The sequence below is a fragment of the Pezoporus wallicus genome, unplaced genomic scaffold (assembly GCF_028554395.1).
Source record: "Pezoporus wallicus isolate ANWC-B61680 ecotype Strahan unplaced genomic scaffold, APGP_CSIRO_Pwel_v1 scaffold_3294, whole genome shotgun sequence".
NCBI lineage: Eukaryota > Metazoa > Chordata > Aves > Psittaciformes > Psittacidae > Pezoporus > Pezoporus wallicus.
In genome coordinates, this window is record NW_026635478.1 from 13298023 (window position 1) to 13367378 (window position 69356).

Sequence of the window (69356 nt, forward strand, 5' to 3'; positions counted from 1 at the left end):
TGGGAAAACATTGGAACAGGTATTGTGATTGATATTCCTGTTTCCAGGAAAGTAGATGTAAACATGTACAGATACTGGCTTTTTTCCCCAGTCAGAATTATTCACTAAGAACTCTTTTGTCATAGATTTGTCACTGCAATATGCAATTGGCATGTCCTTGATTAGTAAATTAATTGCATCTGAAAAAAATCAAGTTCCCCATTGCAAAGAAAAAAGCTTCTATAAGTTTGAAGATTTGCTTTAATCGTTTACACCTTTTTCTTGGTGTAAAGTCAAAAAGGAAGAAAGAATATGTGTGACTTTTTGAACAAAAAGCACTTGGAAGCATTAGTGATTTTTTTCTCTCTATTTACTAGAAAGAGAAATTCCTCACTTATTTCCAGTGTTTAAAGCTTAAATCTGCAGTTACGGAATTGAAGTATCTATGTGGTTAGCTGATGGTAGCATAACAATTGTGGTAGATATTTTAATTTCAAGCCCTTACCACAAAAGGTCATTCATTTCCTAGTAGCTTGAATAAAGCAGCAAGCATCTCCGGGGTTCTTTGAGGTGGAGTTGGGCCTCCACCAGGTGATCTGAGCTCATGTCACTAACTGGCTCCCTGCTTGGACAGGAGGTGGCCACCAGCCGCACTGTGACAATTTGAAGTGCTTGATGTCCTCTGTTCTTCAGAGCTGAGAGAGGAAAAGATGTCTTAAGGTGTAATCAAGGAAAATTACAGGAGCAGTAGGAGATTGCAGGAAGGGTGATTGAGTGCATGGTGCAGTGGCTTTCCTCATTCTGTGACCATAGTGCTTATGTGGTGATGCAGTGGCAGAAATGCAGAGCCTCCTTGTGAATCCAACAAGTGTGTACAAGAACTATTGCAAAGTGTACTAGTGCAAGATGATTTCTGGGAGGTTTTTGGCAGAAAGTGGAAAGGCAAAGGACACATGGTGTGATAGTGAAGGCTCATGTCTACTGCAGTGCTTAGATGATGGCAATTTCCTCACTACTTGGGCACAAGTGTGTTCTCATGTGCCTGTTGAACACGTTCTCCAGGCTGTGCTACTGGAAGTGCTGAACTGTAGAAGTCCGCTTTGCTTCAGCAAGGCATACTCATCCTCCTCCTGTGTTTTGTAAAATCATAGAATGGTTTGGGTTGGAAGGGACCTTAAAGATCATCTACTTCCAACTTGGAGACCCTCATCGTGTTGTATAAGTATGGGAAAGACAAGGAAACGCCTGGTGATCATTACTTAGGGGCTCACACCATCCTTGACTGGGTGTGCCTGCAGTGAGAGCAGGAATACGGCAGCTTTCTCGTTGTGTACTACCTTCCATCTTCACAGGCCTTCATCCCAGCCTTCCCCCCAGGCAGCCAGTTTCAAAGAAGGCTTGATATTAAAAAAATAAAGTAAAATTACCACTGACTCTGCCGAGGCTTTCAAAGGCAAGCCATACCCTCACTTGCAAGTAGCTCTTGGGTGACTTACGTATTTGATTTTTTTAAATATTAGTCGGTTAGACTCTGTTTTTGTGTTTCCAGGCATGAGGTATACTAGTAGGCTTGGGTCTGAGTGCCTCGAGGTGACTTCCCGCTTGGCATCGTAGCTGCTGGGGCGCCTGAGTGGAGCTATTTCTCTCTTTAATTAGCGCAAGCTCTTTAACGCGAGCTCGGAACGGGGTATGTTGCTAACAGAAGTGGCGGAGGTTTTAAGGCCCCGCCGCCGGCTCAGCGGGTGTCCCTCAGCGCCGCCGTTGCTGTGGTAAAAGCGGGGCTGCCCGCTGCTTCCGCGGGGGTGGGGGGTGCTCGAACGCGGCTGCCGCGAGGTCATAGCGCACAGGAGTGCTCCGAAGCCCCGCCCTTCTCCTCCGCCTAGCTGCTACAGCGGCGGCAGCCGCCCGCGCACTCCCCTCCACGCGGGCCGCACGGCCCCCTCGCTCAGGCCCAACGGCTGCTGAGGGAAGGGGTCGCGCTGAGGGGAAGGAAGCGGTAGTTGAATGAGCAGCTGAAGGAACGCGAGGAGCCGGCACCCTTCGGACCCGGCTCGGCCCGGAACGGAGAGGTGACAGGGGATCTCCCGCAGCCCCGGCTGGCGGGGCGGGGCGGCGGCGAGGGGAGGAGGCGGGCCCCCCGCCTCGGCTTCCCCGCGGCCGCCCCGGCTGGCGGCCCCTCGCGGCGGGCGGCAGGGCATGTCCGCGGCGCAGGTGTCGGCGGCGCCCGTCGGCGGTGCTGGGGAAGGCGGCCCGGCGGGCGGCCGGCCCCGGGAGTCGGAGCAGCCCCAGCGGCCGGAGCCTAGCTCGCCTCAAGGGGAGGAGGCCGCCGAGGAGGGCGGCCGGCGGCGGCCGGCGGTGGAAGCCCCGCCGCCCAAGGAGAACCCGTGGACGAGGCGCAGAGCCGCGGGGAACAGCCCCTCACCGCCCGTGGCGGACGGACAGCGCGTTCCACAGGACGCAGGTGTGGCGGCCGGGCCGGGGACCGGCATGGTGGCGGCGGAGACGGGCCGGGTGCAGGCCGGCGTGTGGTGGCGGCTCTCTGGTTTTGGGTTATATTTGGTTTTCGTTTCGTGGGGTATTTCCAGGCATGAAACGCGCGTGTTTCTCCCCGCTACTCGGACGGGCGCAGCGGGGCCCGGCGCGGATCGGCCGGCGGTACGGGCCGAGCGCTTGGGCTTTTGACATAAATGGGCAGAGGAGGGAAGCGAGCGATGGGAGGTGGGTCCGAGCGCCGCCTTCGCCTGGCCCGCGGGGGGACACGGGTCTCTGTTAGGTCTCGGGAGCTGCTGAGCTCCTGCGAATTCACTGAGGTTGAGAACGGTCACCCCCAGCTTGGGGACGTGGGGGGGGGGACAGGAACGGGAACGGGTGACCTCCGGCGAGCCGTGCATGGCGCCGGGCTCTGGTAGTAGCAAACAGGGCTGGTAAGCTGCCCGTCTCACTTTTTCTCTAGAGATATCGCTAAACCCCGTTTGCTTTACCGCAGGTCTTTTTTGCCTAATTATATAGTAAGGCCCTCTGTACGAGCCGTTACTTGGTTTTGCTTTCCAGAGCATTTGGATTGTGGAGGCTTTAAATGTTAACAGAAGCAGTCAGTTTGCTTGCTGTCAGTATCTAAATTGTTTATGTGGAAAAAGATTGAGTGAGAGTAACTGTGGTGTAATTTTCTGGCCTTTCATCACTATGCGTAAGATAAAACAACTTTAGAGGCTTTGTAGCGTGTAAGATAAAACAACTTTAGAGGCTTTGTAGCAAATAAATAGGCAGATGGCTTTACGAAGTTGGTCATCGAAAACCTGACCTGAAATTGCAAGGCATTATACTTAGGCTAGCACAGAGTTCCTAGAAGTTAGCAGCTTCTTGGAGTATTGTTCTTGGCTGGAAGTGAACCGCTGACCTCACAATACGTATTTCCACCTGTGTTTCCCAAGAATTTCAGTCTCAGCACTTTCTTCTGAAGGCACCTAACAAACCTTTTGGTGATCTCAGTCACTTTTATCCTTGAATTAAATATGTACTTCCTTCACAAAGAGAAATATATAATTTGTAGTTTCGAGTGTACAGGTCATGCAAGCAGAGGAGTTCTCCAGACCACAAAATCTCTACTTCACTGAAGATCAAATCTTTTGGCAACAGACATAGCCATCTTTATCATCTCAGCTGTTTTGTTTGTGTGTACTGACGCACTCATAAATGCCTATTTATGCATAGCTTCTACAATCTGGCTTGCTAGGCAGCAGCTTGTGGTCTTGTCTGTGCATGAAAGACGACTTGTCACTCATTTTCCTTGCTGTGGCAGTAATAATAATGGTACATCAGAAGCATTGGGAAAGCTTCTTTTATTGCATTAGCACCTTCTTGTGCTTTACGTTCTGTAAAGTTTACTTTTCCACGTAAGGTAGTACACAAAAGTAGTTGTGGAAAGAAGGAGGAGAAAGGAGGCACTTGAGTTAACATGCTATGCACATTGCATGCTTAATTTGATGATTTCAGACAACTCACAGTTTGGTTTTTTTCTGCTTAGATGTTGTGTTTACCATTTATCAAGTTAATACTAAACTGAGTAGTTGTACCAAAATATCTTTTCCAGTAGTAGTAGGTGTGTAATTGAGCAAATATGGGACTCATTGTTGCTGGTAATGGCATCAGTGAAGAACACATATCGGGGTGTGTGTTTTGGTTTGGCCATCACCAAAACCACTGTGAAGGAGCCGCTGCTCTTTCCCTTGTAAAAGACAAAGCAGCTGACCCTTCCTGACTGTTTGAAGGAAGGAATTGCCATGTGTCTCCATCTGCAACAAGAGATGTATTTTGAAGTAACTAATTGCATGTCGGCAAAGCAAAAATAAGTCACAGTAGGCCCATATGAATGTAATAGTATGGAAATTACTCATGTGAAATAATAAGTAGATGAGCAGAAATACTACTAGGATGGAATGTAAAACTGTCCTTAAAGAGGGTAATAAAATGTAAAAGAATCTCACATCAAAGTAGTGACTGAATCCTGTTCAACTTGTTGATCCTGGCTTAATTTGTTGAAAGTTTCCTGAGACATGCATATATGGTACGTTCAGTGATAGCTACACACTTGAGAAAATTGACCCCAGTCTGTCATCTTTCGACTTTCAGTTTAGCGTGGCTTTAGTTTGTAATAGAGGCAAACCTGGCTCTTGCCAAGGGAAGGAACTGTCAATGTTGCCCGACGCTAGAAGGAAAAAAAGTAATGTGAAGGGCTTCGAATTCTTGGTGGAAGAATCCAGTTAAAGCATTGTTACTATAACCAGTTGTATTTTTGTCTCGGGTATGTTAGTAAGTTTTAATCGTGTTATAGTAAACCCAGCACTTAATGTAAACATATTTGAATTTTTAATGTTCTGCTTGTTACCACAGTTCAGTGTTCCTGCCTAAGCCTTTTATTAAGCTTTCCTTTTAAGCAGAATAATTTCGGAATTATACAGCTACATCCTAATCTAATTGTACATCCTAATCTGCATTTAACTTGTGGAGAAAGGCTCATAGCAGTATAAAATTGCTCGTGAAATTAATAGGCTTCTGTCTATTCCCAGTTATTGTGAACACACGGAGTTCAGCACAGGCCTTTCAAATTATAAAAGGTACTTCTGCCAGTGTGTCTTCCTTCCCCTCTATCTCCCAGCTAATATGTTGCAGGAAGCCTTCAGTTCTTCAAGTTGAAGCTGTGTGAGTAAGAGGAGAGGAACAGTTGCAAGGAAGAAGTCCTGTAGAATCTTGTAGATAAATTTTTTACAAGGTAACAACAAGATAAGCTTTTTTTTTTTCTTAATTGAGCCAACAAGATGTGTCTGTATGGAAGCTGCAGACCAACCTGGTGTTAGCCCTGCATTCCTTGTCTTTCTTCTGAGCCTTGTTTTTCTTCCACTGCCCCTCAGAGCTGGGCCTATCGCAGGAGAGGCTAGTTTACCCTTCCTCTATATAAACAGTTTCCCCAGGATAGAGGTGTTGAATTAATTTTATTATGAATTCTCCTACCTATTTGTTTGATGAACCCTGAAGTGCTGCCCTTTTTGTAAGGCTGCGAAAGGGAATCTGAATGCCAAGTTCTTTAGCCTTCATGTGATTTGTGTAGTTGATGTGGGTCTCCAATGATTCATTAGATAATTAGTCAAAAATTGTTCTTGAAATTTATGAAAGTACTCAGTGAAGCAAAATGCCTGGGTTGCTGAAGTGGTTGAAGCAGATTTGCTTCCTGGTGTGCTTGATTGATGTAGTTAATGAACTATATACTTCAGCCTCTTACATTGTGCTCAGTTCGTCTGTCTTCATTGCATTTATTTCTGGTTATCAAAGAATGCTTTTTATCTGATTGATATTTTGGTAGCAGAACCAGTTCACTGTAGTGCTATGGTATAAATTAATTTGCTTTAGTCTGTTAGCAAAGCAGGTTGTAAAAGTAGAGTTTAGTAAATGCTGTGTTAATAGGAATAGTAAGCATTTGATTAGCAAATTGGTAAATGATCTGATTATGATTATTTATTTTTTTGGTGTATCTAAGGTTAGTTCTTCTGAACTCGCCGAGTGTTTTAATAGCAGCTTTTAAAAATTACCTTATGAATTATTGAAGGGTACAACATTGACAATTACCCCCAACCCTGAAGGGATTAAAACCATTACCTTTACAAATGCGCTGTGTGTAGTTTGCTTGTATATAACAGCACATGTAATTTAGTATGGAGTTGATTGGGTTGTTTCTGAACTGGAGACCGTTTTTAGAGAGCAATCCATCCTGCTGCCTTGAGTCTTGGACACAGTACTGGCTTGCTGTACTCGAGCATGTGCTCCCTTTAGACTATGAAAGCTTTTGTAGAAACAGTCACAGGTGTTGCAGGTTTCTGTGGAGCAGCTAGGAAAAAAATGAGATAAGGAAAATAAATTGTATAATGATTAATCTATTGTGTTGGGGATTTTTTTTTTCCCCTGTTGCGTGCTTTGTTTAAAAACTGACTGGTTTTAAATGTAAATAGGTAGAAGGATGCAGGTGCCATAGCTCACTGCCCTGGTTAGTTGTTCAAATAGCATCAAAAAGATCAATCTAGTGTAGTTTTGTTATAAAATGCTAGAACTACTGTAGGAAAGATCCTGACATAATTACGTTTTTTTTTCTTATTTCCCAGAGTCTTGGACCTAAATCCATGCTCTAGATTCAAATTATTACATGTTTTGTCACACTTGTGAGAGTTTCACATTTATTTATTGAAACAATTTATATAGCTTGTTTAAAAATGAATTATACTATGAAATTTCAAATTGAGCATTAAAAGGAAAATGTTGTACAAGTTCAACAAACAGGTTCCACTGAAGTTTTGAAGAGCTGTTATGCTGGGTGATTTCAATTGCCTCATGAAGCACTTCTGGTATTTCTGTGAAGTTCCCTTCACTGAAGGAAATACACGTAGAGTCCAAGTAAACATTAAACTTGAACACTTCTTAGCAATCCTTACAGCATAAACCACGTTTGCTTCAAAATGGAAGTGTGTTCCACCTTTTTACTAATAGACTCTGCTTTCAAAAGAAATTGGCAATATCATCCCTCCCCTTCTATCAGAAAAGTACTTGCTGCCTGTTTATTTGCAGAATTTCATCCATTCTGAAATACTATTAATATTACTGCTGTAAACGCAGTTTGTCTTGTAATCGGTTACTGCTCTGGTGATACATCTCTATGTGCAAACTTTCTTATCTTTGCACACCATCCAGACTGCTCTTCCTTCTCTGTTGCTGCTGTCCCAGAGGATAGCTGCTGTTTTGGTGGATCCAAAATTCATCTTTCAATTTTCAGAATTGTCATCCCGTGTATCTTGATGTACTGCACTTGGCATGCTTGCAAATCCATGTCTTTCTGCAGAAAATCCCTAGTTAGGATGTGGCATAGTAAGAGACTTGGAAGAACCATAATAAAAGTGCCTTTGAAGGCTAATTTCTGTTTTCATGTAGATTGCGTCTTTACTGGATGGAGTTCAGTGATCGAAAGATGAGAATGGCCTATTAAATTTCCTCATCCTTGATTTTGATTTTTTTCCCCTGCCACCTCAAAACTCAGCTGAAACCCACCAAGTAAAGTTATTGAAGGTAACTGAATTCTTTTATCAACACAACATGCAGTTACTGAAGTGGTTACCTTGTAGCCTATGACCGAATAAACAATTTCAATGCAGCTAGGTTGGTATTAACAGCAAATGAAACAGTTTATTCACAAGGGCTTGGTGGGTTCTGCAGGAGCAAGGTGCTAAAGATACCATTTCTGAGTATTCAGCACTTTTATGTGATATTGAAACCAAACACCAGAGTAGTGTAAAGCATAAAGCTTTTATCTAAACACACTCTAAAGTTTGTTTTGCCTGAACAGTGGCGCTAGGCCACTTCATAAGAACATAACAGATGTGCTCTGGGTAAAATTTTAAGGGATCTGATGTTCTGTTCTTTTACTCTCCCACCCTTCTTTTTATTTTCCCTTTCATGCTTCACACTAAAATCCAGCTCCTACATGACTAGCCCCAGAAAAGATCAGTTAAATTTGGTTTTGAGCATGGCTCTTTTGGGAAGACAAGAAACCCTGTGGAGTTCTTTTGGGGTAGGTGAGTATAGCGTGTTGCGAGATCTCAGGCCTTTGAGTTCAGAAAGGACATCATCAACTAGGCAGTGTGTTGCCTAATATTAATTTTATTTTCATTTAGTGTGCAAATGCATCTTCCAAGTCTTGGATTACTGCATACCGATAAGAGAGATTCCTTAAAACGAGTTGGGTCTCATTCTACTCGACTCAGCCTCTCCTGCCACCTGGAATAATATCCCATGACTAAGACAGTACAATGATATTGAGTTTCTTATTTTTGAATCCCTTGCTATACCCTGGTGACACACAGTAGCGCTGGCAGAGCGTCCTTCAGCAGCAATTTAAGTAAAAGTGCTGTGAGATGGAAAAAGGGCTTCAGTAATGTAATTGAACAGCTAGAGAGGTGTGTTTACAGACTGCTGCAGGACAAATGCTATGGCCAGTCAGTTTACCTGCTGACATAATTGGCAGTTTTGTTGGAGAAAATTACAAATTTGTTTGTGACTCCACCTCTACAACTGTTTGTCTTGTTTTATAAAGGGCAATTAGTTTGCTGTTGGATGACAAATAAAAATTATAGTAACACCGTCACTGTGTGTTTCTGAAAGCTCTCAGACTAAATGCAGTTGAAGCTGAATAACAAGAGGCAGTTTAGGGAGGGTGTTTTGTCTTAGTTTTAGAAAGCAGATCTGTATGAGAGGAGAAAACCCTGTTGGTAGATGGTGTGGTGAAGGTCAAAGGCCGATCAGGATTGACTGAATTCACGTGTTGTGTGATGTGCAAGTTGTAAATAGTAAAATTAATCTAATTTACAGTGGACTATGAAGTATGCAGAAATTTATGCTTCGAATGTTGACAGTATATTCCAGGAAGCAGAGAGAGGGTTTTCAGAGCCACTGGGGTGGGAGGGTGGGGTTCCCAGTGTGAAGCTGCGATAAGGAAGATTAGTCACTGGATGTGATGAGACAAGGGTTTAGGAGGTGATGTTATCCCTGTATGAAAGAATAATAATAATAATCCACTAGTGATTTCAGTCACATCCAATGTTTTCAGCTTGTGTTGCAATAAAAAACTGAATAAGAATTTTCAAGGAAAGGTTGTGACCATTTCTCCATAGGAAAATATGCTTTGGCATTGGGAGAACAGAGAAAGGGCTTAACAAGAAAAGCGGTTTTCTCTCTCTCAATTTTAGTCTCCAAGCAAATTGCTTGATACTAGTGTTTGCTTTGTTTTATTGTTTTGTGGAAGGGCAATTGCACCTGTATTAAAATACGTAGTAAATTTTAGATAGACTTTTTTTTTATTCAGTGGAGGTTATTGATCTTAGATAATTAGGCCCAATAATGTTGCTATATATGAGAGAGAGAGAGTTATTTCCAAGCATTACATTAACTTCTAGCAGATGTTACTGGTGGAAGTATAATGGACTCGTGCTCCGGAGATCAGATGGAATCATTATTATAAAGTTTTAGTCTTGACTCAAGATGGTTCTGAAAATGTATGAGTGTCAGCTTCATTGCAAACGCTCATATTTAGCATAAATGTATCCAGTGTGGATTTTGGGCATTACAATTTACTAGCCTTAATGTAGGTTTTATAGTAATTTTCTCTTTTCGCCTTTCCTTGTATCTATTTTTCCATTGCTTTGGATTGATTGCAAGTGATATGGCCGAGTTTGAAGTGGCATTTGAGTAAAAAAATTACTAGGAATTTGTGATTATGTACTTGCTTCTATGTTGGGTTTTTTCATGCTTGCATAATGACTTAGTAAACCTTCCTTACTCTTTTAACATGTAATTCTTCAACTGAAAATATTTTTCTTCCTTTTCAGAACTGCATAATTCCACTAAAGTTACAAAAGCAGCGAAATCCAGGACAAGGAAATTCAGCAAGGTTTGTATTTGCCAGAAGGCCGTTCAGCTATGAGTTACTGCATCAGTTGTGTTAGAATTCCCATTTAATCTGACCTATTAATCTGAGCTGGCTTTTGGCTCAGCTGATAATGTAGTAAGAAAATAAAAGACTTTCAAAAGGGTATTTCTGGCTGTAATTATTCAGTATGGTAAATGGTTGATAGTGCTAAAGTAAAAAGATAATGAAGTATTTTGAAGTTAAATCCAGAAGTGCTATATTCTGCCTTGGTAATGGTTAATTTTGAAGAGGAAAGTGAAAAAAGAAGGGAAATTTTAAAGTTAGAAGGAGTGCATAAGTGGTGTGTGTATAAAGGATAAGGAAAGGAAGTTTTGTTCAAAAAAAGCAATGGGATTATATAAAAATGTGAAGGGGCTGCAAAGAACCAACACCACTTGAGCACAGGTGATGCTGGATTGGTTTTCGAAATTCTTTTTGCATATTATGTGATTTGTGCTCTTTATGTGCTGTTGTAACAACAGGAGAGGCTGAATCCTTGTATTGGAAAGTTAAGTTTCTAAAATTTTGTACAGCCACTCGTTTTTACTTTGAATAATACCTGTGCTCAAAAGTCTTCTAAAAGCAAAAAAACTTTTAAGCAATAGGTATCTCTAACTTGCATAGGAAGCTATGTGTAAAACAACATTTGACAACTGTTTTACTTTCACTTAATTTGTTTTATGATAGAATGTAGAAAATTTTGCTTGCTTCCTATGTTATTTTGCCTGTGCCTACCTAAGATGTTCCTCATGAAGGCTTTCTTTAGATAGTTATGCTAATTACAAGCTAGGATGTATTGTACCTTGATTTGGATGTAACTGTAATGAATAGTTGTTTCTACAATTGATCATATTCCATTTTTAAAAGTTGTGTGTTTATTTTCTGTTTTATTTCTCAGTTTTAAAAAATTGCTATTTCTAACAAATCTACTCAAGAGGGTAGTCTGGCCATCTGAGTCATGACTGACATATTCCCTTCCCCGTATTAAAAAGGTTTAAATCTAGGAAGTAGTATAAACTGTTCGTCATCTTTGCAGGCTGAGGTATATCATGATGATATCACAAACTGGCCAACACCAAGTGAAATAGCAAACAATGAAGTAAGTATCCTTTGTTATCACCTCCCTTGACCTGCTGGTCATGCTGCTTCTGATGCAGCCCAGTGTATGGTTCGCTTTCTGGGCTGCAAGCACACATTGTCAGCTCATGTTCAGCTTTTCATGAAGCCCTTTTCCACAGGGCTGCTCTCAATCCCTTCATCCCCCAGCATGTATTGAAGTTTCACTTTGCCTGCTTTGAAACCTGTTATTCTGTGGGATTTCCAGGAAGTAATGATCTGCAGGATGCTGGCTCTACTCAAAGGCACACAGTTCCCACTAAATGCAATATTCTAATATGGGAAAAAATAGGTCTATAATCATACACCTCCACATCCTCAGATCTTTGGTTCATGTTCTGATTTAGTGGAACAGAATTGTCAGAGCCAAGACCTGTGGCTCCTTATAATTTACATGAGTATTTGGCATGCTGTTGAGATTGTAGAGCATCATGGGAGTTTCTGATTTACCACTGGGTGTTCTGTAAGCAAAGCTTTTTAAAGATAATCAGTCTGAATAGTAGGTACTGGTGAGTAATCTTTCTTTCTTTCCTATATAATAAACTTCATTTTTGAGGTATTGAAACGTGATTGTTGTGCACTCTGCAATTCTACATCAACAGTTAAAAAACAAAAACTTTCTTAGTCTAAAAATTATTCTTATATTCTTGCCAAGTTAGTGGAAAATAGAACTGTTTAAAATGAGACTTTACAAAACAACAGGTCTAAAAACTCAGCCTACTGAAGAGATTGAGAACAGGTAATAATAAGGGAATTTTAATAAGTAAAGGAAATTTAGACCTTTTGCTGTCAGCAGCTGTACTGTCAGAAATAATTGCCAACATCTCTTGCAGTGCAAGACTGTAAGTCACAGTAAGAAGCCAACAAATAGAAGAGAAAAGGAGGAGAAATCTGATCAAAAAAGCGATAATGGAATCAAGGACAAGCAGGAGGCAAAGCCAAATGGTCCAGGAGATAAAACAAGCAAAGATGAAGCTCAGACTAATAACCAAAGGAAAAAAGGTCAGTTTGGGGGCTATGTATAATGCAGTAAGTCACCACTGATACAGTTACATTAGTTCCAGTTGAATGACTTAACGAAACTTTTTCTGGTTTGAATTTTGTAGGTGATGATAGGATATATTGCTTTCTGCTAGGAAGCTTAAACCAGGCTTCCTTTCTTTATGGACTGTTCTGCTTAGTCAAATGGGGATTCTGGGGGAAAAGCAACTTGTGTCCTAGTGAAGGTCCATGGAACTCTGATGATTTATGGAAAATTCTAGTATGGATGTACAAACCATTATTATGTCTCCTATCTTTATTACCCTAAATAGATAGCACTATATTAATTTAATTTCATATACATGTGTGTGTAATAACTATATATAACTACATATACTAACACATTTTTGGTTTTTACTATTAGCTTACACCTTGAAGTGATCATGTAAAAAATAAAACAGGTTATTAATTTCCTTTTGATCCAATCTGTTACATTTAAGATGGGAAGTAAACCTGTATCTCATTTGGTTGGTAGACTGCAGTAGGCTGGAGAAAAAGCTGCGACAGTTTTAAGATATTGCTGCCATTAGGTGCTTTTGTTTCTTGCTTCCCTGATGGTATTTCTTCAGATGCTAAAGACCTTTGCTATTTAGGTTTGTTAATCTTCCTATGTATATATTTAAGAACATGTTCTTGATTGCTTTTAATTTTTTCAAAGTCATAGGAACAACTTTTTTTTTTTTTCTTTCCCCACATTTTCACCCCTATTTTATGTATTTGCTTATATTTCTTGGCTACAAAGGTATGAAGCCTACAATACCAGTTAAATATAGAACAGCAAATGTCATCACTAAATATATGGTTAGTGGAGATTTTAGGCCAGCCTCTGACAAAATAAAGCTTTGCTTTATTTTGCAACAAATAATTGTGGATGCACATGAAAGAATTCAATCTGAGTATCTCAAGGTAAAATACAGTACCACAGCTAAATTCTTAGGAATTTTCCTTATGGTTTGTGATTGAAATCTTTATTTTAGTGCTTGATATGTTATTTCTTACCTTTAAGTTTCATGTACAAGTTGTGAAATTATCTAGTAATGAATTTATTGTATGTATTTAACAGTTATGTAGCTATAAATTCTTGGTAATGGAACTTACATCTAAAAAATCATTAAATAAAAACCTCACCTTTATTTCATATATTTAAAGCTTAGGTAAGGTTACCTTTCAGTTTGAGAAATTCCTGTTTACTGCATTTACTATTTAGTCATTCACCTTGTATCTTAAAATTTCATAATATCATAATATCTTAAAATTTCTGTGTTAAGCTTCTCCCAGTTTTTAAACTTTGAAATTAACTGTTACTAGTTCTACAAGAGAAATTCCACAGAATCATTTCAGGAGCTAAAACCTCAGGTAGTACTAGAATTACAAGTAATATATTAACTTTTCAAGGTAACAAGCAGAAATGGGTGCCACTTCACTTGGACAGTGTAAGGTCAGCAAGTCAAGAAAGACCAGGCTCTCGAACGAGCTCAGGATTTCTGTTGGAAACAAACAAGTCAATACCAACTCATGACAACTGGAGGAGTGAGACAAGAAGTAAGTGGTTTTCAATCTGTGGGTCTTTCTATTTGTGGCAAATGAAGTATAATACCATGTGAGTAGGTGTTAAATTGGCAGTTTATGTTGAAACTTGGCTTTGCCAATACTAACTAAGACTTAGTGTTTATATTTGCTAATAACCTGCAAAATAGAAATAAATGGTATTTCTGTGGCTTAACAAATTTTAAATTGGAAAGTTTGTTGTTTAAGAGCTTACTGCCAGATATATTTGGAACCTCTTCAAGTTGATCAGAATTGTAACGTCTCAGTCACCGACTCTGCTGAGTAACTGAGTTTGGAAACAGCCTACCTTTGCAATGTGTGTTGATGCAGAGGCAAAATCAGAGCAGCATATATTTTTCTTTTCATAGCTCCCTATACAGTCTTGGGCCACAGCTTTATGATGTGGGAAGTTTGGAAATAGTCTCATAAGGTGGCTGTTCTGTCCTGCTCTACTGCTATTCCTGCAGCTTGTTGCTACCAGAGCAATTGCTTGTGGACCTACACTTTGAACTCTGCTTTGGCAATTCTACTGATGTTGTTTTTTCCTTTAAGTTGGACCAGTTCCCTGACCTATTTCTCAGCATGGTCATGCAAAAAGTTGTTCTAGCATAACAGAGAAAGAAATGCACCACAGCTGGTACTGCTTCTGGTCCTCAGGTGTGCTGAATACAGCTTGTCAGACAGCAGAAATCTTAGACTGAGTGTAACTCTTTGGTTTATGTATTTGCATTTAAGTTTTAAAATCTCAATATACATTAACAATTTAAATGTTTACTCATTATAAGTGCCAGATGCTACTGAGGTAGGATTTGCTTATGAAGTTGTTTTAGGAACATGGATGTGAGGGTTTGATCTGGCTGTCTGAGGGATGTACAGAGGTAGGGGGATGAATTTCGCTAGTGTATCTCTTTCTTCAGCAGTTATTCCTCAGGATGGTCAAATGACCAGAAACTTGTAGCATGAACTCTGCCTCAAGGATCTAGTGATTCAAGACCAGTTTCAGTGTGAGAAAAGATGAAATCATCTCTTACTCTTCAGGAACACTGGCTGTGTAAATAAAAACCTTGTTTCAGGTGTGAATACAACACTAGTTTATGAACGTGTTATATATACGACTTTTGCCTGTGTCTAAGCCACATGTACTCTCAGAGCGCAAAAATGAAACTGATCTGGGAAAACAGTTCAATTAATGCCCATGCATTTGGGATCTCTAAAGGTGAGCGTAGTGACTGCAGAGGCTGAGGTCCAAATTCCCAGTGGGAGACACACAGATTATGACATTCATAAATTTAGAGTCTTATTTCACAGAAAGTACAGGAACTGCAATGTACGAGCATACATGTTTTGTAGGGTTCATTAAAATTAATTGCTAGTAAAATAAGATTTCTAATATGAGCAGAGAATCATATCTTTAGTCAGTCCTTTGATAAATTTAGTAGCTCTCAATTTGATCAAGTAGAGGATGTATCCCCAGGCATTCCTCTGACAGAGAGGACCCCCGGCATCTGGAAGACTATCCAATTGCATTGTAAAGAAACTTTAAGCAACAGTGGGTGACTGAAGATGGAAGTCTGAGAGTGTTAAGAGAAAGAAATGGTGTAAGAGAGGGCTTCATTTTCTCTCATGAGTAAAGTGAAAATTACACCTGTCCTTAAGTATTGTGGTGAGTGGAGCCAAGGTCCCTGGGGTCTGCTTTGGACCTGCTTGCTTTTCTTTCTTCTGCTGCTTCTCTCTTGCTCTCTTTTGCTATGTGCAGACCACATATTTATATAAAAAATGTACATATATTCTGACACAGTCACCTTAGGTTTGCATGTGTTATCATAAAGGGGTCCTTAACTTACAAGCTCAGTTTGGGGCACGATAATCAAATGATTGCTGTTAAATGAGCAGATTCAGGGGCACAGTAGATGGTTGCCTCTGGGAACCAAGAGGACCTCCAGAGACCCAATAGTATGGAAATTCCACCCTGAGCAGGATTATCAAGAGCTAGGAGCCATTCCTAACTATCTTGAGGTAGCGGGAGTTGTCCACAGGAGAAGAAAGGCTGTCATGCTGGAAGGAGAATTGCATGATCATTCCTTCATGTCCCAAGCTGATCATAGGTATTGTGATCCCTGAGCTGACAACAGCGTTCAGTTGCTTCAGAAGCATTTGGGATTGACTGCCAGTCAATCCAATTTACTCTTCTTTATTGCTAACAGCTTCTGCCTGACTCACCTTCACGCATGGCTGGGCAAGCCTTGCTGTTTCACCCTTGCAGCTTTAGATCTGACCTGCTTCAGCCAGCATGTCTGAGTCAGTGGATTGCTGGGGATGAAGCTGAGAACTCTTGTTGCAGGGAACTTTTGAGCACTGAGATATTTAATTATGATTGCAAGTATTATGCTTTTTTATCTTAAAGATTGGCGCCGTGATAGAGAAAAAAATGATGATCATGATGAAGTATGCAGTGTGAGAAGTGAAGGTGGCAGTGTTCGAGGCTTCTCCAGAGGCAGAGGAAGAGGCAGAGGCAGGGGAAGAGGACGAGGCAGAGGAAACCCCAGAAGTATGCAAAGAAGTAAATACTTAGTAAAAACTTTAAACTGTGTTTATAATGTTATTGTTTGCACATGAAGTAAGAGTTGTCTCAGAAAACATATCCTGTAACTTAATCAGCTTGAGTATTTTAACATCAGATGCTGAAAGCCAACAGCAGTGCTTATCATGCCTTAAAATATTTGTGTGCTGGACTTAATATTTTTTCTTTTTATGTTCTCCTTTATTTTGAAGTGAACTTTGAATATTCAGTTGGTTATCACGAATTGTATGATGAAGGGATCGACCAAATATTTCAACCTGAGCTTAATGCTACTGTGATGTATTATTATGGTGATGCAGCAGGAGTGCAGATGTATTCTGTGGATGAAGCACTTCTCAAAGAATATATAAAGCATCAAATGTAAGTAGACTGCTTAATATACAAGTATTTTCAGAGATCTAGTTAAGATAAAATAACTCATTTCAAATAGCATTTAGTCACTGTTATCCATATAAGGATGGAGATTAAGGCGTCTCAATTTACCTTTTTTATTTAACCATTACCAGTGTCGGTTTGAATTCATTCATTAGTGGGGAGGAAGAACTTGAGTGGTGGGGAGAAACTTTAAGGAAGCTGCTCTGCATCTTGTGCTGTAGTCTGGCTCTATCTCATATACCTGCTTTATTTATGGTACTTAGCCCTCTTGCTATGTTGTCATGTAACTGAGATATGGATGTCTCTGAGCTTGTGCTTTTGAGTACTGTTGGTCTGTTTGCCTATAAAGCTGTTCTTGGGTGGTGTAGCTAGATGTTTCACTTATTTGCTCTCAATTTCACTTTGAGAAGTCTTGTTAGTTTTATGGTTTTGGAGTGTTTCACCTGAAGCATTTAACTGAAAGAGAGTGGTTTTGCAATGATACTTGATTTTTCAATAATCTGAATTGTTTACTTTCTCATGTACACTATTAGGCAATGAGAAACCATCTGGAAGACTGATTATCACGAGGAGGCAAGTCAAAAAGGGCCTGGAAACCACTAGTTCATTTTAAAGAGACAGTTTCCACCACTGGCAGATATTTCATCTTCTGTGCTTGCAGCAGCATTTCTCTGTGATGCCTTTGTGGTGGTTTTTGATTGCCCTTGTGTTCCATAAAGCAACTTGCTTATTTTATTCTTGCTTCTTTTGTTACAGTTGACGCAAAAAGGAAGAAAAAAGCCTCTTTAAGGGCAGAAAGTATCTGGCATGTGGCTATCAACTTCAAAACTTCTATTGCAATCTTTTTTGTTACTTTTGCTGCCAGGCCCCTATGAGACCTGACAGTGGACATGTAACCCCATGTCAGGATAATCGGCCTGCACTGTCCTCAGACAAGTGGGGGAGGAGCACAGACACTCCACTGTTGGCCAGATTTCTGGGCATGCAGTGTAGAATCCAGACCTTCTAAGGTAGGACATGATGATGTCCCCCTCTGCTGAGAAAAATGTCAGTTACAGCATTGGTCACATCTGACTTCTGGTTATATTTGTATTTTATTGTAGCAGCAAGAAGTTGGCAGGTGTCAGTAGAAGGCTTGGCATGGCTGGCTATCCAGAGCCATTGGTTGGTTGTCTGATATGAACTCCTAAGGCTGTTTGATTATGGAGTTTGCTTTCCATGACAGAGAGGGTGATTCTTGAGCTTCTCTTATCACATTAAAAGTGATGGAAAACAGACTTTATTCATCAATTACCTGTTACTTATTATTATTAGCTTCTAAATGGGGATGGTTTTGTCTGTCTTTCATAATTTAGTTATATAATACTAAAGTGACTATGCCAAAGAAGGAAGACTCCAAGGAAAAAGAAAAGCAAAGCTGGAGGGGATGTGTGTGTTTAGGTTTGTCCCTCTACTTAGAGCGAACTTGTGCGTTGTCTTCATTTTTCATTAATGGTCTTTCACATTCCTTTTTCTAGAGTGATGGACATCAAGTGAGGCAGTTTGAGTCAAGTTCAGTCATTGTCCATTTCCGCTTGTGGAATTTTTAACTAGGTGAATCGTTACAAGATTTTACCTTTACTGTATGACTGTAAAGGTAACATTAGTAAAATGTTGGTATATGGCTTTTGTGCTTGCTTATCTTCTAGACTGGGAGGGGAAAAGGAATTTAGCAGTTTGGAACAGTAAACAGAATGTTCTTGAAAGAAACCTTCTCTTTGTGCACCGTTGCTTCACTGATCAGTTTACTTAGCTCTGAGTAAGAGCTTAATTCTCCAAAAGCTTTATTCTCTTCTGTGTTTGATCTGTTTCAATGGCAATGTTTTCATTTGTTGTATGTCTTGTCCAACTTTGAGACTTTATTAATTCTGTTTTGGAGCCGAGTGTTTCATATGCAGAGCTTTTGCTTTGAATTTCTTTAGCTACCAAAAAATAGAGAAAGAAATGGTATCAAGCTTCTGCTTGCGTCACTGATGGCATCAGAGTCCTCTCCTCTTGGTAACTTTGGCCTTGATCCCAACTTCAGTGGAGACACTTAGCAGTTTGCGTTGCTGAAATTTGAATTATTTACATTTGCATGTGGTTGTTTGTTTATTTTTCCTCAGCATTTTAATGCCCTCTTATTTTTGTCCTACCTCTATTTTTGTCATAGAATTTTAATTGCTCTGCCTACATTTTCCTAAACCTGGTGACGAGTATTCCTTGGATGTAACATGCAAAATCGTGGTATATGCGTAAACTCTGTGAAAGACTTAGATTTTAGTTGTCATGATTAAATTGGGGTGTTTTTTCCCCATTTTTTCATAGGATGCTTTCTCTTTCCCTTTCCCTTTCTGTGTGTGAGAGATCATGATTTGAATTCCTTTTTCTCTTCACTAAGCATAAAAGGTCTTGACACCCTCATCATTTCATAGAGCAGTTTCATTATTTAAGAAGTTTTGTCTTTCTGCTCTTTCTTTGTCCCTCATGTTTCTTGTTCTATGGTATTGTCAGATTCCTGAAATGGCCCTTGTTCCTCTTTATCTAGTAAACATCATTTCTTCTTTTAGACTTTACATTTCTCCATGAGCTGTTGTGCCTTTTGATACAGTTTTATGTCAAATAAAACATTACTATTTTTTTCCTCATCTTCCCTCAAGTATGCTTGAAGTAATGATTCAGAGTATATATATGTGCCTCAACACTCAGATAGGATACTTTAAGCTTCTAATGTATTAGAAACTGGGAAAAGAAAAGATACAGTTGAGGATGAAGGTGCACTGGTACTGGGAAATAGCTTATTCCCTGACTGTAAGCAGTAGTTATCCTTCATCTATATGGAGGCTAAGAGACTCTTATTTCCTTCTGTCCATGTAAGTAATAAGGGACGGGATGGGTGAAAGGAAAACTGAGTGTAGTTTTTCCTTATGCAATTCATACATGCAGATGTAACCAGGCTTTGATTTATACCCTTGTGTACTGTACTGGTTCATAAGTCTGTCTTCACATGTCACGCACACGTACTGTTCTGTTAGTCTTGCTTGTAATGGCACATCTGTGGAAAGAATGATTTTGTTGATGACAAGTATGCTCTGTTTTTAATGGAAGGCTTTAACAAGGAACCTTTAAGTTGCTATTTTAGGATTTTCTTTAATCTATAATAGGCTCATATTTGCATGTTTTTTTCCACAGTGAGTATTATTTCAGCGCAGAAAATTTGGAAAGAGACTTCTTTCTGAGGAGAAAGATGGACCAACAAGGATTTCTACCTGTTTCATTGATTGCTAGCTTCCGGAGGATGCAAGCTCTGACTACAAATGCTGCACTCATTTTAGAGGTAAAATAATTCAGAAGTATGTATGTAGAAAGTTGCTTGGTTAATTTTGGACTGCCATTTACAGTCAGTGATGTGAACTTAAAAGATTTCTGTTTTCAATTACAAGGATTTTATGAAGAGGCTGTAAGTGGCAAAGCTTGTGGGTTTTTTCTTCTTTGGATGGTGTTGGATATGTGAAGTTTTTATAGTTATTATCTGCTTGTTACGCAGGCCATAAAGGACAGTACAGAAGTTGAAATTGTGGATCAGATGCTGAGAAAAAGGGTTGATCCAGAAAAGTGGCCAATTCCAGGTCCTCCTCCATGCAGTCTGCCACCAACTGACTTTTCTCAGCTCATCAATTGTCCAGAATTCATACCAGGCCAAAATTTTGGCTCACATACTGGTAAAGGATTTATTTTTTGGAAACCTAAGCTTAGGGATCTGTATGTAAGTTAGGAAGTTTGCCTCAATACTGATTTCGTAATAGAAGTTGTACGTTTGGTAACGGTAGATTCAGTTGGTATGCCTGTCAGCCTTCCAGTTGCCAAGTCACATGGCTGGCATGGCTGTTGTGAAGTAGATGAAGCTGTTTCTTATGGCTGTGACCATTCTCCAGAACGTAGTAGGGTGGACTAAGTCCCTTAGGAGCAGTAGTACTAGTAAGCTCAAGTTAGTTATAAAATCTGCTTCATTTTAGTAGCAGATGGAGGTTAACTCTTTACTTGGTGCATCCTTATTTTGGATGGGGATCTCATTCGCACTAATAATGAGACGGCTTTGTTCGCCAACTAGCCTTGGCAAGGAAATATTTTACTAAAATATTGGCTGGTATTAAATGGGAAGAATGAAGACTGAGTTAGGTGCCCATCCATAAAGCTAGTGGATGGTGTGGGGAAGACATCCCTGATGATGTTCCTTCTTCTTGTTTTCTGGGTAAAACACAATTTCTCTTAGACTGTTAGAAACTTTCCATATAAATAAGTTGTTAGAATTGATATTTTCTGAAAGTGTTGAGTGAAGCTATCTTCTAAGAATGAAAATTAATTCTGCTGATTAGTGTTACATTTAACCAGAGGGGTAGAAAAATGGTGGCTGCAGTTAAAAGAAAGACTAGTGAAACAATTAACCCCACAAACACAACAGAATCAAACCAACCTACAACAGGAACTGAACTAGTGTATTCCACTGCTAGAGTCTGCACCAAATTCTCCAAGAATGGAAAGCCTACTGAGTCCAAAGGAAAACACTGAAATTAGTAATTTTCAGACAATATCTAAAGGATTGTCTACAAGTTTACCTGATTTGGACTCTGAACCTTGGATAGAAGTGAAGAAGAGGCATCATGCATCCACCGTCAAACTAAAGGTAAGATGGAAAACCTTTAAGTCATGTTTAAATAAACAAATACAAAACTTGTCAACTTTCAGATTATACCATAGAACAAGATTTTTCACAACTTAAATTATGCTTGATAATGCAATACAGTTTGTGTGTGTACTTCTCATTCTGCCAGACCTGGAATAACGAAGTGCATTTAGAATCCTGATCCAGAGCTCACTAAAATGAAATACTGTTTGTGTTTTGGTGGGATTTTTTTCTGCTGAGGGACTGTTGTACCTGTTGATAATTGAAAAATGTAATGTGCATTGATAATTGTTCTAAAAGTTTATGGCAGAATTATTTAGAACTGTAATTTACTTAATAAACATCTAGAAGTGTCTGTATTGTTTCTAATTCCCATACATCCATTTATTGAAGATGTTCTGGCATGTCCTATTTATCTCTCATTTGGATAATCACTATCTAATTCAAATACAAAATGCATCACTTTTTCCAACTTAGGAAAATATTCCTATGCCTGATCAAACATCAGATCAACAGCAGCCACCCCCACCTTCAGAGGAGCAAGAACAAGAAGAACTTGATTTTTTGTTTGATGAAGAGATGGAACAAATTCAGTGTCAGAAGAATAAATTTACTGATTGGTCAGACAGTGATTCCGATTATGAAATTGATGATCAGGATGTCAACAAGATTTTGATTGTAACACAGACACCACCATATATGAGAAAACATACTGGAGATCATACTGGCAACCATGTATGCCATGCAAAAATTACATCAGGACTTGCTAAAGTTATTAATGATGGCTTATACTATTATGAGCAGGATTTGTGGATGGGACAGAGTGAAAATGATGCCATGATGAAGGTAACAGTCTTTGGTTTCGACCTGAAAATCATACTTGTCTAAACAGCTCCAGAATTAATTTTGGCCATTTGTTATAGTCAAAAGCATAACCAGCAAATTTTTCTGATGACAGATATGACCAAAACCATTGAATTAATATTTTTTTAGAACTATTTTTAACATTTTGGAGGTGGTTTAAGTTTTCCAGTGTTGTTTTGTTCTACGAATTGTTAGTTTTGTAACATCTGCAAACCACTACCAGATGGAAAGAGGAGGGCATGCTTTTGTGATGAGTTAATAAGGGAGGAAAGTAATATCTCATTTTAAAGTAGTTTTATACTATATATTTATACTATACTTTTATACTATACTATATTTTTGTTTGCCCTGTAGGTTGTTGGAATGATAGCTCTGTGAGCAAATGGAACTTCAGATTGCACACCTTATTTTATTATAGCTGAACACATTAATTACAAATACTGGCTTTTATTTAGATGTAGCCTGAGAAAGGGAGCAGGGCCTCTTCTGCTCATCTATGTTGCTAGGACCTTCCTTGGCATGCTTATTGCAGAAAAGGATGGGTTTAAGCTTGGCAAGGGGCAGGATCTCAGCATTTCTATTTCTTATCTATGAAAATTTGTATATAGATGACCTTACTTGCCTCCGTTTGCCCATTTGTTGGCATAACTATTGCTTTCAGCCAATGTAGCCTGAGCTGCTTTTTTTTTTTAACACAGTGCTCGCGGCAACTTTTACAGTGTGTGCTAGAGACCCCTTCCATCTCCCTTTAAAAAAAAATAAATCTGTACTGGCTGGGTATGGGTAGTTGTGTGTCAGTTATGGCTTGCTTATTTTCTCTTGTATGAAATTCACCTGTTTATCTCTGGATGATATCCATTATCATGTTTTGCATTTACAATCTGCTTTCTTTAATTCAGCAAGAGATTGAGAACTTTAAGAAGCTAAATCTCATTAGTAAAGAAGAATGTGATAGTCTTGCACCAGAACGAATTGCTGATCCAACCCAGGAAGTTCCTCCAGAGTTACAGAAAGGTAAGTAATACATGCTTGTGTTCAGAATCTCTGGGATAAAGAACAATCCTGTAGGTGTGTTGACACCCGCCTGTGTAATGTTTTAATTTTGGCTCAGTCAGTAGCCTGAGGGACTTTCATGGGTTTTTGGTTTGGTTGTGGTTTTTTTTTTCCTTCAAATTGTCAGCCGTTCATCAGTAGCAAGATTTTCGTTGAATTAGAAGCAGCAGGTACCAACAGTTATCATGATATATATGAGCATCAAAAGGCAGTGTTCTGTTGTCAGAATATACCAACAGCAGATGCCTTGTGTTTAACTTAGCATTTACAATGCGTAAAGTAATAGCTAGTGACGTTGTGAGAACTTTTCTAGAAATTGGGATTTTGGGGGGGGGGGGGGGGGGGAAGAGGGAAATTAGAAGAATTTTCTACTTGCATTATGACCTTACTGGGCAGTCATAATGTCCAAATCTTACCTTTTGAGGTATTTCTGATACAGTATTCACATTTACTAGGATACAGGCTAATAGCATCTTTATAGTAGCTGAAGAAAACCACTAAACCTACCCCCTCACAAAAAAGCAAGAACGTGGTTACATTTTCACCAACATTTATTTTCCATTACTTTGCTAGTGTAGGTGCATGAGAACAAGCAGGTAACAAAGAAGTGGGTTTAAATTTACTAGCAAAGACATGCTTGAAACATTTTTTCGTAATTCTGAGCAGTTTGTACTGCTTCTGCACCAAGTGCTGTTGTTAATTTGATGGGGATGATGTAGTTTCCTTGAACTGGAAAGGAAAGGCCTTTAAGATCCTAGGTATTAGGGGAGCTTAGGCTTGGAAATCCAAAATCTCTCTTGAAAACAAGTTTTTTCTCCTTCCTGCATATAGGTTTGGCAGAGGAGCTGACTTGTAATTCGTTAAATTTTGAAGTACCTCCAAAAGCAGCAGTAGCTCAGTCACTGCCAACTGCAGTTCCAGATTCCTCCCGTGTTCACCCTGGCTTCACCCCACGAACACCTCGCACCCCGAGGCTGCAGGATCCCAACAAAACACCTAGGTTCTATCCTGTTGTTAAAGAAGCACGATCCATTGATGTAAAGGTAAATGGAAAGATGTAATATATTTTTTAAACCAGAAAAAAAGCCTATAAAACTCATTTCTGTCTCCACAATTTAACAAGCATATACTTTTTTTTTATTATCTACAAAATATTTACCATGTTAATTCTCTTTTATTTCTATAAAATGGTTTCCACATTTTCTCTGTAATGCTTCTTAAAAGTCCTTTAGGTTATGAAACTGGACTGTTGTGACTTTCTAACGTGTTAGAATACAATATAAAATTTTCAGAACTTTGTGTTAAGAGGAAGGGAATGAGTGAAATCAAATTAAGAAAATAAATGCTTGATTTACTTTCTTAGACTCCAAGAAAAAGAAAAACACGGCACAGTACAAATCCTCCCTTAGAATCCCATGTTGGCTGGGTGATGGACTCCAGAGACCACAGGCCAAGAACTTCCTCTGTGGGGTAATTTCTTTTAATTTTGTCTTAGAAAATTAGTTTGTCATGTCATTATTTCCCACTGCTAATGGAGAAGGCTGTAAGAAAAGACAAATACAGTGGAAGCAAGGAAAGAGCAATGAAGAAAGACAAAACCTAGAATACAAGGCTTTCCAGAAGTAAGCTAGCTAGGCTATGTTCACAGTGTTGTTTGTTGATTCATGATATAGTAGCAGTGATTTTGCCTTTAAATTGTTCTTTAAAATCAGGCATTACAGCAATGTTCAGTCATCATCATCTGAAACTGCCTGGGGTTGTTTTGACATACTAGCACAGAATTTGATTATGGTTGAGGTGCCCCCAAAAGCAGATGACTGGTCCCCATGTGTGCATTGTAGTGGTCATTAGGTGACCGTATTATTCGGACAGAATGGTTGAAAAATGATATTGTAGAGCAGCATTCTGTTTAAAGGACAGAAATACATTTATGTTTTGGTGGTGGGTTTTTCTCTTTCCTTCAGGAGTTTCAATACTTCGCCTTCAGAAGGAACTCCACTAGCAGGGAGTTACGGGTGTACCCCAAATTCTCTTCCAAAATTTCAACATCCTTCTCATGAACTGTTAAAAGAAAATGGCTTTACTCAACAGGTGTACCACAAATACCGTCGAAGGTGTCTAATGGGTAAGCTCTGCTAAATGCACTTCCTAAAATTTTAGGTGGAGTTTACCGGGTGTCTTCTGATGCCAATTTTCTCCACATTGTTCCTCAAATCTCATTATTCTTGGGAAAAGAAAGCAAAATTCATTTGATGCTTCTATTTTATGACCTCTGCTTTCCATTTAACTTTACACACCCTGACAAAAAAATTACACTGAAATTTAAACAAGTTACTGGAAGATCTTGCCTGTTTATTGCTACTGTAAAAGCACTTATTCTGCTGAAGAATTAAAAGTAGGCTGGTTTTTTTTTTTTTAACGTCCCCTTTTTTCTTCCAGAGAGGAAACGGTTGGGAATTGGCCAGTCCCAGGAAATGAACACACTTTTTCGTTTCTGGTCCTTTTTTCTGAGAGATCACTTTAACAAGAAAATGTATGAAGAATTCAGGGAACTTGCTCTGGATGATGCAGAAGAACACTACAGGTATCCGCTTCTTCCTGGAAGTTACATACTGTTGAGGTCTTACCATTCCTTTTAATGACTGAGAAGTTTACATGTATCTGAATTGATCGTTTTTAGTATTGGCTTTGGCTCTATGTAAATCTTTAAAGCAGCAGTCTGTGTAAGTTCTTTTAAAGCCAAAACCTTTTGTATGTATTTGTGCTTTGCAGATAAATAGCTAAACGTGCAGCATTTCCTGACTTGTAATTGGTCCTGAATGCTACAAAGTCCTGCAATTTGTTGACCATGACAAGTCAGCTCTATACTGCCTAATACTCCTAAGATTATCCCTTCCATAGGCGAAGACATTTTTAACTTCATTCAACTTGTTCAAACTACTTCTTGCCTACCAAAGTACCAGTTGAAATGACCACTGTCCCTTCACCTCTTTGATCTTTTCTTCAGCTCCTGATCTTTCATTCAGTTCTCCTCACCGTTCTTAGCTACAGAGACAAGGTAGCCCAGGGTTTTGAATGTTAAGTTCTGGCTATGGAAATCCCGGAGGTTGGTTGTGTTGTCTGAGCCTGCAGTGATAGCCCCTTGGGTGCAGAGGTGGCTTTAATAACATCTTGTGTCTCTGCTCTGAGCTTTCTTGAAGCTCTGTGATTATCCAAGGACACGTTTAACAGGAGAAACTTCAGAAGGCTCTTAAAGGGACTAAGGTGATGCAGAACAGGAGGAGGTGCCAGTTACCTAGAGGCCCAAGGCAGCACTGGTGACCATGTGTTACCAAATCTGAGGCAGAAACCCTGGCTCTGCATTGTGTGGGTACTTAAAGGACAGAGTCTTGCCCTCCACACTAGGTTTTTGCACCTGATGGTGGGTTAGGGCTGGCTTCTCGTCTGACCCACAATGGTTGGTTTTGTTGAAACTGTTTATGCACCCAGACATACCAAAGATGTGAAAGCATTTGTCTCCATTTCGTATGTGTGGAAGTTGAAACAGGCGGATAACCTTGATTTTCTGAAGTCAGTTTTATTTGTGAAGATGTTTCAGAACAGTAAGTTAATAAAAATCAATCACAAGAAGTGTTTTTCATGAGAAGGGTAAAATGAGATTGTGCCATTTACTTTAAATACAAGGAGAGACTGAAAACTGTCATCCTTCTGAGGAATGAGGAGCACATGTGCAAGTTTTTCACACCTCTCTGTTCTGTTGCAGGTATGGATTGGAATGCTTGTTTAGATTTTACAGCTATGGCCTAGAGAAGAAATTCAGGCAAGAAATATTCCGGGATTTCCAAGAAGAAACAAAGAAAGACTATGAAGCTGGTAATTATCACAGGCCTGTCATGGCTCACACTGGGGAGGCTTTAGATATTTAGATGGGAAATAACCCCAGTTCCTTGACACTGACCTGTTAACCAATTCAGGAGCAGCTTTTGTTCATGTTCCTTTTCAGTTCTCTTAAGCATACAGTTACCAGTGAATAATTAAGTTTTTAATTGAATCTGACCTTTGTAAATTGGTAAAATTACCTTTTTCAATTATTAGGTCAGCTATATGGACTGGAAAAATTTTGGGCTTATCTAAAATACTCTCAGCACAAGACTCCAGCGGTTGACCCCAAACTGCAAGAATACCTTAGTAAATTTAAGAGACTGGAGGACTTCCGAGTGGACGTAAGTTTCAATACTTATTTTCAATAAATACTTGGTGTACAGGTAGTTCTAGTGCAAGGTAAACTGAGAACAGTGTGTCATTGCACAGAAAGGCAGCTTTACACATCCTGTTAATGACTAGGAACAGCATGATTAAAAAATTAAATTCAAATTAAACATACACTTTTACATCTAAATGTTCTTTTTTCGAGCTAAAGTCCAGTGCTGAGATGTGGTGGCTGAAATGTAAAAAGCGTTGTATTTTCATTGTGTAATTAAATAGCAAAAAATAGGTTGTCTGTCATCTGGTAAGACTGATGACTCCTGTACCCTTTAAGAATGTGATAAATGAATTCATGCTCCACTATCATATCTGAATGACTGGTGACAGTCATGGTCTTTGCTGAGACTTCATATACCAGATAGACTGCATCCTTCCTGTTGACTGCTGAACACTTAAGCTGTGTGATTCCAGAGCATAGTGTTGCCATGCTTTTCCAGACTGGCTTATGGTATACTACATTACCATCATCCTCTCAAATCCTCCATTTTCCAGTTGTGGCAAATATTTGAGGGGTGGACAATTAAATAATGCTCTAAGACCATCAAAAGTCCTTGCTATATTACACATTAGCACTTCTAGCTAAATGGCCAGGAAAGCTTTAGAATATCATCAGAGAGTTGCAAATAACTAAGATTACTAGGCCTAACAAAGGGCCTAATTATGGAATGCTCTTTTTTGATCCCTTGAGTATGTGAAAAGGTAAATACCTGGCCCTATAGAAAAACCTTTAACAGGCTGTCAATGTTTATTTTCAGCCTCCTATTAGTGAAGAATCTGGCCGAAAGAGACCAGTTGCCGCAACAGATGAGGATTCAGGTCATCGGAAACATCAGCCTAATTCCTGTAGGCCACTTCTGGCCACTAAACCAACAGCTGCTTGTCAGACCCAGGCACCAGGAAACATTACAGGTGGGAATACTGTACCAGCATCCATAGGCTGTAACAGTGCTGCCATGAAATCTATAGAAAGTGATGTACCAGAAAAATAGACTGAAGACAAGCTTGAACCCTTAAGAATCAACTTTTACATCACTCTCTCAGTTTGGAGATCTTCAAGGCGAGCCAATCTAATAAGTGATTAAAAATGTTATGGAAGACAGAGGATTGGATTCACTTTTTCACAGGATTTAGTTCTAAAACATTTACCCTAGGAGAATTGCTCTTGCTTTTGGGATCATCGGAAGGATCCTGGGGAAGATTCTTTAGCTTCAGTATTGCTTTCTTCAAGCTTTTGTTTACAAACAACTGCATTCCTTGCATACACAAAAAATACTTTGGGGATGCCTTACATTTCAGCTCATATTTCTTAAAAAAGGTATGATACACCCATGGTATTTACTGTGCTTTCTTTACCCAGAATTTCCCATTATTTGTATTTTACCAAAGCAAAAGATTATGTTATATATAGAATCTTAAATGTAAAGGAAGGAGCTACACGATTGGTTTGCTCTTTAACTATTAAAAGTATGCTTTTGTGCAAAAGTACACTTGAGAATGTGCAGCTAAGTCTGAAACTGCATTTCTGGATTCTATTTAGAGACATAGTTTCTATTTTTTTCAGGGTCTCCACAGTATTTTATTGAGTATGGAGTTTGAGTGGACATAACTGGGATAGTTTTGCAGGTATTTCCTTCAGTGCTGATTCTTAATAACTCAAGCAGCATAAAAATACAGATATGGTGATTTTGTAGGGTCTTTAATTAACAAGTAGTATCTACAGTTTGTGCAGGTTGTTAAAATAGCAAAGTATTCACATTCTCAGCTTGAAAGGTGTCTTCGTTGGAATTCACTGATGCGTTTCAGGTGCTCCAGCAAGAGACATCATTTTTAAAAGTTTCTTTTTTTTTTTTTTCCCTATTTCAAGTTAATAAAAATGCGTTTGGAGGGAAACCAGGTATTCCTTGTAAACTTCATTTTTTGCTTTATTTTGCAGCATTGGAATGAAGTTCTCCTCAAACTGTGCTAGCTAAGCCCAAATGATTTCAAACAGGTCTCAGTACTATTTCACTGAATGTAAATTGCTCAGACAAATCCATTTCTGTAGCTGAAAAATGGGGAGGCTTTTATCCCATGATTTCTTATTAACTTTGTCCCTTTTTTTTAAAGATTGAAAAAGAACTTGTCTCTTTCAAGGGTGAGAATTATTCCATCTTTTTGTTAGTTAGCTGCAGAAAAGACTTCAGTTAACTTCTGAAGTAAAAAAAGTGACATAAAGCACAAATGCCTTAACCCACCAAGATCTCCCAGCTGAGTATGCAGCCATGTGTGGGGTTTTAAACTTGTCTCAGAGGTGATAACAACTCCATTAATTTTACCCAGCCTTTTGTAAGTGGCCTTCTAAATGAATTTAAATGAACACATTCCAGTATTTCAAGTAATAATATCCTATAAATATGTGGAAGCAATGCATCTCAGTGTCATGTTTGATGTGACCCATGCCTTTTGCTATTCAAGAAAATGATGTGAATGTAAACTTGGATTGAAATTGTATATACAAGTAATAGATTTAAAATAATTCCTTTCAGTTTTTCATTGGGAAATGTGCAGATTAAGCTTTCAGTGTGTACAATTTTGTGTTCTCTTGCAAAATTTTATAGCAGCAGCAAACTGAACAGTGTTGTGTATCAACCTTTTTTCCCCACCCCAAAGTGTGAAGAAAAAGGACTTGAAAGAGTGTGCCACAGATTTGCTTCTGAACTCCTGTTGTTTCTGGTGCACTAAGGTCTCAGGGACACACAGCCTGTTGATGGCTGAAGTGATTCTTGGAGTGTGAGCCACCTTTCTTCAATATTATTTTTCTTCATGTGACTTCAATATTATTTTTCTTCATGTGACCTGTCAAAGATGACAGGTGAATGAGAAATATGGCGGAAAGCAAGGAGAGTGAATACTTGACCTGCTGGGCTGTCCTGTAGGCCTCACTGATTAGTCTCACTTTATGTGGACAAAAATCCACCCAGCTCCATCTGCCTTTCAGGAGCGCCTTCATTCACTTCCCTGAGGTTTGAATCTTCTTCCCTCTCTCCCCTTGCAGACAGGCAGCAAAAATGATACTTGCATTACTGGTGTTTGCATGATGAGCTGAGAACAAGCCCACTGAATTTTAGAATAGACCCCAGAGACTTTCCTGGCTAAGCAGCTTGTTTCTCTGTATGGCTTTTAAAGCAGCGAAGCACCTTTCAATAGCTGGCATACCTGTTGCAGGGACATAATGTTTTCCAATGCATCTTAGGTCCACTTGAGCCAGTATTCAATTTGTCTTTCTTAAGACTGGTTGTATTCTAACAGTAGACTATTACTAAATGCTTAGCAGGTCTTAGACCTTTCCTTGTTTAGGTTTGTCTTCATTTCTTGTATTGAGAGGTTACAGTATCCCTTTGCAACTTATACTTCCACAAACTCCACTATGAAAATGCAGTAAACAGTCCAATTCCAAAACCTAACCCCATGATGGGCTTCACAGCTTTTAACTTGTCAGGTATCTTTGTTGTATGACCCAAGTAACAAAAGAATTCAGAGTACAATCTAAATGGCAATTTTATACTGTTTTAAAGAAATTTAATCATTTCTCTTACCAGTACTAAGGTTGTGCTGTGGTTAGAACCTTCAAAGCTGATTAGTTGAGATTTCTTTCTAGTAAAATATATAAAAGCTCAGGGCAGTGATTTCATCCCTATTGGGGGCTGGAGTCAGCCAAGAGAAAGGGAGTTTTTATACCAACAGTAATTGAATGGTTGTGGTCTAGTGACAAATCCCAGCTGGCCACAGGAACTCCACACTGAGAAAGTGCTTTATTGTCAGATGCCTAAAGAGTGTTAATGTGTAGGCTTTGGTGAGAGGTTGGTAAAATATGATTGTCACAAAAAGGAGAAAGTGAACTTTGTAAGCAGAATGGGACAGTTCAATTTGTGAATCTTTCAGGAAGGCTGAAGTGCCAGACACGACCTTTCTAGAACAGGTTAAAGTTGCTGCCTTCTGGTACAGGAAAATATACACAAAACCACAAGAATCTGCAAAGGGAAAGGGCGAGGAACACTTTGGGTTTGGTTTGAGGTTTTCTTTCTGTTTTTAAGTTCACGTAAACACCTTCTTCACCTGCACTTGAACCAACCTTGGCACATGTTCTTGCAAAAGCAAGCTTAAGGCCCTATCTAGATAGTAAACATCCACCTTTAATCATAACGTAGAAGAAGCCAGAGGAAGGATTGGCTAGTAACATTCATACAGAATTTGTTTGGTTTCCATATTTAAGCTAGCTTTCAAGGCCAGGCTTATGTTACTACTGATGTTAAATAGGAAAAGGGGTAAATAGCCAAAGCTACAGCTGCATCATTCCATTCATGCTTGAAAGAGCTGTCAGGCAATGACAGGGGCAGGGTTTTCTCCACAGCCTGTACTGCAGTGTTAACATGGGAGAGAACCAAGGCCTTCACCACAGAAGTGCTCTGAGCATAGTACATGAACTTCAGCAACACAAGTGGCTAAAACAGTGAGTTACATGTCAAAAAAACCTATACAGGCTGTCCTAAAAAGCAAAACCAACTCAAAGCAGAGCTAGGATAACCATTCTGTTCAAAGTACTAGGTCTTGATTAGTATTTTGTACTATTCTATCCAACAACGCCTCTATTTCCTGGAGGAAATAAAGCCCCATAAACTTTTACTGTAAAATTACAAGAGAGACTCAAAGCATAAATCAGGTTTAACTATTCCTTATCCTTCACAATGAAATTAGAACTGATTTTGCAGGAAAAAGTTAGAAAATCGCGTAGAACTAAGGTATTTGGAGCAAAGTAAGACCAGAAAAAGAGTGCCAAACTGCTGCTTCAAGTTGTGTCCAACTCTGAAGGATACAAAATTTAAACTTTAGCCAAGGGAAAGTAGATCTAACTCAATAAAAAGATAGAAACAAGCTTCTAAAATGGTAACTCTCTAGCTCTTTGTGGAAATTTAAGATACTCTGGTCACGTTAACACCATGGTACAACTTTTTTTAAATCAAGGTTTAAAAATAGATTTCCTGCCACATTAAAGGATTTTTGGGAAGCGGTGTACAAATCAGAAGTGTCAAAACAAGTGCCTATTCAAACCAGTTCAATGCTAAGTCTAGCCTAGGAAAACAAGTTGGATATTAAACTGGAAGTGTGTTCTGTTTCCAATGATGATAAGAAATAGCCCCTTCAACTCCCTTATGTTGCTACAACACAATTCAACACATGGTCAGTATCAAGCTGTCAGTTTAGTTAATAGTGGATTTTGACCAGGTGATTGACACAAATGTTGCAAGGATGAATGTCTCCATACCACTGTTACATTAATTGTACTGATGGATCTGATGTTACTTGAAATTATTCTGTGTGTCAATTCTTTTATAAAAATGAAGTCTATCATGTGCTTTAAAGCACTTTTTTTCTAGGTTGCCAGCTTTAAATCACTACTGACATTGGATGTAGGGTGAATGAGGTTAATTTAGATCTGCTAAACATCAAAATACAGGACTAAGTCTATGCAACATACTGCTGCCGTAGAATATTTTGTATTCTTCTCTGGTACCATTAACAGAACTCCTGCTTTACCTGTCCTGCTGTTCAACCAAGCCTAAACCATAAAAGTAAAAATAGTAGTGTTGCTGTTCTAAAACAGTAGCAATAATAATACAAACCTTCATGTATCCGCACTACAATTAAATGTCACCACATTTCTTTCAGCAAGAGAAAGGAAAAGGCTGCATATGGGTCAGGAAGTCACAGCACTGCGACTGTCCTGTCTTGACAGTTGGGTAAATGCCTCTTCCCACTCCACAGCTATTCACATCTTGGTGGCGTGAAGAGGTATAACAGCTGGCACAAAAGCTAAAAGTGAATGTTGTACTTCATGCTGTGAATGAAGTGCAGGGTAATACCTTTTATAGCAAGATTTAGCTAAAAAAGCAGCCTCGTGAAGCACCCAGATGAACTGGGACGTAAGTACTTCTAGCTCCCGGCTGGAGGAGTTTTGTTTATTTGTTTCATTTACATCAATATAAGTTTCTTTTCAAATAGCAATTAAAAAAAAGAAGTGTTGCCTGGAATTTCACAGTTTACAGCTCAGTAGAATGCGTCTGTAGGTATCTGTTACTGCAGACTTGTCAGAGTTGAGTGCCGCAAGAAGAGGTACAGATCCAAGACATAAATCTGCAACTGATGAACTTAATAGTGTCCCTGCTCCAAACTCAGCAGAACAGATGTTGAAACTTCTGCAACAGGTTGAGTGAGACCTGTGTACAGATCTCCAGTGTCCTCCTATCAGTGCCACACAACATACTGCTTTTGCTGTAGATCACATGATTTCCTAAAATCGTTCTCCTTCAGTTACTTATTTTTTCCCCACCAAAAATGCATTGGTATAGGCTTATTAACTACAGCTTACCTCAGTTAAGTCTTCCAGAGTCTTCAAAAGCTGGGACTTGAAAGGAAAAAATAACAGCCTGAGGACAAGGAACAGCATGAACAGGGGTTGGATACTTCATGTTCAAGACTTTTTCCCCCTCCTTTGTGTTCCAGCTCTACTCAGGAGCTTCCATACACAGCCTGACAGCATGGTTGGTATTGTACATGCTTTGTTAAAATGGTACTCATATTTACAATATCTGCAGAAACAATCCCTCCCCAGTCTTATGTTCAGATAGACACGCACACATCCACACGTGCACACGCGCCTTCACTCTACAGGGGTGTGAAGGCTACGCTCTCAAAAGTTAGGCAGCTTCTGGAAGAGGAGGAAGGGTGACATTTTGTGTTTGTAATTACTTAAAAAGAAGCATGGGAATATGTATTTGGCCATCACAATGCTAATTTAAGTATATGTAGTATTAACATATGGCAGTAACACTGAGTATTCCTCTTTTACATTCTATACACAGAATGACATCAAGGTTTTCCAGTCAACAGAACATTCTAACTTGTCTCGATGCTGCTTGTAGTGACTATGAAACCACAATTTTGGGGCCGTCCCTTAAAACAATTCAAGTCTATGTTAACGAAATAAGGCACAATTAATACTCAATTTCACTTGGAGGATGAGAAAAGGTAGGGAGAGGCAGGCTTCAGATAACAGTTGTTGCAGAGGACACGGTTTTACCCAGTCCTTTTGAGAAGAGGATAAATTTTACACCCCCATCCTAATCTACATGGACTTCTCTTAGAGAACTGAAGTATTCTGCCAGGGCTACAAATGCCCACATACAAAACAAAATTGGAAATTCACATTTTAACACCAGTTTCGGTAGTCTAACCTACTGATACTGATGTACACAAGCACTTTAATGCTGAAGGAGACACGCATGAAACAAGACTCAAACCTTCCACTGAGCTTGAAGACTCAGGTCTTTTAGAGAGCTTCTAGTACATACTATTTGAAGGCTTCAGCTTACTGATAAAAAGGAATAGCGTTTTTGCCTTTAAACCCCTGGCTCCTCTTCACTAACAAAGCCTAACCAGACATTACAAATAAACTGCAACAAAAAGTCTGGCAGCACAAACAATGTCTAGTATTCAAATCTTCCTTTGTGAGTATATTATTTTCCTTGTACAAAACCTGTTGAATGTTTTTCGCAGCAGATGAACTGTACCCAAAGATGCAGGACATTCTGTGATGGGGAATAAGAGGTTGCAGTTCCGAAGGCCCCTGACTTTGGTTGTTTACAAAGTTCATTCCTGTTTAGTGTGATCCTTGGTATCTTCTTCATCTGTGTATTCTGATGGTTCTTCCCCTGGTTTTAGGAGTCTACCAACGTAGTCGTATTTTTCTGAAAAAGATCGATGATTCCATTATAATCAAAGGCAGCTACATTTGCTACTCAGCCGGCACTACCACAGATTCACTTCTACACACCAGGGTCCTAAGCCTGAATCGCCGAAATTGATGGCAAAATATCAGCAAGCTTAGCCCCTAAAACAATCTTGCTGCCACCACTGCTCACTACTTTCTCTACTGCTAGTACTTGGTTTCAATTCTCCCACAGCTAATGAGGCAAGCTGTATCACACAGTGACTCAAAATGCTATTAAAACCAGTACAAATTTTATTAAAACCAGCCTGTTTTGATTTCAATTCATGTGAAAAATGACTTCCCCTCCCTCCAGTGGCATACTTCATGCTTTTGAGAAATTATTTCGAGACAAACTTGTTCAACCCTTAATGCCAAAACAGCTCTTAGTCCTAATTGGAATTCCATCAGCTAAGCTACACTGAGCTTTGATAGTGAAATTCTGTGCTGAAGAGCGAACAATTCTCTGGTATAAAACCAGAAGTTTGAAAAAGCTATAGCGGGATATAGTGGAATCCTCTCCATTAGAAGAAAGGCCTGAAATCCCAAGAATTTTACACTGCATTACAAACATTACTGTCAACATCTCTTTAAAAGCTGCCCCAAACCCAAGTCAGTCATTTTTACTAAAAGCATTCCCTTAAACTAAAGATGTGCTGCTAATCTGAGATTTTACCTTTAAATTGCATTTCCCACTCTCTCACGCTTTCCATCTGTACAGCATTTAAGTCCGATAGGTCATCATACTCATCTCTGAGTGCATCTTTATCTAGACGGAAAGTTGCTAGTCCCCTGGAGGCATCTCTGCCAGCAAATATTCCATACGGACCATCTGAAAACAAAAAGACAAAATCAACACCTTCAAGACCTTGTTTATGGCGACCAATCTCAATTCTTTATATAGTCTGCCCAAGCCACACATTAAACTTCTGCAGTGATGGGAACAGCAGTAGTTCAAACATCATGGCTGCTTGACATTCAACAGCACTGCAAGTCAATCTTAAGTATCATTAAGAGACAAAGTCAGCTGAGAGAAGCAGAAAGAGAAAAATAGCTTTGAAGGGATATCTGGAAAAATCCCTTTCATTTGATGCAAGTCAGTGGAGGTAAATTCCAAACGGACTGGAGGCTGGAATTAAAAAGAAGCACACTTCTATTAAGCAAAACATATTTACAAGTCAGGTATGAATAGAAGCACATTGTACAGACATCTTAATTAGAAATCCAGTGATTTTTATCAATAAATACAACTTGAGTGCTAATTAATAATTCACTTATGGAACCACCACAACTTTCTACCTACTTGATAGGCAGTGTGTCTTTTGACACACTTCTGTGGAATAACCTCACATATGTTGGGCAGCAGATCATCCATGCACCTATCCTGGACTGTTCTGGAAAACTGCACAAATCATATTCAGAATGTAAAGCAACTACTTCCTTTGTGCTTTCTGACTGAGGCAAAGCAGCACAAATATGCTCATAAAATACTGAGCAATGACTGTCTAATCAATATTATTACAAAGGGGATGATCTACAAACCAACATCTTTCAGGATGAGGTTTGTAACTTTCACAAATTCTACTTAATCTAAACAACTTCAAGCATCTCGTTTTGATTTTCTTGACCTAATACCAAACAACTTAATTCAGCTTGATTAAGAAACCAAAACAAAACTTGACCATGTTCTGCACTAAGCTACACTGCAGCAGCTAAGCAATAGGGAAATGCCTGAGGCATTCTAAAGAGTAGTCACTACTCCAAGACAAATAAGCCAGAACCCTTCTCTGGCTTACCTCTCAGAAGATGACAGTGGCCGTCAGCCTGAAGAAAAGGCAGCACCCATGGGCAAGAATGAACACAAGCAAGTGGTAACACACAGTCCTTCACCCCCTCTGTTGCCTCCTGTAGCACCTCAGACCTCTTCTGCACCAGGACAAACCACAGGGAATCATTCCAAGAGGCTGGTTTCCTCTCAGGCCGCTTGCTCCAGCCACCACACCTATCTGCTCTTGCAGAGCATTGACTTCAGGGATGAGACAGAGGCTGAACGCAGCAGGAAAAACTCCTGAGACATAGAACCTAAGTACCATATGGATTAACAGCAACTCTGTCCTCATCAGACCGGCTGTTGTCTCTCCACCCCAGAGTGCTTGGCATTCTAAGTTGCTTACAGTCAAATCCAAGAAAAGATGGGTATCTCGTGTGCAAAAGACAATTTCCTTGTCTCTCTGGAAATAAACCAACTGATTTAAAAGCAAAATTTCACAAGCAGTAGATATCCAAGAAAGAATTATCAACTGGAAGCCTGCACTGTACAAATCTTGCATTAAGGGATCATCATAATAACTATCGGGATCTCCATGCTTGTCCTTTCGGATATTTAGCTCCAGGAACAGCATTCACTTCCTCTGGGATCAGGGACTACATTTACAGTACTAAGAGAACCAAAAGTCTAGAGTGCTTGTGAACTCCTTTCTACTTGTAGCCCGAATTAAATGTTTATTTTAAAAACAGGATTCATGGGCTGAATCAATCCTATACCTACATATATAATCTATGCATTTTGCATGCTCAGTCACTTCCCATAAAAAAGGGTAAGCGCTAGCAGTGGTCATCATTTGCAACATAACACAGAACCTTCCAACATTCACTCCAAAATAGCTATGAGGCAAGTGAGCTGGTTTTTGATATTCTGAATGAAGAAGACAGGAGCTATAAACAGCTCTCACAAAGACCACACATAAACAGTAAATCCCAAAGAGCAATTACAAATTGCTACTTAACCTCCTCTGTATTCTGTCCCCCCAGCTTGATTCTAATTATTTCTATTAAAAAGAGAATTACATTATATTTATTGGTATTAAGCCCGGAACATCCTTATATCTCAATGACATATTTAGTTGAAAGCGGAGTGCTTTTACAATGTACCACTTTGCATTTAAATTAAACTAATAAATTTTAAAAATCCCATAAATATATTGTAATGCGAGATGCTATTATATCAATATTTATTTTTCTTTTCTAAAATTGAATTTAAATGTTAACATTCCAGCAAATTTACTACAGAAGTATTCAGGAGTCACAGAGATAACATCAAGCCAGGCCCAAGCACTCACAGAATGCTAACTAGTGAAAACCAGCCTTTTAGACTTGGTAGATAGCACCTCAAATTCCAGCTCTGCAAATGAATCTTAGAAATGGGACCTATTCTTTAATCCTTTCCTAAGAGGCAAACACTGAATTACGATTCTTTGGGGAAAAAAAAAAAAAAAAAAAAAGAGTGCAAAAAAAAAAGAGTGCAAGCCTGGCTTTGCCTTAGTTGCAGGGCTGCTAAAGCAAAAGGTTGGAGGTCTCAGTACAAGCAATCTCCTTCAAGATTTAAAGCTTCCATTCAGATACTTTGACATGGAGATTAAGTGCAGTATTTTATAGAATATACGGGTCTGAGGTTTTGCTATAAGCCCTAGTCTACCATTCACTTTAAATCCTGGTGCAACAGTCTTTAAAAGGTGTTTTCCATATCAGGTTTCATTGTGCTTACAGAAACATCCAGGAAGGTGTCAGCACAGAGAAACCTGGTCAGAAAATACGCTTCAGGAACACGATTCTGAGATAAAGACGTTGGTGCAATCCTAGACATACTCCCATAGAGTTCTTTCATGACCAGATGCAATTTACTCTGCAAGCCCTGCCCACAGCCGCCTTTCCTTTCCTTTTGTCTGCTTACCTATTTAGACTGGCTTCTGTTCTAAATAATTGATTGCAGCATGACATGACATACACAGCAAAAAGATTGCAAAAAAGAGATGCTGTTAGCATAGGTATGTATAGTAAGCTGATTTTTTTGAGAACCTATCACACCCTATGCTTTTCCTGTGCCTCAAATTATCTATTTCATAGTCAAATCTTCCTTCAAAAATTCTCCTCCCACTCCTATTTGGCAACTTGCATCAACAAAAGGAAAGCCAGGGACATGTCAAACCCAATAAACCACATCTGCTACACGTTGGCTACATGGAGCTGTGAGCCTTATACGAAGGAAAAATTTAGTTCCTTGAAGAATGTTCTTCTTCCCCATCACTGCTTTCACATATTAAAAGACTTCCTTTCAAAGCCTTTGTTCATTTTGGTGCTCAGTCCAGTTATCAAGACTACACACTTGCCTACATGTCTCCACATCTATACAACCACATTTATACTCTTTTTGCTTGTATAGAGACTTAATTTCTTTACAACTCTACCTTGTGTAAAGTACGCCCTTCCCTGAGCTACAACACATGCAAAATGTTGCTACCCACCACCTACAGATCCTCAATTTTTTCCAGAATCCAGTTATAAATCTGTCTGCCCTGATGAATTTGATATCTTGTTCCAGCCTGACACTTGTCTCTACTCACAAATGAACCAGGTAGCTTGAGAACTGGCAAAAATCAAAGTCCCTTCAGCCAGTAAAAACACCTTTCCAATTCCTGCACTTGGGATTCCTGCATCTCCCAGCCCTGTTTTGGTTCTCAAATGAAGATTTCGTTTCTCTTTGCAGGCACCCTAAAACAACAGCAAGTAAGGAAAAATGAATTTAACATTAAAGTATTTAAAAATGTGAGATATGAAGCTGTCCAAGCTGAGGTTTTCATTTGGAAACGCTGCTTCTAGTCACTTGTTCCAAAACAGGCTAATCTGGATCTTGTGAGAGTATGTGTTCCAATTTTCAACCAGTTTGGCCAATAGTTCACCCAGCAAAACCCATGCTGGTGTTCAACTTTTAAGTAAATACTCTTGGATTACCAAAAAGGCTATCTGACCATTTTAGTTCTGCACTAGCTCTGCAGAACATCCCAGATTATTGCTCCAACACTAGTAACGAAGGTGAACACTGTACACTGAACTCTGGATTGCTGCAACTGCCAGCACAGGGACTGCACCACAGATATGGTAGATTTTGTATCTAAAGAAGTGATTTGTAAGCTAAGACTTGTATTCATTCTCAGAAGGCCCATAAAAGTTCTCTGAAGAAACACAGGTTAACAAGGTTCAGTTTTCAAACAGCCTTGGTTTCTTCAAGTAGTCAGAAAGCTCTTCCAAGCTATCACTAAATATGCAAAGCATACCAAATATTCGTTTCATCTGTGGGCTCCATGCAGCCACTGGAAATAAAACCTCGTTTTGTCTGAAGCTTAGAAATTCACAGACAACATTTCTTAAACTGCAGACAAGAATAAAGACTAATTTCTCCTTCAGTGTAAGTAAAAGGAACAAAGGGAAACAGACCATGAAATTATTGACAGCTGAACTATGCTACCACGTTGTCTACCTTTCCCACTCCAAAGCAAAACCCTGTCTGTTTAAAATTTTCCATCTGAATCCTGACGTGTGTTCATTCCTTGTTACATCTTTTATGAGGGAACAAAAAAGCTACAAATTAGACAAAAACATTTTCAGATGCAGCTTGAGAGCAAAAGCTTTCTAATAACATTTCTCACTGGGTATTCAAGGCGACATAATTTTAACTTTACTGCTTCAGATTTACATGAAAGATGTAGGTCAATTTTAAGTTACAACTTGCACAGAAACTAAATGCTTTTAGGAGAGTGATCCACCAAGTCTAACACCAACTAAAGAGGGCTCTAAACCTGACTTCTTAGGCCAAAGACCAGAGGGCCTTGCTCCCTTTCTCGTTTCCTTTTAAAAAAGTGCAAGAATCAATGACCCAATGAATTTTGGCTAAAGGGGCAGACAATGAGCACTGCTAGGAGAGCCTCTAGTTCACTAGTCAGGAGATTCCTGGAAGACAGCTCCACTCTTGAGGAGGACCTAGAACCCACATCTCGCTTTAGTGAGAAATGCTCTGGACACTAGTTTATTTCACAATAAGGCAAGTAATGTTGTCAAGGATTTTTGATTAAATGAAAAAGAGCTACACTGCTATGTACTTGATTTAACATCATTGTCATTAACAACAATGCCACTATCACATCCTAAAATATCTTGCCTTGAGCATACCTGCTACCTCAAATCTCAGGTGACTGGAACCTGAATGGTTTAAATACTAACTAGGTATTTACACAGACCTTATATCAAACACACAGTTGTTCAAGTTCTAAGGAACATACTCAGGTTATTAAAAAAGAAAGAAGAAAAAAAATCTCAAACAGAGAGCTGACAGACACACAAAGTAGAAGCCGAGGAGGAGATGCACCTCCCTGCACAAAACCACTGTGCTGGCTCCCAGTTTCCATGGACATGAACTGAGGGCTTAGAACAGCCCCCTTCGTCCTCCCTTTCATCAGAAGTATGGGAACAATCTCTCCCCAGTACGTAGTAACAGTTTTACTACTTCTGGTAGGAACTTAACTTCTTTATCCAGAAATGCCTTTTCTTTGAAAAGCTGAGTCCTGGGGTGAGAGACACCTCCATTACACTGACACCAATGAGCTGACAAACATCAAAACCACAGAGAAGACACCTTGCAGGAGGCACTTACTTCTGCCAGTCTTATCCTCTGTACTTATCTGTAAACCCTCAGTCAATTGTGTTCTTAAGATAAGGCCACCCTTAACAGAATTCTCCAGACACAGTACATACATGATCTTCCCCTGCAATATTTCATCCAACCATTCCCTTGTACATCAGTGTTGCCTTTTAAACAGAGACATAATGAAGTTTACGCACTCGATTCCAAAGGAAGTCTTAACAGCATCAGATAATTTTTTACAAATGATAGGAAAAAAATGACAGCTGTTTGCTGCAAAATTTATTAAAGTATTTAATGACAGAAATCACAGTTCTTCACTGGATTTCCAACATTAAACAAAGGTAATTTTCCCGTCATGAAAAATGAATAATGATGGAAATCTTTGTTAAAGGAACTACTACTACCTAATCAATTCCTCTGGGCAAACTGGAAAGCAGAAGTCTTCATGCCACTTTGAACAAGTGACAAGAGTGAGATGAAAAATAAGTTAACAGTGACAATGTATTGCAGTGAAGGAAAGTCAGGAAACTGGTTTGTTTAAAATCATTAAGAACCAAGCAGTGAGGTGGAACAGTTTTATACACTGGACTGTGTATAATCTTGCTTTGTCATGCTCAGAGCCATGTATTTTTCATAACTGCATGAGGTATTTGGTAATCTGTTTACAGCATTATGTTGGCATGCTAATTTAAATACCAAATATTAAGATTTGCTAACATTACTTATGTCTTACAATGCCCTTCTACTGACCAATATACTATCAGGAATCTCGATACAAACATGAAAATAAATGATTTACCCCTAAATAAAACTGTAAAAACTGTCTTCTCATCTGTCTCTCATTATAAGGCTATAAACCCAACACAGCACACACATATTAATCATAAGACTCTGTCATGAGATGCGATTACAGATGGGGAAATCACCCCAAAACAGCTTCTCTGAAATTCAGGTTACACGGAATTTTTAATAGTGTGCCTCTATTTATATTGTTCAGACTTTATGGGTGATAAAGGAAGAGGTAATTAATTACAATTAATAACCAAGCAAAGCATTTCAGGATACTTACTCATTTGGGCACAAACAGAGGTGGTATTTAATACAACTAAAAGTGAAGCACTGAAACAAAGGGTATATTCGCAGCGCAGAGGACCACCCCAGGAAGCAGCAGTTTGGAAAAGAACTTGGCAAGTGAAGTTTTAAATTATGAGTTCAGTGTAAGTGAAGCGATTTTTGAAGGCACAGACAGTTAAATGTGCGATAGAACCTATTCTTGCTCTTAGCTAAAATGCATTAGACATACCAAAGACTAACAGGATACCAATGAGATAAATTGCAGAAGGGTTAAAAAAGACAACATGAGGATAAAAACCCAACAAAATTGGAAGACATGTTGATTTAATGTTCAAGAAACTGAAGTTTTCAATCATGGCTGTTTGAAAGGATGACTTCAAGAGTCTATCAATTTCTAAGAATACCTTAACTGCATATATGTAAAGGGTTCTTCAATGCAACCGACTAAAGTATAACAGGATCCAGTGGATGGAAACTTACAACCAGGAGAACTTCTAATAAAATCAGAAGCTTGGTGGGAATTTTAATGGAATCTCAACTGCTGGACAAAAACCTGGACTAGATGATAGTTTGTTCTAGATGACACCTAGTTCAAACCACCTAGCTTTTCTTCTTTACAGCCACAAAACAGTTACAAGAAATATTCCCCAATATGCATCCATTCAGGCAAACCACATCAGCACAATTAAAAAAAAATCAACACGTTTGGCAGAAAACACACAGCTGGTGATGCACAGGTTGAGCATCACTATCCTAATGCGCATGATACCAAGTAACAGCTACATGATAGACAAAGATGTCAGTTGTGTTATAAAAAGGCAATCCTTCACTACAGGGTGGGGGAGAAAAGCAAGCCTTTGTCCCTTTCCATGAAAAGCTGGAAGCACTGCTTTAGGAAAATCAGCTGCTGCCAGCTGTCAAAAAAGCAGCCTGATGTCCTAGAACATAAAGCTTTAGCTTCCTCACCATAAGAGACCTCCAGACGTTGATGATATCCTCACCATAACAGACCTCCAGAAACGGTGATGATATCTACAGTGAAGAGCCTAAAATGTAATCTATGTTTGATACATAAAAGAGTTAACGTTTAGATTATGGTTCAGCATTATTTCATGGAGTAATTTATGAAGCAATCTGTCAATTTACAGGCGTTTGAAGTTCCATTAGCAGATGTATTACCTACATTTTATATCAGTACACAGGTCTCAGTTAAAAAAAAAATTAAACTGAGAGGAGCAAAGGAACTAGCTCAGTTAAGTGTCACGAAAACTGCAGCACACTCAACTGCACTGCTTAGCTTTACTGGTCAAAACCCACCCAAAACATAAGACATGGCAAGGTAGTTTAGATTTCACTGTTAACGTTTACAGTGTCCAGCCAGAAGCATTTTGATTCAATTACGGCAGTTTCAATTCCGGTGACTGGGAGCAGAGCACAAACTTTTGAGGGTAACATGAGTTACAAAATACTTGCCCATTTCAATCATACAACAGCTTGTTGCCTCCCTGTAAGAACCAAGGACTTGTACCATGCCAGCTTGGTATTTTTTCTTTTTGTAACCTAAGATTATTAAAAAAATAACAATTGCTTAACTTGAACAATTTCCAGAGGGGGAGGAAGGCGTATCCTCTCTCCTCCGCCCCTCAATACAAGAACACTTGCTATATCTGCTATGAAAACTCCTGCGTAATTTGATTAGATCAACTCTTCCAAATGACCATTGTTTCAGTGAGAAAATTATCAACAGTCATAGCCCTCATTTCCTTTGGTATCAGATGTGAACACAGTGCTCACTAGTAAGATTAGTCCCCTCATTATTAAGAATGCTGTTTATTACACGAAAATATGCTGCAGTTTCACAATCTACAATGTGAATATAGAAACATAACGTTGTTTCTGAAGCATACTTTTCTGAACCTTTGAAGAATACATTTCCTATCGAAAGAACTGTATTGTCTGCCTTTCCATTTAAAAGATCGGGTTGATTTTTGCACTCTTTGCAATGCTAGCAATGTATCAGTTCCTGGGCTGTCCCTGGTTGCCCTTATCCCGATTCAAATGCAAACTCAATATGGCATCTGCATCTAAATAAGTAAGCAGCTGTTTTATTTTCCTTTCTGAGCCGTAGGAGCTAGAATGAAGGAAGCACTGATCAGCTGCTCTTGGTAAAACAACTAGAAAAGACAGAAGACCAATAATTAAACATTGCACATCCAAACCTTAGCAACTGGAAAAAAGGAGACATGACAGATGCATGCACAGGACCCAGACCCGTTGTGCATCACCCATTTAACGCTACCGTTAGGCCCCGGGCAGGCAGGCCGGCCTGACGAGGGGCTGCGAACCCCAGTGCCCGGGGACAGGTGGCGGTCTGCACGGCAGCCTTCCCCCTCGACACCGCCACAACAGCCCTACCACGCGGGCGGACAGCGGGCAGCCTGAGATAAACCCAGCGGGACGCTGACTGAGCCCACCGGCGCCCACCCGCCGCTTGGCCGCCCCGAAACCCACCGCCCCCACGGTGGGGGCGAGGCCCGGAGCCCGGTGGTGGGAAGCAGATGCCCGCAGGCCGCAGCCGGTACCAGCCGTTTTCCCCAGCGCCCGCCCCCTGCGCGGCGTCGGCGGCAGCGTGAGGTGGAGACGGGGGCGGTGTGAGCCAGCGGCCCGCTTCCCCTCACGGAGCGCGTGAGGGGGTTTGAGGGCGGTCCGTGCGCCGGATGCCTCCCGCCCACCGCCGCGGAAGAGCAGGGTCGAAGGCCGGCGGGTGGTGGCCAGCGCGGTGCGGCCACGTTGCGCGGCCACGTTGCTCGGCGCCCTGTCGAAGGTTGCTGAGCAAGCGACACGTCTGCGGGGAGCTGTGGAGCGGAGGTGGTGGTGCTGCTGCTGTCCGCTTGTCACTGAGGTGACGCGGCGGGCAGGCTCGGAGGGAAGTCTTCGGAGGTGGCTTAAGGAGACACCCTGCCGTTCCCTGCTGTCAGAAAGTGGCGTGATTGATAACGGGAGGCTGATCCGCTAGAATTGCTCCTTGTGCTGTGAAATGGAGCAGTGGCAGCACATAGGTGGCTTTAGTGTATCTTGTTAAGTACAGCCCATGCCTGGCACAAAGCTTGTTCAGTTACGTGAGGAGAAAGATGTAAAGCTTTTACCATTTTCAAGGCAAGAGTAGATCATCTCAGTAGTGTGATGCTTATCTGCAAAGAAGAGAAAGATCTGGGCAGAAATTAGCACATCTGCTCCTCTCATGTTGTGAATATGTTCCCAAGCATAGCTGGCTGTCCCATAAAATGGTACTGATGAGCTGCTCCACAAATGTGTAACTGGATCTACAGAACCTCAGTGGGGCTCAGCCGCTCTTCCTGCAGTTGGAATGCCATACAAGGAGTACTTTGGACTTGAGAAACATGGTTTTACTCCATGCAGCAGTGCGGTGCTGAAGCATCCCTGCCTAGAAACATCAGGCTTAAGAGTAATTCACAAATACGCAGCTCGGGTGCTAAAGCTGGAAAACTCAAATGTTTTCACAAAGGCTGGTAGGCAGTGCAAGGGGGTCAACCCAGTGGAAAATAACATTAATAATATTTAACATTTACATAAAGCTCTGTGTTTACAACACCCTGTGTTATGATCAGCTGTTCAATCTTCTGCCCTCTGAGCCAGTTCAGTAATGACTACCTCTGTGAGGAAACAGGATGAAGTTCTTGCTAGTTAAAAGACCTGCAATTAAATTACTACTACTATTCCTCTTAACCAGGCAGGCTCTATATAATGTAAGTAAATACTATTAAGGAAGTCCTTTTATCTCAACAAGTCACAGCTTGATTGTGGTTAAGGAGAGTTTTTATCACAAAATCATCATATGTTTGGGTTGTCTCTGTACAGCTACGGTGCAGGTCAGAAGAAGTAGAGTTGCACTCTTCCTCATTTCCTTCCCTTAGGAGTTTAATTTAGACTTTCCACAGCATTCCCTTAACTTCCTTTTATTTTAAAGATGGCTTCAGAAAACAAAAAGAGGTAGTAAGAGATGTCAGGTATTCTTACCCGTCTTCCTGCCACGATCTTATCTCTAAATTCATATAAACTGGCAAAGTAATTATAGACATTTATTTGAAAGCACATGGTTTCCCAGTCATAGAATGGTTTGGGTTGGAAAGGACCTTAAGATCATGTAGTGCCAGATGCCTCACGCCAGGTCATGTCACCCAAGGCTCTGTTCTATCCTGCCTCGAACACTGCCAGGGATTGAACATTTACCACTTCTTTGGGCAAACTGTGCCAGTGCCTCACCACTGTCACAGTAAAGAACTTTCTTATATCTAAACTGAACTTCCACTGTTGAAGTTGAAATCCATCACCCCTTGTCCTGTCACTACCGTCCCTAATGAAGAGTCCCTCCCCAGCATCCCTATAGCCCCCCTTCAGATACTGGAAGGCTGTTATGAGGTCTCCATGCAGCCTTCTCTTCTCCAGGTTGAACAGCCCCAACTTTCTGAGCCTATCTTCATACAGGAGGTGCTTCAGCCCCTCAGTCATCCTCGTGGCCTCCTCTGGACTTGCTCCAACAGCTGCATGTCCTTCTTATGCTGAGGACACCAGAACTGCACACAGACTCCATACATTAGGAATAGTATACACATACTAAATATACCAAGTATACTCGGATTAGAACATTTATAAACCTGGCAAGTAGAAACCACTGAAAATGCATAGGTTATAGAATGGAGAAACAGGCCATCTTTGGTTTGCCAAGACAAAAAGTTTGTCCCTACAAAGTATAAAGGTTATGTTCTATAACACCCCCCTTGTCCCCCGTCCCCCCCCCCGACTGGTAAAGGGTCCTGCAAAATCTCTCAGCAAAATCTCTCAGCATTACTGTGTTGCTTCCACTCTTCTTTATGTGTGCTTCTTGGTGGTTCTTCTGGTGTGAACAAATCTACTCTGATCTAATTGACAGCCAGCTGGCAGAGATCCTGATCCATGACTGGGGAGCCCAGGTATTGTTAAATATGACTAGAGGTGTGAAAGGAAAAACAGGCATTCTGGGTTACCTGGGGAAAAACCTCAGAATTTTCCAGTCTGAAATTACAGCTAGTTCATTTGTATGGATTTGGTCTGAAGAGCAAAGTAATACTACTTGAATACCAGTTTGCTGTAAAGAGCTTAGTGAGACTTGAAAACACATATATGAAAGAATATTAGCAAGTTTCTAATTACATGTTATAGCTTTTGTTGTTCTTGAGTAATTATTTAATTTTATAGGGTTTTGTCCTGGGTCTTTTACCTAAAACAATTTGAAGAATAGCTGGAAAATTAATAACTTATTGCTATAGTCATATGCAATCTCATCTACTGATCCTTGTTTATCCTCTAGTTCGTGGTCATTAACTTCCACAGCAGCCTCTGTGCTGTATCTGCTGTGTTTTATTCTAGCAACAAGGAAAAATCCAGTAGTATCTTTCAAAGTTATTTGCTCACTGGTATTAGGTGTTCAATATTTTTCTACATCAGTATACATTTTCTTCTTCAGGATAGAGCCTTTGTTATAAAGTGTCAAATATACTGTGACTGACTTTTGCACCTTTTTCCCAAGGATTTCACAGATAGATTAGCTGCCACCTACTTTGTTTGCTCCACGTACAAAATAATTCTCCAACATCTTTTTCATTTCGAGAGCAGCAGCTAGGATGTTTCTGGATGATTTTTCGATTTAGGAGGTAAATGCTTCAACTCAGAGTTATGTTCTTCACTTTTTCTTCTCAAACGTTACTTACTGCAGACTCTGGAAAGAAGACTGAACTCAGTGAAAAGCACGAGAGCACGAAATTACAAACAGTAATTGAACTCTGACACAAACCACTCTCATGGCTGAAGTTTATTTTCTATTGATTTTGAAGCTTGAGAAACATCTCTTATCACACAAACAGGCAACGGTCAAGACAGATTAGGAGGTGAGCTGTGTAGGGATGTCTCAGTAAATTCGGAATAATGGAACAATCAATCAGCTGCATTGATTTTGGATATTTTTAAACCCAGCTTAATGTATGGGATGCACTGATGATTTTGTTTTAAGCTGACACAGCTTGGAAGTGCTTACTGTGGAGGTCAATGCAGTGCTTCATGTCTTAGTTCAAAATAGTATCTGCTTACATTCCTTAACGCATCTTTATTTTGTATTTATTTGAAGTGCTACATTCAGACCTATCTAAAATCTTTTAATATCATGTCATATGGTCTTTTAATGAAGGAATGCTGAACACATACAAGCTACTTAGAAATTTCTTTCAAAATTTTGAAAAATTCTGTCAAAATTTTGAAAATATTTTGAGTATTTTTTTATTTTGCTACCTGATATGAATAGCCAGGTAGCAAAGTTCATATCAAGCCATTGTGTTGGTTTGGGCTGGGACAGAATTAATAGTCTTCACAGTTGCTGACGTGGGGCTCAGTTCTTCATTGGTAAAAAGTGTACTGTTATTTTTTAGTCTTTGTAAATGGTGTGATATCTGAAGTGCCTGGTCATAGTATGGCAGAAATAGATAAAGTTAATCTCTAACAAAACTGTGTGATTTTTTTTTGTCTTCTGTGAAGCATACCTTTACACAGAGTAGTATAAAGCTGCTCTGTGTAATGGTGTGCTTCACAGAAAAGTCCCTATAGTCCAGACTGGGACCAGCAGAAACCTGTAGGCACCAGTCAAATGCTGACCAGCTGAGTAACTGGGGATGCCTTGCTAGGTTTGCTGCAACTGGAGCTCACCTTGGCGTAGGAAGTGAGAGCAGCTTTCCTTCCAAGACGGAAAGCACAGTTTCCTCTGGCTCTCAGCTCTTGGTCTCAAGATATATGAGCCAGTGGCTCTGGCATATGTTATTCCAAATCTGGTTAAGAAAATCCCTGACGTGTATACTTGAGATACATTTTCAAAGTAATGTATGCCAATGCATTTGCCAAGGCAAGTTTTTAACAAAACAACTTATTTGAGATCTTTGCAACTGTATGTGTGCAGCTATGTTCTCAAATGGTAACTTCAGGACTGCAGTAATTGGTCTGTAGTGAAGCAGCAGAGCAAGTACCCTGGCAGGCCTTTGGGCAGAGCCAGATGTAAGGAAGAAGGTGGATTTTCAATATAAATAGGGCACGCTTCTGCCCTGAGTGACTCTGTTTTCATATTTGACTGTAGATGCTTCTAGAACAAATACTAAATGCTCAGGCCTATTGTGAGATTGTATAACATCATCTTGTGGGATATATCTGCAAAACCTGTGGACACTACGTAGGTGCTGCAGAAGAATATTCATTAGTAAGTCTCTGTAAGGGAATACAAGACAAAACCAGCAAGTTACACAGACATAAGAATGTAGCGAGACTGGGGATAAAGCCTGTCTAAAGGATTTGGGAGTATACTATTTGCTGGTACGTTGCATGAGCTCAGGTATGGGGATTCTTGTCTTAGCTGTGGTAGTGTATGGCTCTATAGGTGATGAAATAGTGTCTGTAAAATGCAGAATTAAAGTTAGAAGAGAATTTGAACTCCTTAACCCAACTGCAAATAATTTAGTATTCATTCTTCCAAGTCAGTTCTTGACTGCAGGTTTGACCTTTTGCATACTGGGCAGAATTGTGTATATTTTACTACAACACTGCAAATCAAACACTGAAGTAACCAGATTATGTTTATCTTTGAAGTGATATGGTTAAATCCCATGAAATTAATGAGAGTTTTTCCAGAGGTTTTAATTTCACAAATTTAATAACACTAGTAACCTTGTCTTGGCTTTAAAAAGAGATGGGTTGTTTTGTTTGTTTCCCTTATAGGAAACGCTACTAACAGAGACGCTTTTCATTTAGTTTTAAAACTGATTTAGCCCAATTTTAGTTTATACTTTTTTTTCTTTCTTTCTTTTTTTGCTTTCTAACTCTGTTTTAGGATTATCTTTATAAGATCCCGCTGCATTTACATGTATATTTTGTCCTGAAGTTTTATATCCCTTGTGTTAAAAATTCCTATGGTAATTTTCCTTCGTGTTCACCACAATCATCATCTGCTAAGTTGTCCACAGGTTGTCTTCAGCTGCTGTTCTTGCTGTAGGTGTTAGTGTTGATACACAACACTGATAGCTTTGAGTTAAGGATCACAACAGACGTAGGCCACTACTGGCATTCCTCTTGTTCCACGTTCTTGTATCTCTTTGACCTGCTTACCTGCCTTTCCACCTCAGTTCCAGTAAGTCATTTTATATTCTGCTCAGTGTTGCATCACAATTTCTTTTAATGGACTATTCTAGGCTGTTGTTCAGAGAGACAGCTAATGAACCCCTGTTTTGACAAGCCAGTGATTTGTAGTAGGTGACTATAGCAGCAGACCTGTGTTTGATAAGTAGTGGTGGGAAATAGACTACACACCCCAGTTTGGGCTTCATTTCAGAAATGGTCACTAGGCTATCCTAGGAGATTTCAGCAGTGAATTCACAGGTGCCCCTGCGGGATCAAAGTGTAGGAACAAGTATTTCACGCTAATACACACTTTTCTTTAGCCATATCTGTTACAGTGTTGGTTTTCCTAGAAAGATTAGCTTCTGTTAAGGGCAAAAGCCATTTCAGCAGTTATGCGGAAGTTTATTGCCTGTCTTCCATCCCAAAGTCCACATCATTATTGAGGGGGTGAAACGGTAAATACATAACCAAATGTAAATATGTAATAGTAGTGACCTAATGATTTTCAATAGGCATAGATGACCATTCATACAAATAGATGCCTTTTCTTTAGTGTGTGGTCAGAATCTGTAGAATTACATCATTCATAGATAGTAGGAAACCAAGATAGAGTTAAGTCATAACTTAGGATACTGATAATAGGCCTCTTCGTTGGGCAAAATGTGTCAGGGTTCAAAGCTACCAAAAATCAGTCTGTCCTTGTAACCCTTATTTTTTCCGTTGTTTGGATGGGGTTGTGTGAAAATCATGCACACACGCAGCTCCTGTTCTTTGGCAAACATTCACAATGAGGAGCAAATTGCTGAAGTCCTCTGTGGCAAAGTCCATGTTTTTCAGGTTTTGCCCTTTCTGTATTTTTGAGAAAGCTGAAGAATAGTCAGATTATACTTACCAGGTAGCAGCAATTCTGTCAGCAACTCATCAGTAGCCCTTGCCACTTTTGAATAAATACTTGCAGACTTACGCAGCCAGAATTTTGGTCAATTTGTTTAGTTAATGGGGTGAATTTTGTTGGGCCACTTATGTTGTTAACGCTCACATTCACTGATGTGTGGTATTGTTGTCAGAGTCTACAAAATCTTCTTTTCATTGGCTGAAGAAATTCCACTACGGAACACAAACCCTTCTCACTGCTTAGCCACAGAAAGACAGCAGAGCCATTTGTTAAAATTTGTAAACTAGGGCCTTTATCACAAAGCAACTGGGCAACATTTTTCTTTTGACTTTGATTAATGAATTCTCTTTCTCTAATTCTGCAGGTACTCTGAGTATGGAGGGGCCAGATGAGGAGACTGAGCAAAGCCATTGCTACAGATAGCAAAGCAGTGTGTCTCATTCCTAGTGACATTGCTTTGGAGAAACACCAAATTCTACGAATTGCTGCAGGTACAACAGGAACAAGAGTTAAGAAACTCTGACAACTTAATGGCATGAGAAAAAAAAGAGGAAAGAAGGTGCTTGTTAGAAGGTAATGAATAGTTTCCAGCCTCTAAAGTTTATGTTCAGAGAGAGGTTCTATAAAGACTAATGACAAGGTCCCTGAGCAATAGCATGTAAGTATAGCACATAAAAATTATGACAATGCATTTACAGGCTTTATTTTCACAGATTTCACTTTAGCTTTAGTTTGCAGTTGGTATACCAAACTGTACTAGGTAGTTAAAAACCATCTTTTTGTTAGCTGACAGAAGGTTTGATAGCATTGTTCTTAAACATTCCCTTTTATATGTTTCTAATATTAATAAAGTTGTTTGTTTATTTAGACCCTGCTTGTCCACTTAGTCGTAAAGAAATGGCCGTTATGCCATAAGGGTTGAAAGATGAGTGACGCACCCAGTCTGTAAGATCAGAGAGAACAGCATCACATGATCACAGAAAAGTACACACCAAGGTTTATGTTTAATTTGACATGTAGTTAAAAAAACCCAACCAATCAATCAATCCTTATCCCTTGCAATCCATGCAATTAATCTGTTGCTATACAACTGTACAGATTTATAGTAACCTAACCTAAAGCTTGTTAAAATAGAAATACCACAGTCCTCTGTAAACCCTCATGACATATGTTCATGGCATATTCTGGGGCATTTTTGTAGCCAAAACCCCCACCTTATATATTAACAGTAAATTGCACCCTATAATGGCCTCATCTGAATACGCAGTCTTCCTAATTTTAGCCCTCCTGATTTCTTGTGAAAGGTATGGATGCTTCGCAGAAGTGCAAGTCAGCTCAAAACAATTTACAGCAAAAATTTACAGGACCCAGACCTTGCCAGAATCCTCATTTTTGGTTTGTCAAGTAAAGGTGTATAATGGAGCATGCTACAAAATTGCTTAAACTGTCGTATGAAAATAAACGTTGTCTTGCCTTCCAAATGCATGTTCTACTTCAGCAGTGGCTAAGAACATAGCTGGTTTTTCTGTGCAGGCCTCATGTTTTCTGGTACTTGCTTCTAAAATAAAATCAAGTAATAGAGGTTTTCCAAAGTATGCTAACAACTTATAAGCCAACACAAGCAATGCCACTGATTCTGAATAAAGTTCCAGTTTGTCTAGTATCTTGTCAGTGCCTGCCACTGTTTCTGTTGTAGTGTTCCTGATGTAGGCGTGACCAAATTCCTGAAGACATTCAGAATTAGAGTTATATTTCTTCTGGTTAATGCAGGCATGAAAACTTTTGGGAAGACAAATTGTAGGCCCAACTTTTTTTGTGAGGGGAGTACTCCCTATGCTAGGTTATGAAGGCAAGCCTTACATATGAAGAGACAGTCATATCCTTTTGGGAGCAATCAGGATCCTGCAATGAGAGGAATGTAATTATTTTGCATATAATAAATACATTAAGTATTTAATTACTTGAAGGACTACTGGAAAGAAGAAGAATGTAATTTTTGTGTTATAGTTATGTTTTCTTGACCATACACATAATTCTGAAAATAGTTGGAGTTTCTAATTCACTTAAAAAAAATTAATTCACATAAAAAAGCAGGTTTGAACCTGTTAAGCAGGCAGGTGTAACTGTTACTGAAATACCCCACAAAAGATGAACCAGGTCCTTTATATTTTACAGGAAGCATTTTCCTGAAGGGTAATATTAACTAGTTTTCTCATTCCAATTCATCTTTTATTCATTAAATTTAGAAGGATGCAAACCTTTATTCTCTATTGCCAGAAAAAGAGAAGGCACCTAAAAAACCAAAATGCTGCGTAAGCAAAACACTCCAGTGCATGTGTTTTACATCCCTCACCTTGGAAGAGACAGATCTAAACCCACCAAACATATGGTAGATGATAACAACATTACTCACATCACAGGTGCAGCTACAGCCATCAGTACATCAGTCAAACCAGGTGCAGCTACACTGGGATGACAGAGCTGCTCACTCACATATCTGCTATTGTATCATACAGACAGGATCATGCTGGCCAAGTCTGCCTGTACCACCAAAGAGAGGGAGGTTGAGTGGGAAGGGACTGAAGTCTTTTCAAGCTTGCCATCCTGTTAAATACACACTTTCCATAATACATTCCTGGCGATTGTTTTGCCAACAACCTTAGCAACAGATGGGATAGACTAGACCACCTTGCAAATCCTTCATATTTAAACCCTTTCAAAAGTAAGTGTGTAATGCTAACAAAACAAAGTAGGAGCTCTTGACATGTATTTTGCACTCAGCTAGCCAGTGTATGATCAAATGAAAGAAGACACTGGAAAAGCAGGCTTAGTGTGTAAGTATCCATATTTTATCTCTTTCCACCCCATCTTCTCCTTTTCATTTTGAATAATGATGAGAACTAGGTGAACATTGAATAAGAAATTCATGTTCCAAAGAAGCAGTACAATATTACAATTTAAAAATCAAGTTGTTGGAGTTGGAAGCTGGAGGGGCTTTAGACAGAAACAGCCTGGAGAAAGTCAGAAAGAGAGGAAGGCTGTCTTTAACCCAGGTAAGGATTTGGGAACTTTCCTGTTAAAATCTAAGTTCAACTCAGTCTTGCAGAAGTAGACTTGGAAATGAAACTTTTCCTTCAGTGGTGACAGCAACCATATACTTCCAGTAATTTGCGCTGAATAGGGTTTCAACTGTGCAGGCAAGCAAGGTAAGAGTTCTGACACAACAGAAAGCTTCGGCAGGGCTATCACCTCTTGAAAATCAGAGTAGCCCATTTTCTCTATTCCAGTGCTGTCAGTGGCTGCAAAGAGGTGCAAAATAACGCAAAAATACCAATAGTGCACATGAGTGGATTTCCAGTGGTGCAGACATACTGCCAGTCCAACATCATTTTTATGGAGGGGTATTGCAGACTCTTTTGCAGTAAGGTAATTTCTGCTTCGACCATGAAGGTACAAAATCATGCATGCCAGTGTTACGAAAGAGACATATTGTCTGGGGATCATGTTTGTCCCTGTTTGGAGAACTGCTGTATTGCTGTAGACTCACTCCACGCAAGTACTGGTCAGAGAGATTTCAACAAACCTGTACTCTTTATTTGTGCCTATAATAAAGTAGTAAAAATCAATTAATATGCAGAAAAAAAATGAAGCAATATAAGGCTGTGATCCTGCATTAACTGGTATAAAATCTGTGCATGCCGGATTTCCTGGCAGGAAAAATTTGCTCTGTATTGGCATGAGCACATGACTGCATTTTTATCAAATCAGCCAGAGCATATGTTACAGTGTTCATTCAGACGTTATGCTGGCTTTCTGTCAGTTGAAGAGTATAAATTATGCCTGATCCAGCATAAAGTCACGCCTGCAAATAGACAATATCTCATCTGATAGAAACTCTCCTGAGATTAAATGATTTCTTCCAGCTATTTACAATCTCACAGAATGATAGCCTACCACCCTAATATGCTGTAAACCCTGCATCATCCTTAGACAAATCTCTTTCAAATCAGAGCATGCCTGTATCTGATTAGCTGTAAATAGACTGACAATTTTTTCCTCAGAGGGAAAGAAGGGGAGAGTTGCAAAGTCAAATTATATTTTACACCTTAGGCAAATACAAAAATGTTCCAGAATATGATTTTTATAGAAATCTCAAGTGTACTCATCTTTACTATATCTTTAAATATAAATAATGAGATGGGAAAAAATTAGTTGTAATGATTATTTGTAACATAATTCTGGAAAGTATGAGGTTATGTTTTGGCCCATATTATGAAAGAAAAAGGAATTGATTTTGTGCTTCCTGACATGTTGCTTCTTTTTAATATGCAGCTGTTGTGTCATATTATGGATCCTTGGCATTTCATTGTGAAGAGATCATGACACTAGTTACTGGAGGTGAAGGCAATGAACAAGAACATTACAGTGTGAACCAGATCTTTTGAGATCTCTCGAGTCAAAGGGCCTAATCCATCCGCAGGCGCATACAGGTTTTAGTGACTTGGATATAAAATGGGCTGAGGTTATTTAAGATTTTATTGGGGTTTTGTTAATTGTCATTTAAATTCCATTAGAATTTATAAATTTACTTTTGCCACTGCAGTGTTGTCTGTCTTTGCCCAGGGATTGTAACTGTCTGCAAGTCAACATTCAGTGACAGAACTGCTTAACATTGTCCAGGCAAGCCTGGCTCCTTGCTTCTGCACCTGCACTGCAGTCTTTACTACACTAGCATGATTGTTTTGGGGGCATAGTGGGCTAGCCCGTGATTTAACTGGAGTAGGGATTATGAAAACTGGTACTGCCAATGACCGTTTTTATCTTTTCCTCCGAACTACATGGTGTATGAAATTAAATGGAACCAGGAGCTTAGAGGAGACCTGACAAAAGGGTATGGTGGTGTGGGATAAACTGAAAGAAGGATTATTCCTGACAAACTCACGGCAAGAGCATGCCTGTACCTCCATTCCAGGGAATAAGTTAAAATAGAAGAAGTTGTCCTGAAGAAAAAAGTTATCCTGAAGCAGATTGAATCATATGAATACAGAAATACTTTTGAAAAGTACAGCATGTACTGAAGCCTGTAAGTCAGCTTTTTTCTGGTATGACTACATCTATATACCACTGTGCTGGTATAACAGTGTTAATATAAATGTTCTCCTAACTGACAGAGTTATGCTAATAAAACTTTTACAGGTACAAGACCCTTAAAATTGGAGTCATCAATAAATAGCGTACCCATCTAATGTAAAAATTGCACACCCCACATTCAACAAGAATTCCTATAATGCAGATCTTAGTTTAGAGTTTGTAGAGCTGTGATGCTACTAAGCTAGCACTGTAGGAGAATGAAGAAGTTCCTCTTTAGAAGCTGAAGAGCCATTCCATTTCTCTTGATACATTTTGATGAACATTCCCAAATCATTCTCAGCACAGCTGAAACATCTTTAGCATTCTTCTACTCTTTCTTCTTCCGCTACCACCTCTTGAAAGCTTATGTTTGTTCTCAGAAGGGGGCCAGATTGTACTGAGAGATTGGTATTTTTAATAAAAGTTTCCTGTGGAGGAATAACCTAGACTCTTGGCAGCATACCACTATTCAATTCATACAAAGCACTCAGCATTTACTCTGGACACAGGCTTGGTCTCATTACCAGTGTGATATGATCTGTACTAGCAGTGCTGTTCTAACTGCAATGCTTCTATAGCCATGTCTGCAAAGGATGTTTGATGCATAGAAACTTGATCCCTCAGATGTGGATGTAGTCCTATGTTCCTTCTCCTTCTCTCCTTCCCTCTTACCTTCCTCCCAGAATCCCTATTAGTGGCTGGTCTGTCAAAGAAATACTCTGGCTTGTAAGCTGCACTGTAGAAGAATTTATAAGGAGCATTGCTCTCAACGTTGCAGAATATTGGTGTAAATATGATGTTGGGTGCACGTGGTGTTTATTTTCATTCCTGCAATTTGGTATTCTTAACATGTCATGTGGATAGGTTTTCTGATGTGGGTTAACTTTTGTGAATGCTGCTTACCTCTGTTTAAGTTGCTGTCATCCTTACATGCTCCAAAAAGAACGTTGCTTTCACAGTAGTATTCCAGGAAGCTACAAACTTTTTTCCCTCTTTCATTCAAAGTTCCCTCTTCAGCCGTCTATGCAACTGCCTATTTCTAACATGCACTTAAAACATGACCTGCAAGAGCCAGCTCATTTCCTGGTAGTTTCTGTAGCGCACTAGCCACTATTCTTTGCGCTCCCATGCCAGTCATATCCGTCTCCTGAGAACATGCCCCATTATCAAAACATGTATGAGTAAGAATGTTTTGATCATACAAGAAATAATTCATCATTATACAGCAAAGTCTATAAAACCGTAAGGTGCATTTCTGAAGCAGTAAAAACCTAATTAACCTTTTTTAGATATAAATCTAGAAAAACCTCAAACCCTTAAACTGTGTTAGTAAGGCAAAATGCATAGAAATCTTTTACACAACACACTTTATAATGATATGCAATTATTATAATTGGTAGGTTGTTAACTCCCAGTGTGATTAAGTCTCATTGCACAGCAATGATAGTGGCACACCTGACTTAGGATTTGCCCACAGATGATACAAAAATAAATTCCCCAAAATGAAAAATGAAATTTTTTGAGTGACCTTATGAAATACTTTAAGAAAGGAGAAGGTCCAGAGAGAAAGAAGAGCTTGGGGAAATAGGTAAGTGGTAAAAAAATATGCTGAGAGTTTGCTTTAATTGGGAATAATCCTGAGCATTACCCAGTTTCAACCATGATGCCTTTTGTGCTTAGAGCCTCATCAGTCATGCACATGGTGCTCCTTGGTCACAGAATAATTTAGTTTGGAGGGATCCTGGAGGTCACTTGGTCTAACCTTGGTTTGGAGCAGGGCCATTTGAAATCAGGTTGATCAGGGCCTTGTCCTGCTGAGTTCTGAATACCTTCAAGGATAGAGAGTCACTAGATCCCCTTTGCAATGATTTTTTTTTTTTTCCACAATTGTTATTCTATCTGTCCTACAGTTCATCTATCCTACTATATGATTCATGACCAGGATCATTTTAGGAAGTAATTTTGCATTGTTAGAATCTGCTGCTCTTGTCCCTTCTTCCAGTCTTGGACTCTGATGTTAGGGGAGCACAAAGGGCAGGAAATCACAAATCAGGAGACCAAGTTAGTCTGGGAAGCTTCTGGTTCTTACAGCCAGAGAGGATTTTGAACAGTGCCTTGGACATGGTCTTAGCATGATATCCACTGAACTGTACTGGAGAGTATCTTTTGCTAGTTAGTCAGATGGGTCAAGGTTTGCATGTGTATTTTAGTGGTTCTCAAGTCTGTTATATTTTACTTTAATTTTCACGAAGGCTGAGGATCTGCAATTGGGTACTAAGAACACTGCTGTTTCTCCAGTCCCTGCTCTGCTCCCAGAATGGCAGGCAGATTCCCTCACAAACACTGGGAAAGGATTACTGGTGCCTCAACTTACTGCAGTACATGAAGTTATAGACTGCAGCCCTGGAACTGGCCAATGCACACGCAGGTACACAGTGCCAAGACAGCATAGTGAAGGTATTGTTCCATGCACGCTTTTTCCAGCAGCAGCCTGTTTTAAGGCATTCCCAGGACCCGCCTCAACTGACAGCTGCTTGTTGCTGATGCCCTTTCAGTTTTGCCAACACAGCTGTTTATGTGTGTGTTTGGGAACTGAATTGTAAGACTAACTCAGGTTAAACTACCTAACAATGCATTTTCTTTTTTTTTTTTTTTTTGCATACCTTTTTTTTAATACCTGTTTAATTCCCCAGGCTTGATTCGCAGTGTGGCCTTGCAGACACTTACGTTGACCAAAGTCATATAGCTGTCTAGAGAACAGGAAAGGAAATAAAAATAGTTGGAAGTATCTTAAGTCAGTATTGCTGCCACAGGCAATGTGTCTTCAGACTTACAGCTTTGTGGTGTTGCTGACAGCTGAGCTGAGCTGAGCTGCTGCAGTTGCTCAGTGTCCAGTGCCTGTTCTGTAGTCAACCCCAGCAATGAGTATACTCATATCAGTTTGCTCATCAGCAGTGATAAACTAAGGTTAAATTGAAAGAACCTAGTTGCCAACTCTGCACTTCAGATACCTACTGACTTGAGGACTAATAATCTTGCAGCATCTCTGTCAATTTGCATGGTCTCCACAGTTCAGTAGAAAAGAGTTTACAGAGTGGCATTGAATGAAGTGTACTTTTACCATGCACTTAATCCAGAGTAACAACGGGCAGCCAAGCAGAAATAGCTGACTCTACTCTTCCCCTAGACTTGTGTGCATCAAGTGCCAGCACTTCTTCTCTTGTACCACATCAGATAGTCATGCAATGCAGGAAGAGTCAGTTCCCTTTGAGAATATGATAGATAACTGATAATGTTTGAGTTTTTTTTTTGTGGGAACAATGGTCTAAATTGAAGGGACTAGGAAAAGCAGAGGTAATGAGCTAAAGTGAGGGTATTGCTATAGAAACACTTGAAAAAAACACTTGAAAAAAACACTTGAAAGAAACACTTATGTTTCTCATAACCTTGTGAAGTTTTTTAAAAGCAATTCCTTGCTCTTTGCTAACCCAGTATTGCTGAATTTACAAAGCAACTCTCTTTGGACTTGTGGAATAGGAACTGAATTACCAGTGCATTTAAAACTGACATTCTCATTTAAATTTTTATGTTAATTTTAGTCTGCCACTGATGTCACACAAGTGTACAGCAGGAATCATTTTACTGAAATTACAAACACTGCATGTCCCTTGTAAAGGAATTTCTACCTGCATAAAATAGATATAAAATGTCACTAAATCAAGTCAGCATTTTATACCCACTTGACACTCTTATTGCAGTGAATAAAATCGCACTAGAAGTCTTGTGTCAGAATCTCATCCCGTATTATAAGTGGTTTGTACTGTTTTAATGGAACATTACAAAATCGAAAAATCATTAGTAGTCCTGCCAATATTTTGGCACTTAAAAGGTCCTATTTTCCATTTCCCCGTAGTCCCTTTATGTTATTCCATTAGTTTAAAAAGGCTATAAAGAGAGCACATTTAGCCACTTACGAATATTTTCATTTCTGTGTTGCTCTTGCCTTTGGCATACTAGGTCTGTTAGGTTGCGGCTGAGGAGAAAGGGTCGTGGTTGGCCCATCTCTCTATTCCAGCTATTCTTGGCTGCTGGAACAGCTCCTAGGGGCCCCAGGCTGCCAACTGCACTGAAACTGCTGGTAGCCTTAAGACTATTCAAGGAGTAATTAGCTACTAAATGTGGGTAATTGTGACAGACTCTGTCTAACACTGCTTGTGTCCGAACAGACTAATTAAAGGCTGCACACACAAAAAGAAGAGAAAACCCCCTCTTCTTTTCAGTAGAAGAATTAAGGGAGAAAATTTGATCTAATACTAAAAAAAGCTCTGTTTCCTCTAGTAGGTTCCTAGCATGTTTTGATAATTAAACTTGCAAAATGAAGCACAACTAGAGTTTGTAAATAAATACTTTCACTGTGGTACCCACCCTTTATCCTCTGCTCTTGATTTCAGAAAAGCCATTTTACATTTTTTCACAAAAAGGTTGTTCAGTGCAAGAACATTTACAAACCATTCTTGCCTATGAACAAGCAGAAAGAGGCTCTCGCAAGAGCAGCAGATTCAGAAGAAGACACCCCACTTCACTTCCTCATAGCCAGCTAGAGCAAATTGTTTTAGATAACACATCCTTTGTGTTCTCACGTGCTGCAGTATCACTAAAACCCTCTCAGTTGTTCTTAGGGTGCTATAATGCTTCCCAGCCACCTGGCCACTCTTAGCAGTCTGTTTCTTTCTCAGATTTAGACCTGTAAAATGTCTCTCAGATATGGCAAACAATTTGCAGTGTCCTGACTTGTGTTTTAGTTGTAGCTGCTAAATTTGGGGTGTTCGTTGTCTGTTTTATTCCTCTGGTACTGATGGGTTGACTGTAAGTGTATATTTAAGACGGAGTACTCTGAAATACAAAAATTATCTCATTAAATACAGCAGAACTGCATCAGGCCTGGTAGCTATTTATGGCTGTAATCAGTTATCAAATGTAGAGTCCCAAACTGTCAATTTTTTTGACTGTTAATTTTGCTAAGAGGATAGAAGAAAAGCTGTGCTTATTCAGACAGAAAGTATCCCTTCTAACTTCAAAGGGGAACAAGCCATGCTGTCTTGGTCTGTCCAGAGAGCAGAGAGCTGTGAACTGACCCATGTATGCAAACACCCTGCAAAGTTCAAATCTGACTGAATTTCAGACATTTTACAGCCAGGAATACAGGTGTTACCTCATGATGGCAGCTGCAATTCCTTCTTCATAGACTGCTTCAAAGAGCAGCTGATAAAGCCTTGTCTCCCTGTTCAAATATTTGCTTGCTCTATGTTGTGAAAGTAGATTAGAAATAACAGATTGCAACTGATCTTCATTCTCCAAAACAAAAGGAAACAAAGATTTATTACTGAATGCAGTCTTTAACTAGAACAGGCAGTTTATGATTGTCTTTTCAATACAAATTTGGTGATCAGCAAAGTTTGTGGCTAACTTGCTGTTTTCTTCTGTATCCCCTCTATTGATTTGCACTTGGGAATTCATGTGAGGTGTTCTGTGTTGATGTGAGAGCTCCTGTGGAAATGTGAGGTCATGGTAGCTGATTGTCCTGCTCTTTGAACTGAGAATTTGTGTGACCTGACTGGCAACTCATTAAAAGACTTTCAGGTAAAGAACAGCAGTGATACTGGTTTAGCAGGACAGTCCAATCTGAAATAGTCTTCAGGTTGCTTTAACTGGTGTTAAGGCTGAGGATGAACATTCTGGATATGATGTACGTGGAAAGATTTCAGAGGGCCCATGATACAGGATTTCAAGTAGTCTCCTTGTTTACAGTCTTTGTAACATGAATACGTATTTTGTGCTCCTTGGTACTAGCAATTAGAAGCATCTTAAAAATGAAAGGCAATCATTGCAGCCCAAAAGAGGGGGAAAGAAGCAGAAACTGCTCTGTAGCCTCATCACTCCTGTATAGTTAAGGAAAGAACCGTCCAAAAATGGGAAGGGTGATACATCTGTATCTTTTCAAGAAGTCGGACAGATGGTGCTACAGTGTGCAGCTCTGGAGTGTGCCCTGTAGGCATTCTGGCTGAGACCGTGAAAATACAGTCAGATAAGCTACAGTTTAGAAATATCTGTCATTGTTCATCATTATTCACATAATTTCATGTAGATGGAGGTAGTTATGAGTACCACCTTGCAGTAGAAAATGCAGGCTTGATAAAATAAATCTATGTGTGACACATGCAGCTTCCATGTGGATGCATGTAAAAAGACCAGACTCTTCAAGTTATATAAGAAAAAGCTGTGGTTTGCGTTGGGTTTTTTGTTTTGTTTTTAATTGACACTAACTATCAGTTCACAAAATTCTCCCCTGCATTCAGATGCAGAGCTGTTTCCTATACCTACAACTGGTCATCTTGCCATTAAAATGTGTTCATTTCTTTTTACATTAAAGGATTAGTGTCATGTTCCCTGTCTTGCCCAATGATCCTGACATTCACTTTTCTCTTCAAGAAGGGAAACTTCAAGTACTGCAAGTGCCTGACCATTCCTAGAGCAGAGTGTGTTAGCCTGATGAACAGAACACACCTCAGTGAGATCTGCGTTTAACTGCCTTTGGCTAAGGAAAGAATTAGGCAAAATTTCCCACCTCTGACCAAGGACTAATACCATTTTGTAAATGAGAGTGTTGCCACTGTGGTGTTCTCCCCTGTGAGGTCACATTAGCGATCTGTCCTGACCTCCCCCTGGAAATTCTGCATGGTGACACACAAATAGATGGAACAGAGCACCTGCAGCTCTACACTGACATTTCCCTTTTGACCCACTGTAGGCAAGTGCTTCCCTAAGACAATGGTTTCAAGTAACTTCTTCATCAGCTCACTAGTTTGTCTGGATTTCATTTGAGGCATGCAGGCATCCACTGTGTCAGGAGCTTAAACGAAAATGGATCTCCATAATTCCAGACTCACTCACACCTCATTAATATCTAAGCTAAATGCTACCTAAGAGCTCTGTACAAATTGTCACTGAGTTTGAGTGTTTTCTGAGCTGGCCACATGTAAGGTAGCTCTGTTCAGAGAACCGAGTGGCTATGTGCTGGCACTGTGGTGTTTTATAGCATAGTGCTCTTGCAAGAGAAGAGCAGAAACTTACAGACAGATACGGAGGAGAGGACAGGACAGCTGCTTTCCTTGACTGTGCAAGCTTATATTGCCTTAAACTCCTTGTGAAACCACAGGCAGTCTTTAGGTATTGCTGGGAAGAAGCATTTTTCTATTTTAAGCTTAAATAGCATTGCCACTCCAGTTTATCTAAGTAGTGCTGCTGCAGAATATTGCTATATTTAGAAATCACTGAACTTCTTAATGCAAGAATATCTTATTGTGAAAAAGATCACAGTGTACTTCTCTGTTCTGTTAGTATTCTTGAGTTTTGTAGTTTATGCTAGACCACTGTATTCCTCTTTAATTACCACTCACATAAATATAGAGCTTCCCTATGTAATTGTGGCATCCATTTCAATCAATTTTTGTCTCAAGGGGATGTATAAAAACTATTCCTCTGATTTTCAGAGTCATCACTAGCTGTGAGCTCATCCAGAGGCTCTGAATTGTGGATAAGGAAAAGGCATGCTGGTAGATGGAATTAGTACGCCTCTTGGTACATACCCATGCATATTGGTGTACGAAATTAATACCCTGCATTGGTATACCCACTCCTTTTGAAGGAACCTATTCCCTCATTAGGGTTGGATTTGTGGCATGCAAGCTGCACATTAGCAAGCAATGTGAGACTTAAATTTCTGAGTGAAAAGTACGCTGTGTAACATGCTCACACATCTTGTATCTCATTTTCATAAGTTTAAATAAAGAACCAATTCAGAAAAAGACATACCTCATTATAAAGCAGTGAGGATCAAAGTCAGGCACTGGGACGTAGTACAAGGAGTCTTAAAGCACTAAAGACTAGCAAAATAAGGGTAGGGTTACCTCTGAATCTGAGCATGCCTATGAACTTAATTGGTCAGCTCTGGCTACACATTTGCTAGTGGGTAGAGAAGTCTGGTGTTACCAAATTCTGGCTTTGGAATTTGATTATACACAAAGAAAAGCAGGTATTCTCAAGGATAGGTTTATCAATTGTTTCATCTCTTGTTCAGGAATTGCAAATATTATTTTTCCTTTCAAATTCCTTCTTCCGTCATATCTACATGGATATTTACTTCCAAGGAGCAAAGGCTGTGTTGTGCGTGGTGTCAGAAATTAAACTCAGAATTGAATAGAAACAGGTTAGAGAACACACGGAAACATACAGTGATAGTCTTTATGCCTTTAAAAAGCTAATCTGAAACCCACACTGAAATGTCAGGAGATAAGAAATACCTATCAGCATGCACACACTTTGGATATGCAGAAAATAATTTGGCACAAGGTTTAGACATTTCAGATGTCAGAGTTGAGCAATGTGAGCACTGTAATCTAGTTACTTCTTCAGAATGGCACACACAAATGCCCCAGAAGAAATCAAAGCAAATTTTCTACATTTTAAGAATACGCTACTAAAATTTTTGTGTGTCAAAGGGGAATTCATATGGAATGTCATATGACACCCATGCTTACAGTGTTCCAACCTGTGCTCCGGCTGTGCTGCAACATAACATACACAGCGGCATTGCGCAGGGCAGGTGGGAATCCACAGGCCTCAGCACAGGCAAAGCAGACAGTCTCAGCAACATTTTTTCTGATATTTGTCATTTGGCTGTAATAGGACAGATTTGCTATTGCACTTTAAGGTGTACAGGAACAGGACCAGACTGGTTGCTAATTTGAATGATTTTAGTTGTGCATCCAATGCAAATACAGCTATTTACCAAACAATCTGTGAGTGAAAAGGTTCAGAGCTTTGCATCAGCTTTGCCATTTGTGGATCTAGCAACTAATTGCTTGACACAGCTTTAATTAAAACATTACAGGTATAGACTTCATATTTCCTAACTAGGGCAGATTGAAAAGTTTGACATGGTAGTAGAATAAAGAGATTATCCCACAAATCCTTGGGTTTAGAACTTTATAGACAAGTGTTTTATTTGTAGGAATAAAAAGGTTTGTATTCAGTGGTTCATCTAGAATAATAAATTACTTAGATTTTCTGAAGGAGGTCTTGAGGAAGACCACTCCCAAACTGATCGTGTGTCTTTAAGTAGCTTGAATTGTAACATGTAATTTAGAAGCACTCAAAAAGACTAATTCATGTGAGCCAATCCACCAGTATATATCCAGTATCATGTGTGTCTGAGGCTTGATAGACCAGTAAGGTAGATGATTCACTTGATTTACTTATGTAGGTGGTTAGATTAGTGGTGCTAGTAATTCCGTAGGCTCTGTCTACACTGTTCTCTGTAATATTAGGATGCTGCCCCACCCAGTTTACTGTCCCAGCTTGGAGCTGGTAGCTCATGGTGCCACCTACCCTGGAAGGAAGTCTGTGACCTAATCTCCGTACGGTGGAAGATTCCCAATGCAGCAGCTTAGCAAAGGCTTTCTAAATCAGCAATGGAATGAGAAGACTGCTGTTTGGTTGGTCTGGCATGATTAAAAGCGGACCAACACCTCGTTCCAGAACAAGGTCAGGAAATTAAAGGAGGTCAGAACAAGCCAAGAATAGCACGTTGTGCTTAGGGGCTTTGCAGAGGGAAGCATTCTTGGCTGAGGTATGATGTTTTCTGGGAGAATTTTAGCAGGGAGGCACACACCTGTGACACGACACTGTATGTAGTGGGGAGAACAGGGAGGGGAACTCATTGCCTAGTGAGAGGTACAGGAGAACCTGATTTGTCACAATTTTGCTTTTAGGCAATTATATTTATCAGGCAATCTTTAGAGCTGTCATCCCCATTCCTAGTCACTGACTCAGTCATTCAATATTCTTGTAGCCTTACTTCATTCCTGCAAGATCACTGGTTCTGTAATTGTCAGTGGGGAGTGGGGAAGGAGAAGGAGGAGCCTGCAATGGCAACTGTAGGGCTCCTATGCCAGATGGTATTCCCCCATCTGAGGGCAGGACAGCATATGGCATTCAGGAGCCCAGGCATGCTAGAGACACACTGCACACATTTAATGCCCACTGATGGGCACCATGATCATTGTAATTATAAGAGGTGTCATTCCATCCTATTCCATGGCCTTATGTGATCATCACAAATAATTAATTCATGGATATCAGCTCCTGAGTTAGAATGGTGTTAAAATGCATGCATAACTTTAAATGTGGTTGCTAAGTCAGTTTGTTTTGGGCCCTATATCAGGCTTTGCATGCATTTCTAAAAAAATAACAGGAATTTATACGGTAGAAAGCAACAAAATATTGATGAGCTCCAGAATGATTTTTCAGCAGGTGCCATTTTATCCAGAGCATTTATCCTGTGCATGGTTAGGAAGTGAATTAGGATGGGGAAGAGGTCATTCGCTGAGAAATGTCTATAATCACCTTTCATGTTTTGTTCCAGAAGAGGACTGAAAGCAACAGACAGTAGCGCTGAACCTGACCCAGCCTACCTTCTCTGCTCACACACGTTTTTTAACTGCATCTCATTCATCCTGGCTAGAACAGGCACCCAGTAAGGCTATTGCATGCAATTAAACACAGTCAGAATTTCACTCACTGTGTAGTGAGTGACTTTGCATATGACCTTCACAATACAATGATAAACGAAATGCAGGCATGCAGGGTAGCCTCAATCATATTTAGGTTTGGATCCATTCAAACCTGTTTGGCACAGGCAGATAAAATGGTAAAACCACTTTTAAATCCTGTATCTGCAGAGGGGGAGTGAAGGGGCCGTGCTACTCACTGTCAATATCCACAGATTTAGAGCAGCAGGTATAGGCTGATTTATGAAACAGCTCTCCTTCTCCTAGGCTCATACATGTATACTTTCATTTCCCAACTTCACTTCTCCTCACAGCAGCTCTATCTACTTGGACTTTCTTTGAGGTGAATTTACTGACTTTTCCTGCTACAACTTATACGTACTACTTCTCTTAGCTACGCAACAGAACACAGGGTATGGAATCACATGCGTATTCTATCACTGCTGTATACACTGAAATAGTAATTGGTCTAAAACAGTGCATTAGATAGATTGCACTGTAGTTAAAAATAATATATGCAAAATACTCAGAAGTAATTGCAACAGCCAGATGTAATATAAAAGGAAATAAAATTTTTATGTTCATGGATGATCATACTCTTACTTAAGACGGGGTTGGTTTACACTTACTATGCAGGGTTATTCAAACTTTCATATGGTTCCTATTTCCAGAAGAAGGTAAGATAGCTTAAGCAAATACTTTCCTAATTTATTCTTAAAGAATATGAGCATTTTAAAGTAGCATATGTTTTAAAAATGAAGCAGAACTTTAAATAACTGTGATCTGCTTCTGTTTGCAAACTGAGCTATCACAGCACTCCAGCTTCTTCCCAGTACAATTTTTAGTGCTTTTACCCTAAACCATCACATAATCACATTTGGAACTGAACTGTACGTTCTCCTACAGACTGATTTTCTTATCACTCTGCTTGTTTCATTTCCACAGCCTTATTTTTCTTTAACTAATATGTTTAAAAATAAGGATTAATTGAAGAGGAGAGGCTAAAATCCCTTCTTGTACCTTGCTTTTCAGGATCAGGCATTTACTACAAAAAACTTCTACTGCCCACAAAGGAAAGTTCTTCCCAGTCATTCACCTATTTGTGCATCTTGTCTGCAATCAAGAAATACTCACTGGCTCTGCAAGTCCATCCAGTGGCTACGTATGGGAATTGCATATTTTAGAAGGTTAATTCCAATTTTGTGCAATTTAATTTAGTAAGTAGTGTAGTTAATATTATTACTGGAAATAAACATGAACCAAAATGTGCAATTGGAATGCTCCCAGCCTTTGCTGCATCTGTGAAGTACTCTTTGAATAATACTGAAAATTGATTTGCTATTGCAGCAACAAGAACAAAGTAAAAGCAGATGATTATTTATTAATATTTAAATTAATCGCCTACTTATTGTTAATTAATTAATTGTTAAATTAATCACCTACTTACTGTTACAGGAACAGAAACCTGCTGAGTGAAAAGCTTTAGCTTATTTTCATTCTGAAACTGGGACAACTGAGGTCATTGTGAATACAAGCTCCTGTGAGAGTTGTCCTCTTAGATCTCAGCATGCTTGTGTTTGTACTAAAGCAGACCTGCTTGAAATTACATCTTCTGAT

General features: G+C 39.6%; 2 protein-coding genes and 1 long non-coding RNA gene across 6 annotated transcripts; 2 read left to right on the forward strand and 1 right to left on the reverse strand.

The window, feature by feature from the left end:
* The first annotated feature begins 2140 nt into the window (after positions 1-2140).
* On the forward strand, positions 2141-29020 carry LARP1B (La ribonucleoprotein 1B). 4 transcript variants are annotated; one of them, XM_057428425.1, is made up of 19 exons: positions 2141-2440; positions 9900-9961; positions 11016-11078; positions 11929-12097; positions 13532-13678; positions 16089-16244; positions 16457-16625; positions 19851-19995; positions 20206-20380; positions 21170-21342; positions 21820-22188; positions 23106-23220; positions 24091-24302; positions 24623-24729; positions 25224-25384; positions 25699-25843; positions 27023-27132; positions 27355-27482; positions 28281-29020. In XM_057428425.1, the coding sequence occupies exons 1-19, from the start codon at positions 2176-2178 to the stop codon at positions 28512-28514; spliced, it is 3105 nt and encodes a 1034-aa protein (XP_057284408.1). In that variant the 5' UTR covers positions 2141-2175; the 3' UTR covers positions 28515-29020. The 4 variants fall into 4 exon arrangements, with proteins under 4 accessions (XP_057284408.1, XP_057284418.1, XP_057284429.1 ...); XM_057428435.1 differs by having other exon boundaries at positions 16089-16232; XM_057428446.1 differs by lacking the exons at positions 2141-2440; positions 9900-9961; positions 11016-11078; positions 11929-12097; positions 13532-13678 and adding an exon at positions 14375-15347.
* Positions 29021-34104: 5084 nt separating this feature from the next.
* On the reverse strand, positions 34105-38993 carry PGRMC2 (progesterone receptor membrane component 2). The gene is made up of 3 exons (XM_057431152.1): positions 38923-38993; positions 36006-36223; positions 34105-35309 (listed from the first exon to the last, which is right to left on the reverse strand). The coding sequence occupies exons 1-3, from the start codon at positions 38991-38993 to the stop codon at positions 35212-35214; spliced, it is 387 nt and encodes a 128-aa protein (XP_057287135.1). The 3' UTR covers positions 34105-35211.
* A 6679-nt stretch (positions 38994-45672) lies between these two features.
* On the forward strand, positions 45673-52439 carry LOC130609522 (uncharacterized). Its single transcript, XR_008974806.1, has 3 exons — positions 45673-45780; positions 48652-48823; positions 52346-52439. It is a non-coding gene; the product is annotated as an uncharacterized LOC130609522 (long non-coding RNA).
* Positions 52440-69356: the final 16917 nt, after the last annotated feature.

Bases quoted from the DNA above. Each gene is read 5' to 3' on its own strand.
- LARP1B (XM_057428425.1), top strand. From the start codon at position 2,176: ATGTCCGCGGCGCAGGTGTCGGCGGCGCCCGTCGGCGGTGCTGGGGAA. The intron at 11,079-11,928 runs GTAAGTATCCTT...CATCTCTTGCAG, and splicing joins GTGAAATAGCAAACAATGAA to TGCAAGACTGTAAGTCACAG. The intron at 12,098-13,531 runs GTCAGTTTGGGG...TAACTTTTCAAG, and splicing joins TAATAACCAAAGGAAAAAAG to GTAACAAGCAGAAATGGGTG.
- PGRMC2 (XM_057431152.1), bottom strand. From the start codon at position 38,993: ATGAAAGAACTCTATGGGAGTATGTCTAGGATTGCACCAACGTCTTTA. The intron at 36,224-38,922 runs GTATTTTCTGAC...GACTATATAAAG, and splicing joins CAGAATCGTGTTCCTGAAGC to AATTGAGATTGGTCGCCATA. The intron at 35,310-36,005 runs GTAAAATCTCAG...GATCTTTTTCAG, and splicing joins GTGGGAAATGCAATTTAAAG to AAAAATACGACTACGTTGGT.